The sequence below is a fragment of the Ambystoma mexicanum genome, chromosome 4p, assembly GCF_040938575.1.
Source record: "Ambystoma mexicanum isolate Mex_15411 chromosome 4p, UKY_AmexF1_1, whole genome shotgun sequence".
Taxonomy (NCBI): Eukaryota; Metazoa; Chordata; class Amphibia; order Caudata; family Ambystomatidae; genus Ambystoma; species Ambystoma mexicanum.
In genome coordinates, this window is record NC_090927.1 from 1051469562 (window position 1) to 1051541650 (window position 72089).

Consider the following 72089-nt stretch of genomic DNA (forward strand, 5'->3'; position numbering starts at 1 on the left):
GAGGGGTTACAACCATTATCCTGGCCGATGTTACCAGAAATAATCATGCAAGTCTGTCAGAAGCTGAGGGTAGTACAGGCGTCTCTTTAGTAGTGAAAATTTAAGAATCACTAGTTGGAACTCACAAGGTACCAGCTCATTTAGAAACAACAAAATGAGAGCTTTGCTATTCGGGGAGAGTGACTTGATTCTACTACAGGAAACCTGGCTAGTCAACACACCAGAAATTGAGGGTTTTAACCTGGTAATTCAATCAGCATATAGTAAAGCCAAGGGTAGACCTATGGGGGGTCTATTGATCGCTTGCAGAAGGGTCTTATTTAATGAAATAACAGTTATACCCTGTAAACAAGAAGGAATTCCTGTGGTGAAAGCAGCCACTCTTCCCAGCGGTGCATTATCTAAGGAGATAATAATTATCAACTTGTATTGGAACCCGGCCAGGGAAAAACTGTTGGAATTCCTTGATTCAATTTTGGTAGTCCTTAGTGATATTAGGATTACTCTCCCCGGGGCCTTTATAGTAGTTGCAGGGGATCTAAACTTGCAAAGTATTAAAACTTAACATAGATGTGGCGAGGGAAGAATGAAAGAAATAACAACTAATGGCAGAAAGTGGTTGGACTTCTTTGATGAATGGGATTTAAAACTTCTAAATGGATCTGTAGAAGGGGACGTTCTGCCTGCCACCACATGGAGGAGGGGGAACACAGAGTCAACACTGGACTATGTCCTCTTATCGACAAACTGGTTTGGGAAATGTACACATTTCTCAGTAAAAGATGGAGGTACAAGTGACCATAAGCGATTGGTAATACAAATAAGTTGGTGCTGTAGAAATATAATAGAGGTATGGGACAATCGAGTAGTTGTAAATGCCCATAATAACCGCCGGGTTAAATATCAGAGAGAAGGTGCTCGTCTAAATGATGATCTGGACAGACTCTATGATTGGGAATGTCCTGAAGTCTTATATAAAAATTGTAAGCCGCTTATTTTCCATGAATTCATATGGTCAATTGACTGCCCAAAGAATATCCAGAAGGGTCATCAGCATGCCCACAAACATCATTTTGATGAAGCAATATGGGCAAAACAAAATTCAAGACACAGAGACAATTAAGAATAGCAAGAAAGACGGCAAGAAGTAAATCAGATCTTGCAATAGAGACAACAAAAATAAAAAACAACTTAAGGAGTTGGTCCAGACATCATAGAGAAGTGCTGTGGCAAAATGATGGAGAAGAAATGTTGCACGCTTTGAAAAATAATTAATTGCGTAATTTCTGGTCACTTATTAACTCTCTTAAAACTGACCAAGATACTGTCCAAATGAACAGTGTGCCAGAATTGAGCTGGTTGACCCATTTTGGTGACAAATATCACAAACCACAGGGAGCACCAACATTCAAAGGGGGTGGAGGAAATTGGGAGTTGAGTTTTGATAGGGAGGACATAACAAATCTGATCAATAAATCCTCTTCATCCAGATCTGCGGGCCCTAATGGTCTCACCTATGAAGTCCTCAGAGGAAATGGGGCCCTGTGGATGGAAATCCTGTACACATTGTTCAGGGGAGTGATAGACAACAGATCGATTCCCCCTTCTTGGAGGTCGGCGATTATAGTCCCTATCTTCAAGAAGGGGGATCGTAGAAATCCAACAAGCTACAGGCCAATTACGTTGCTGGATGTGGAAAGCAAGCTGTTCACCAGTCTAGTATTAAGAGAACTGGAAACCTGGGCAAAATAAAATAACATAATTCCCAAACAACAAACAGGGTTTAGAAGAGGTCACTCAACATCCTTGAATGGTATAATACTTGCCTCCCTAACAAACTATAGAGATAAAAACAATGTAGGTAGACTCTATGGTGCGTTTGTTGACCTGTCGAGCGCTTTAGATATGGTGTATCAGGACAAGCTTTGGCTTAAGCTGGAGCAGAAAGGGGCCCCGAAAGCTCTGACAAATATTCTAGTAAACCTTCATGAAGGAAATTCAGCTAGAGTTAGACTTAATCTAGCTGGACATTTGTCAGATTATATAAGCGTAAACAGGGGAGTCAGACACGGGTGTATGGTGGCACCATTCCTCTTTAAGTTCTATCTGGGATACTTTGGACAGTTTAGAGAGTCCTCAGCATTGGCAAGCACTAAGGTGTGTTCATTAGCCATTAAATGGCTTATGTATGCAGACGACATTGTCCTGCTAGACAGGACTCCTGTCCGTCTGCAAAGACTGCTGAAGGCGCTCGATTTGTACATGAAAGCAAATGATCTGGTGGTAAACCCGGAGAAATCAAGGGTTGTAGCCTTTGGAGGTAAGGGCATTAAAGGAGCCAGATATCCTTGGTCAATAGATGGTCGTTTAATCCCTGTGGTAAAAGAAGTGATATATCTTGGATTCAGTCTGCACGCGGTCCCTACAGTAGGGACACAGTACAGAGAATTACTGGCCAAAGGTACACAATTGACAGCACAAAGGAAGAAGATCTCGAGTTTGTACTGTACATTTTCTATCATGCCAATAATAAAGTTTTATGTGGCAAAAACTATTCCCGTACTATTATATGGAATCGAGGCCAAACCTCTCTTATGGTCAATAGATTGGCAAAAAGTGGAGAGCTATATTTAGAAGCAGGTACTGGGTTTGCCCAGAAGCCTTCAGATGGCTACACTCAGACACGAATTAGGTTTAAAATATCATAAGATCGCAGCAGAGTGGAAATTGCTTTCCTTATATAGGTCCATTTTGGTGCCAATGACAAACACATTGTACGAAGACCTTCTGGACAATTTGAATTTAGACACCTCCCTAACCTTGAGAGAACTTAAGCAGGTGGCAGAAGATCTATTGATCTATTGTGAACAAGATAACCACACATTGATCACAAACCCATTGAAGGTCAAGAAAGCCCTGACAATAAGAGATTGGATTACCACATCAGATATGGTGAGGTCATCTTCTATCCCTACATCCTTCTTTAAGTATGGGAAAAAGCAGGGTTTTGTTCCAAGTTATCTAACGAGGTTTCCAGATGTAAAAGGAAGGCAGAATTTCATGACAGTACGTCTGAATTTGATCAAGACGGGCTCATTTTTGACCAAATGGGGACTTACAGAAGCCACTAGGAGTCTGTGCCTGGAGTGCACGGACCCAAGTAAACAAACGCTTGAGCATTTATTGAGATTCTGCAAAGGTACCTGGGACATTAGGGTTGAATACCTGGGTAACTCAGTTAGGACACTGGACCGGTTGTGAAAGAATGATTGCTGGCCACGCGACTAAATTGACACTAAATGTAATAAGAGTACTGCAATACACAGGTTTCATTCCACAAAAATACTGGTAAATTAACTGTTGTTGTGGGAAGGAGATGTGTCTGTACGTTTATTTTATTTCTGATTGTTATTGATCAATTACTTCCTCTTTTTTTATTATGTGAAAATTGTATGAATTTGTATGAATTTATTGTAATGAATTCTGAGCAAATTTTATTAAGAAGTTTGTGTAAAAAAACTAAATTTGGTTATATCACAATAAAGAAAAAAAAAACAAAGCATCTAACAGTTATGTGTTGTTAGACAAATTGTGTCGTGAAGAAATCACAAATTCCAACCTTAGGAATTATACAAGTTATCAGCTTTTGTTTTCTCTTCCCCTCCCCCATCCCTGTTTCTCTTCATGCCTCTGTGTTTTTTGCATTTGCATTTAAATGGTGTGAATTTTCAATTGACTAAAATCTATGTTGGTGGTTGGAATTATGGACTATGTACTATTGTCATTATCCTGTTAGTTATATTTGTATACGCCCTGAAGACGACCCGGTTAGGGTTGAAACACGCGTTGGCGTGGCGTATTTTGTTTATGGAACATTATTTAAAAAAATTCTGTTAAAACCGTAAATCTGATAACTTGTATAATTCCTTAGGTTGGAATTTGTGATTACAACACATAACTGTTAGATGCTTTGTTACAGTTTTCTTTCTGATACAGGTTGGCAGCGCAGCCAGTGAGGTTTTCCAAATCTCTTGCTACCTATTAGATTGAAGGGGTTTCTGAGAAATTACCCTTCTGGTCCTCACTGTTGACGCATACCTCTCAATAGTCTAATACACAGTTTAGAAATATACGGGAATCAGATTAACAATTGTCTTTGTGCGCACCTCCTATCATAGGATAACTTCTCAGACACTTTAACGTGGCTGATGCCATACCTGGCATTTAATTGCCTAAGAGCCGGTTGGAAAGAGAGAAGGTCCATTCTTCTTGCCGCAGTTATCTTGGAAACGTCTTGTATAATAGAAATGTTGTTTCCTTGCCATGCCAGCTGTTTGAGTTGTGACATTTTGCATAACAAGGGTTATGTGAGTGAAATCCAGAAGGGCAAAAATGAGAGTTCTGGAAGGAATCTGATAGACTGAGGATAAGTTCCTGGAGCCAATTCGATGAGCTCTCTGGATGTTGAGTTGCACTGATGCCGGTAGGTTAAGAATTTGAGGAAGGAATATATATAGGAAGGCAAAAGGATCATCTGTTTCAATTCCTTCTGGAAGGCCCACAATGCACAGGTTGTTCCTTCTATTTCTGTTTTCAAGATTCTCCACTTGTTGTGTGTAGGGAGGCAACTTGAGTTTCTAAGTTAATAACCTTGTTAGAGATATCTTCTGCATTGCTAATTTGTTTTTCGACTTCATGCAGGAGTCAAAAGCTGACCATTTATTGTCAAGTAGTTGTAACTTGGCATTAGTATCTTCCATGAATGGCTTCAAGGCTCTGATTTCTGATTGAATTGTTTGCATGACCAGGTCTGTTGCATCTTCTTTGGGTGTCGGAGATTCGCTCTTCTGTCTCTTTGGGGTAGTAGGGGACGACCCACAAGCCTCTTTAGATTGACCCTTTTTAGTGGCCATATTGTATGTGTAAGGGGATGTAGGAATAATTTTGTTTGACAGAAATCAGAAATCTCTTAGGTCTCTTGTTTTCCTTTTTCCTTTTTCCCCTACCTTTCTTTCCTAAGCAAAATAGCTACAAGAGAGTAGTAAACTTAGAACTCCCTTATGTAGTTGTTATTAGACAGGTGCAACAAATCAGGGTTTTGACTTTAAGGAATAAAACCATAGAGGCAGGAGTGCAAATACTATGAGGCAAGATGTGAGGTAAGAAAGATGAATTTTGCTCAAAGACACCAGAACCAGCTATGAAAATTATTTATGTGAGGCAAAAATAAACAAACGTCACTGAGAAAAAACCAATTGTTGTACAGGAAAAATAGATTCTTGTGATAAAGGCAGTCCAAAATACTTTAAAAGTATTAAACATTACCTAAAAAGAAAGAAAAATAGTTCAAAGTCAATAAAACAGAAGAAACTGTGAAAAAAGAGGAGAAAAAACCTGTGTTGTGGACGAACCGCCTTCCCCAGCAGAGCGTGCCACCCACATCGCGGCAGTCCACCAGCTGACAGGAAATGTCAGCTGCCCGTGTTACGGGAGGATGTGGCTTGCTTCTCGGCCTCTGGAGGGTTCCATAAACAGATGCTGGCCTCAACGTTGTCCTCACGGTGCACACAGGCTTCTGGGGCTGAATAAGGGCTTCACAGAGGTAAAATGCTGGCCAAATAAAGGTGCGTTTAAGTTTAAATTAAATCTGAAACTAATCATTGGCGCCAAGCCACGCCCCGCGCCGGTGGTATTTCTACCAATGCCACAAACAGTCTTCCAGCAATACTATCTCTGCCAGTGATAACCTTAAATGCTGTTACTCTTAGTTTGGGATATTAGGTGTCAATTGCAACACTTATAAAGCCGAAACTATTGCATTCAAGTACATATTCGTACAGATAGGGAGGAAGGTGGATATGATGAGGCACATACAGGAATGGCTTATGAGGAGGGACACAGTGTGTATAGGTGTTCTTTGGTTTGGAGCCCACACATTCCCTGCCCATGGCCATGCTAATCCGTATGGCTATTCCAACCCATTCCTGCCTCTCTGCGCCCAAAACTCCTCCTCATGCAAACACTTAGAGCTCGCTTGCTTTAATGTCCGCTCTTCGAGGTGAAAGAGCATGCAGCGTGCTGACTTAAGGTTCAGCCTACGTGGAAGTTCACTGTCCCATTTCTAGAGAAGGTGGGTTTTCAGTCCGGGCCCTTGGGAGTATCTTCCCCTCTGAGCCTCAAGTCTAGGGCAGGTTTAGCCCCATCTCTGGGCAGGTTCTGCTCCCTGGCGATCTTCCATGGGAGGAGCTTCTGGTGGACAGCGGAGGAGCCTGTGTCGTTACCCCACAGCCTCTTCCTCTTAGCACAACAGGTCCTAGCTTAAGTCCCACAATCAGTGCCCGGATGTCCTGGGGAGATCAGCAGAGAGCAGAGGCGTAGACAGGGTAGGGCCTGAGCGGGCAAGGCCCACCCAAAATCTGTAAACGCCCATTCAGCAGCGCTGTGTGGGCATTTATAGATGTTAATGTCACTGCGGTGGGCCCAACTACATTAGCTTCAGAACCCACTTTTTAGACAATCCTGGCTATGCCTTTGGCAGACAGTCAAAGCCACCGCTGACCACAGGTACTTCCGATTATGCACAGCATGCCGCAGAGAGCTTGGGAACCTCGGAGCTTCGTGCTACAATATTTAGGGAAGGGTGGCATGAGAAGGGCAAACATCAGGCAGCGTATGCAGTGCCACTGTACGGGTGCCTGGGTATGAAAGGTGTGAATACATCCCTTGCCAAAACAGGTCCAACAGCCTGGGGTCAGTTCACGGGCTAGAGGCTCTGCAGCGTTAACATCAGAGCTTCCACGGAAAATGAGTGCTGATAACCGCTTATGTGCTGTGCACTGAGACAGGGGGCTTCCAACGTAGATAAAGATCAAAATGTGGGAAGGGTATCGATGGGGCGCTCGTCACAGGTTTAAGGGTACCAGTGAGCACCACTGCTTGTGCAGAGCTAGCAGCAGCCCGATACTTCAATGTGGGTGTTGATAGCCTGTGGGCAAAGCACGGGATTCCCGCTCATGCCCTTGAACTCGGAGTGGCATCTCATAGAAAGTTGGGCACCTTGACGCATGAAACAGTCAGTGTGTCCTTGCTCACAGGGAAACATGTCCGGAAAGTTGCTGTTTTAGTTGCAGTCTAGTGAACGTTGACAAACGTTTACAGTACCCAAGCCCCCCTTTCCCAACCCACCCCAAATAGATTAATGTTATGTATTTGTATTTTTAAAGCACTCACACAGCCTGGGGGCATCGCGGCGCTGTTGCAGAATTTTTTTTGTTTAGTTGTCTTAGTTGCATATTTATACCACGGTCAAATACCCAGAGGTTTCAAATCGCGGACCTGGGGATCAAAACTGTGTTGCTTCGTGTCGTCTTGCTTCCAAGGCGAGCATGTTGCCACTGAGCTATCATCCCAGGCCTCCGCACATAAAGGTTAACCAAGGGCGCTGTCATAGTGACTCAGATAACCTGGTCCCCGCCAGCACTGCTGTTGTGTTGCTGTCCACATCAGTGAGTACTGAAAGCAGAGTTGCAAGTTCTTTCCTGGGCCAAGAAATGCCTCAGCAGATACACAGGGTAAGAACTTAATGGGGTGATGCAGAAGGAAGGGGATAAAATGGTGTCCTGGGTCACCTGGTGCCCTACTTCTCCAAGCACTGTCATTTCATTCACTCATAGGAGGGATGTCGGTGATGGGCTAAGAAGCGGCTGTGTGCTGCTGGCAAGTGTAGAACATTCAGGAGGTGGACAGGTTTATGTTTCTCAGGTTTTGACTGGCCCCTGTTGTTAGTTCTCGTGGCGGGGGAGCGTGAGGTTCCAGTAAATAAACACAGAGCCGGATGGCTTGTGCAACCTTCTTTATTTCAACACATACGGCAACTGCCGTTCCCTTGAGCCCGCCCCTCCCTATCCCCAACGTAACTTCCAGTGCGCAGTGCGCCCAGGTGTGGCGCTGCCCGATGACGGGGCGCGCACGTGGCGGCGAGACGTTCGCCGCGTGCAGCATAAATAAACGGGGCGTTTCCTGGCGGCGTCAGAGCGACAGGGAAGCCCGTACCGAGAGGACGTGTGTGTGTGAGTCCTTGGGGACCGGGGCTTACGGGCAGCGCTGGGGGGGCGCCAGTAACCCCCAACAGTGGCGACGAGTGGGGGAGACAATGTCTGGGCCCGGTGGTGAACATTTCTACAATTTTTCTCACTGAAACGAGGTCGGGTTAAGACTTCGTTTCGAGCCGCAGGCAGTGCGTCACCCACGCGGCTGGTGGGCATTTTACCTATCAGGCCGTGGGACTTCACGGAGCTCCGGTTCGAGTTCTGAAGTGCATCCAGACCTAATTTTTGGAAATTCTGTCAGCAGGCAGCTGTACCTGCATATATATGTGCCCAATTTGTGATTTTTTCATTTTCTTGGGTCTCCTACGTCCAGTGCAAGCAAGGAGGAGGGCTACAATGGCTGGACCTGCATAGCCCATTGTTCTTTCTTGTCTACATTTTTGGAACAGTCAAAGGCTGAGGCCTTTCTTCATCCTCTTCATCATCAGACTGGTGGCCCTACTGTTCTTCATCCTCTTCATCATCACAGAGGTGTGTTGCAGTGATCTTCTTCTGTTTGTATGCTGGTGGCCCTACCTTTTTTTCATCCTCTTCATCATCATAGAGGTGTGTTGCAGTGACTGGCTCTGAGTGTGAGTTGCGACCCCCATTTTCCATACTGGGGGTACCTGTGCGCTCAAGCTCATGAGTGATACCGAGGATCAAGACGGTGCACAACCAGCAGCGGTGCAGCATCTTCCATGTGCTCAAGCGGTGCTTCCAGGCCCATTGCCTCCAGTGCAGCCGGTGCAGCAGCCTCCAGCTGTGCAAGCAGGTCCTCCAGGCCTGTTGCCTCCCATGCAGCCGGCGGTAGTACCGGCTGTCCAGCCAATTCCTCCTGCAATGGCCCAGGCACGTGCACACGCGGCCCTGCAGCCCATCCCGGAGTTTGATGTCTCCGCCCACCTTCCAGCTTGGGGCCCAGATGGAAGAGGTGGGTCGACCGCCTGGACATGTACTTTCGAGCCGCCCAAGTGGCTGATGATGACTCCAGGCTGGCAACCATGTTATACTCGGTAGGGCCCTCAGTTCAGGAGATTTTTGAATCACTTCCGCTGGGGGATGGATCCTACGGTCAGGCGAAGGCCACCCTTCAAGATCATTTTCTGCCTCTGGCCAACGCGGACTATGAACGTTTCGTGATGCTGTCCGCCAAACAGAAAGAGGACGAGACTTTGGACACTTTCCATGGGCGCCTGAGGCGCCTGTCGCTGGCCTGCGCTTGGGGTGATGCAGAAGATATGATCAGGACTATGCTCATACAGGTGTGTTCTTCAGGAAAGCTTAGGCGCCAAGTGTTAAGGGAGCCCGGAATCACACACCCATGCATCCTTGAACTGGGGAGGTGCCATGAGGTGTCCGAGGCGAGGGCAGCGAGAATGGGGGCTGGATCGCGCTCCATCAAGACCGAGGAGGTATGTGCGATGTGGCGCGGTGGCAGGGGCACCAGAAGACCTGGCGGCGGACCCCGGGACAGAGCCGGGAGGGCAGGGGAGTCTTGCCAGAAGTGTAGATATGACCTGCCCCACCCAACGGAATGCCCTGCGGCCGGAAAGACTTGTGGATGGTGTGGGCTGCCGGACCACTTCTCGAGAGTGTGCAAGGTGGCGATGCCTGTGTTGGTGCCGCGAGGCCCAGCCCGGCCCATTTCCATTCGCCAGGTTCGACCGCCCAACGTCGCTCATGTGGACCAGGGTGAAGATGATAACCAGGCAGAAGAAGCTGACGAGGAGGAGGAAGAGAACATTTTCTTTGTCTCAAGTGTGGAGGTCCTGAAAGGAAAGAACAGGAGACAGCCAAGATGCGTGGTGGAGGTAAACCATTCTCCAGTCCCGGTCCTGGTAGACACGGGGGCGTCCGTCAATGTAATGGCCCATGGACACTATGACGCCATGAACCGGCCTCCCAAGTTGGTCGCTCCCAGGGCCCGCATTTTCACGTTTGGTGGTCTGGACCCTATCCCATTGGACGGTGTTTTTGTGGCAAAGGTGGAGCACAATGGTTCCCAAATCACTGCACGATTCTATGTGAAACCGGTGAGCACCAATACCTTGCTGAGCTGTGCAGCGGCGGAGGCCCTTGGCATCGTCAGTTTCGCATACTCCGACATCAACGATCTGCTTGAGAAGTTTGCCGCACTATTTAAAGGGATTGGACAGATGGCTGGTGACCCAGTGAGGTTACACATTGACGAATCCGTGCAGCCCATCGCCCTGAAGCATCGCAGGGTACCTTTTCACCTTTGTGAACATGTCGACAAGGAGCTGGACAACTTGGTCGATCTCGACATCATAGAGAAGTTGGAAGGTGGAAGGTCCGACTCCCTGGGTGTCCCCAATTGTAGTGGCATGAAAGCCTAAGCAACCGGATGCTGTCAGAATCTGTGTGGACATTGCCGAACAAAGCAATTAAGAGAGAGAGACACCTCACCCCGACGATAGACGACATCATTGCCGAGGTACAGGGCGCTCGCTTCTTTTCAAAGCTGGACCTCCGAGCGGGCTACCACCAGGTTGTCCTCCACCCCGAGTCGAGGTATATCACCACCTTTACTACTCACCGAGGTCTGTACCATTGTAAGAGACTGAGTTTCGGTGTGTCCTCGGCGGCGGAGGTGTTCCAAAACAGATCTAGAGGGCGTCCTGAATATCAGTGATGATATTCTGGTGTTTGCCAGAACGGAGGTAGACCACCTGAGACGCCTGGCGAAGACGTTTGAGAGTCTGCAGTCCCTGGGCCTCACCCTCCATAAGGAGAAATGTGAATTTCTGTGACCATCAATAGAGTTCTTTGGCTTCGTGTTTAAAGAAGGGGGGGTGTCACCTGATCCCAAGAAGGTCCAGGGCATTAGAAGGGCGCAGCCTCCAGAATCTGTGTCGGATGTGCGGAGCTTTCTGGGTATGGTTACATACTGTGGACGATTCATTCAGAATCTTGCCTCCAGGTCGGAACCGCTCAGAGCACTGACAAGAAAAGATACCACCTGGAACTGGGGCCCGCTTGAACAAGCAGCCTTTGATGATATCAGGGGCGCCCTGGCAGCAGAAGACACCATGGCTTTCTTTGATCCTGCGTTACAATCAGAGATCATTGTTGACGCCATCCGTTTGGCCTGGGCGCCGTGCTGATGCAGATCGACCATGATGGGGGTGTCCACCTGGTGGCCTACGCCAGCAAGGCGCTATCAGAGGCGGAGCAACGGTACTCGCAGATCGAGCGCGGGGCGCTGGCCCTGCTCTGGGGCTGCAGGCACTTCCGGCTCTATGTTCTTGGACGCCCAGTGATGGTGGTGACGCACCATAAGCCGCTGCTTCCCATCCTGGCGGGGTCGTCATCCAAGCCGCCAGCAAGAATTGAGAGGTGGATGCTCGCCCTCCTGGAATATGAAGTCACCCTGGTGTATCAGCCGGGGGCGAACAACGCGGCAGACTATCTCTCCAGACACCCGGGGGTGCCAGGAGTGGATGACTATGACACCTGTGCGGTGGAGGCTGAAGAGCATGTCCGGGTGGTGGTGGAGGCGGCCACGCAACATGCCATGCCCTTAGGGGAACTTGAGACAGCTGCAGCGGACGATGAGTGTTTCAAAATCTTAAGGCACTCCATGCAACGGGGATCCTCGAAGTCGTTGCTGGAGGCCCTGGCGGGGCACACTCAGGAGGCCAGAACTGGACTTGAGCAGTTATGGAAGGTCCGGGAAGAACTATCGTTTTCAACATCCGGCCCTCTACTCCGGGGAGATCGAATTGTTGTGCCCCAGTCGAAGGTGGGGGACATGATCGCCCTTGCACATCGTGGTCACCAGGGCGCTGCCAAGACCAAGGCACGCTTAAGGCTGAAAGTGTGGTTCCCGGAACTGGAGCGGAAGGTGGACGACTTTGTGGCGGCCTGTGTTTGGTGTCAGGCGGCATCTCCCCTGAAGCGTGAGCCTGTCATAGAGGCGATGCCTCGGGGGACGCGTCCGTGGGAAGTCGTTCATGCAGATTTTGGCTCCACCACAATGGGCACCCACTTCCTCGTGCTGGTTGACGAATACTCAAGGTACCCCGAGGTGGAGTTCGTCGAGTCAGTGGCGTTTGAGCACATCGTGGTGGCCGTGGAAAAGGTGTTTGCGGCCCATGGTTTCCCACACACGCTGTGCTCGGACAATGGGGCACCGTTCCAGAGTGAACGGTTCTCTGAACTGATGGAGAGCTACGGGGTGTTGCACAGGAAGATCACGCCTCTCTGGCCAAGGGCAAATGGTGAAGCTGAACGCTTGATGAGGACTCTAAATAAGATCTTTCGAATCGCCCAAGGCCAAAGACAGTCCCTCCAGAGAGCCCTCTATCAGTTTCTGAGGGTGTACTGTACCACGCCGCATGCATCTACCGGAGTGGCCCCGGCAGAAGCGTTATTCAAACAGTGCCCTCGAGGGCTGTTACCGGATGTGAGAGAGAAAGAACCAGGGGTGATCGACAACCAACAGGTCGAGACAGACCGGCGAACAAGGATTGAGCAGGAGAACCTCCGGAGGGGGCTTCGCCCGCAGCGGCTGGAGCCGGGTGATGAGGTCCTCATTCGGAATAGACACCCCCATGGAAAGCTCTCCCTACCGTATGAGCGGGAGCCGCTGGATGTCGTTGCAGTCAAGGGGTCCATGGTGACTGCATCGGACGGCCGGTCTGCGGTAACTCGCAACGTGAGCTTCTTTAATAAGTTGCGGGATCCAAGGACTGATCCGCCCCCTGATCCGGACTTAGAGGTCGTCCCTCAGGACGAAGGAGAAACACCATATCTGCCTGAGTCCCGGGCCCGGGTAATGCCTATGGACCGATCACCCGAGCCAGAGGTGAGTAGGAGGTACCCCCAGAGGGCTGGGCGAGGGAAACCTGCTCACCTCAGCGGCTATGTTTTGGGAGGACAGTTGTCTGATCATCCTGACGATGAGAACTGTTAAGTAAGGGGACCCGGGTGGATGTCAATAAAGGGGCATTTCAGAACGGGACATGTGAAATTTTATAGGTGTAGTGTGTTTTGGTTTGCAGTGTATAGTTCTTGATTGTTTGTTGTTTGTCCTACCGAAAAAGGAGGAGTGTGGCACTGCCCGATGACGAGGCGTGCACGCGGCAGTGTGACGTTGCACACCGCCGCGTGCAGCATAAATAAACGGGGCGCCGCGTCAGAGCGACCGGGAAGCCCGAACCGAGAGGATGTGTGTGTGTGTGTGAGTCCTTTGGGTCCGGGGTTTACGGGCAGCGCTGGGGGGCGCCAGTAACCCCCAACACCAGGGCCTCAGCCGAGGACCGCCCACACAACGATGTGGACTAGCCGACAGCCCCCTCGCAGATTCTTTTTATAGATTCAAAGGGAGGTCTTTTGTTGTGGTGCCTTATAAATGTAGATGGTTTGGCGAAGTTAGAGGTAGCTTGAGCCTAAACGAAGAGGTTGTAAACTTGAGAATGAGAAGTGCATTTAAATGGGGAGCTTGGAAAGCCTCATATCAATGGCATTTTGATGTAATCAGAAAATGAACGAGTGGGTACCAAGGATGATTCTTGGCAAAATAAGGAAAGAATAGTCAGGCGGAATGTTTACAAAGCATCACTTGTAGTCCCCAAGTGAACTAGGCAGGTGCTATGGCAGTACTGGCGAAAGGACTCAGTCATCCGGTTCGCGCTACTGAGCAAGAAGGAAAATTCAACCAACAGGAAAAATAACATATGAACAAAAGCATACACGAGAAGACCGAATCATACCCAACCAGTAGAACATGGATTGTCAAATGCGAAAGCCTTGTTTTTATAATATGCTACATGTAGACTTGTATGCCTGGACAGCCTGGTATGAAAGATATTGCCTTTTTGTATCATGCACTGGCACACTGTCAAATGTCCAGCCATAGCCTTACACAAAGAGGTACAGCTATTATATGGCTCTTGTATGGTATGATGTTCCCATCAAATGTCCAAGTGTGGCCCATGGTTACATAAGTAAGCACAGGTACTAGTGCCATATGCCCTGTTACAGCGTCACACGCTCAGACTTTACCATTGTGTGCCTGGTACTGGGTCACATGCCAATGAAGCTTCATATGTCTAAGTGCTGTTATCATGATGTAGCTGCATCCCTCATATGCCCACGTAAAGCTGTAACCCCCCGCCCCCTTTAAGCCTCCTTTGCTTAAATGGTGACTGTTTGTTTGGACTGATTTTCTATACTCTGGCCTGGTGGACAGATGTATAGAAGGCCAACCTACATTGTAACAGAGACAACTCTGGGGAGCTATAGCCAAACCAGTTCAAGGTAGCAGTGACGAGAGTTCTAGGCTCAGTCTCAAGAGGTGGTGAGCTTGTAAAGTGTCCACAATGAGTACACACAATGGGAATCACAAATTATACTTAGACACTATGTATAAAAATACAGTTATTTATTTATGGCCAAATATCACTATGAAAAATAACTACTAACCGGTAGAGGTATCACACAACCCTAAGAATAGATTGCATATATACAGTCACTGAAATAGGGTATAACACACATCAAACCCCTATAAAACAAAGTGCAGATTAGGTTGTGTACAACAGGTCCACAGAGAGTTAACCCTAACTTCAAAAATCCTTCCCTAAATTGTCTGAGGCCTTACGCCCAAAAGTGCAGGAAAGTTCCAACACAGTTTATAATGCAGGAAAAAATGAAGGTATGATCTCTGGGGACTAGTGAATAGCTCCAAGGGTTCGAGGACAGTGCACTCTAACTAATAGAAGTGTCCCCAACATTTGGGAAGGCTTGCGCAAGCAAGCAACGGCAAAGCCAAAGTATGGCAAAGGTTTTGTAAAAGTTAGGAAATCTTTTAAAGGAGGTTTAGGGGCAGGTAGAAACCACTGTAACTTATCCCCCCCATACTCTGATTCTTCCCAGGACTTGGCAGGTCAATGGAACAAGGTCCGAGGTTGCTTTTCCCGCCATAAGCCTCAGTTCTTGAGTCTCAGGGGTTATATGTTTAAGCTGATCTCCGGTAAGTGTCTTTTGCTGTTGCAAGGACTCTCAGACGAAGAATGCAGAAAAACATGATGCAGGACCCCTTTCTGGACTGGACTGGACGCAGGTAAGCTGTTTTGGACAGGGGTCACCGCAGCAAGACCACGCAAAGGGCCTCACATGTCATGGTCAGACGTTCCCTCATATTTCGGGTCCCCTTGAGGCTAGAACTCCGAATTACACTGAGGTGAGTCTTGTAGGACAAGCTGAGGATCTCCCAAGTTCCAGGACTCAACTCGGAACAGCGACGTGAGCAGCACGGTAGCCCAAACTCACAGCTGGTCAGCCACAGGATGGTCCCGGGACACTTCCAACGGCTCTTCTTCGCAGGGTACCGAGCAGACATCAGGAATGGATGTTCCCTTGCAGTCCACTGCCACCCCTTGTCTTTTCTTGTGAGAACCCTGAGGGGCTCAGAGATGGTCGCCAGATTCGGGATGAAAAAACGGCAGTACGTCACCACCCCTAGAAAACCTCTGATCTCTGAAACTCTCCCTAGTGGGATTGCCTCTTGAATGTCTTGTACATTTCGTGGATCGGGTGAAATGCTGCTTTCATGAAACACGAACCCAAAGAATTCTATGCAGTTCTTTAAGAACTCGCACTTCCTCTCGGTGTAGGGTGAGACCAAGGAGTTGAATCCTCTCTAATGTCTTCTCGAGTCTGCCCATTTGTTCTGCCTCAGATTACGCATACACCGAAATGTCATCACTCAGATTTATGACCCCCTCCAGTCCCACCAGAACCCTACGTATCACATTTTTAAATACCTCACCCACGGAAAATATCCCAAAACTGAGGTGCTTGTACTGGTAGAGGTGTGTCGTGAAGGTGGTGATGCAGTGAGAGTCTGGGAGAACCTCCAGTTGGTGGTACCTGAGATCCAACTTTGAAAATATTCAAGCTCCTTGCAACTTGCCCACCATGTCTTCCAATGTCGGGGTTAAGTGCCTTTCCCTCCTGATGGCCTGGTTAGGAAGTCTCATATCCACACATGTGTGCACAGATCCTGGTTGTTTTGGTTTGTGCGCAACGCCAATGGGGGAAACCCATGCAGTGGGTCCCTCCACCCTTCCAATAATGTCTAACTTCACTAGATTCTCTATTTCCAGCTCTACTTGATCCCTGAGGTGGAAAGGTATCCCACAATGTTTTAGGGCTGTCGGGCGGTCTGACTCATCGATGTGCAGTTTGATGGGTTCCACTCCAACGAATACCTGTTTGTATTTCTCCAGCACCTCGTTTATATCTTCGAAGTATACCCCTTAGGCAAAATGAACAATTCCTAGGGCTCCTGCCGCTGCACAACTCAGTAGCGAGTGACTGCTAATGCCTGTGACAAAGAGCTTAGCTTTGATTTCTCTACCTTTGTGAGCCGCCTTGGTGACGAAAATACCTCTGAGAGGTATGAGCTGGATGCCCCCAAATGTGAAGATCTTCACCCTTGCTTTGTACAGTAGTGGGGGCTCTGGGAGAGCCTCACAGTGACAGGTTGCCATCACCCATACTGATGCCCCTGTGTCCACCAACACTGGTGTCTTTGTCCCCCCCACGGTCAGCGTGCACACATGTTGCCTTCTTTTCTTTGTTTTGAGTGAGTCTAGTAAAAGATTTCCTCCTAATCCTCTTCTTCCTCCACCAGCTCTTGGTCCAGTGTGTCCTGGTCCACCACTGCCACCTGTCGCTGTCGCCTCGAGGTATCACTCAGAGTCCTGCTCGGTCCCCAGGAAATGGTCACTGCAGTGAGAGCCTTGTGCATCCTTGCAAAGTGACCCATCACCCCACAACGGCCACACACCAAGGGGGTCATTACGACCCTGGCATTAAGGGTTTAACGGCGCCGTAAAAGGTGTTGGTGCCGTTAAACCCTTAACGCCTGATTACGAGGTCCCTTTGCGGCTCCCGACCTTAACGGCTGGTCTGGACCAGCTGTTAAAGTAGGGACCCGCAAAGGGACTTCCGAGGTAATTATGGTACTGCAATTTGCAGTACCGTAATTACCGCCTTCCCCAGTCCCATTGAGCCCTATGGGGCTAAAACGGGAATGGGGAAGGGCCAAAGGGTAAATGGGGAATTACCGCCCCGCCAACCTTGGAATGGGGCGGTTTTTCCCCATTTACCATTGGCAGACTCGTTACAATACTGGCAGGAACCATGGTGCTAATAGCGCCATTGGTTACCGCCGGTGTTGTAATGAGGGCCCATCCCTTTTGCTGGGCACTCTCCCGCATGTGGGAGGATGTATCCTCATTTTGGATATGGTATTGGGCTTTCTCCTCTCCTGGCATTCCATCGAGGCTTGCCTGACCCAGGGGATTGTTGTCGTCCCACTGCACAGACATCCTCTAGCTTCAGTGAGCGAACTGCAGCGTCCATGTCAGGCTCCACAGCTCCGAGGTGCGGGAGTGGCACGAACCAACCACCCCCACTACGGTATCTGGGACCTGCAAGTCGGTGCTTACGCAGGGCTCCAGTACCCCAGCAGGGAAGGAGGGTTAGGGAACGTTGGTTGGATAGGTAGTGGGAAACAGGGAAACTGGAAAGAGGGTTAGGGAGAGGAAGTGGGTAGAAGGGTAGGGCATGCCCATTGTGCACGCTTCCAGCGTGTATTCAGTGTATTCCACTATCACACACACTTACACTAGTAGTTACACATCAATATACATTACCCCCTAGTCGGGAACTAAACATGACCACTACAGAACAAAACAATACGCAAAATAACACAGTTCTGCATTTAGCTTAGGATCGTAGTCCCTCAGACTGCCCCTTGCTGACTCTGTGGTGAGCTTGTGCCATCTGGTGTTTTCGCAGTAGCAGTTCAGTTGCTTCAAAAAGGCACTGCGATTTGGAACACATCAAGGACTGCCGCACGTAGTTCTGGGCATGCGTTTCTCTGTCGTTCTATGGCCGCACATGGCTAACATGCGTCACACTCGCTTGCCGGGCCGCACATGACTCGACATGCTTTTCGTAGGGCTGAGCGGTAGCTGCAGAGGCAGGATAGCATGCACTACTGAGATCGCATGCAGCTTTAGTTGTGAGTAGGCATGCAGGGCGGGTTGCAAATAGGGTGATTAATGCTTTTTCAAGGAGATCTGCCTTGCTATGGAGCGCGTTACAGGCTGCGCGGGTTATGCTGGTCTGGTTACGCGTCATGGAATTCTGCCGGGTACTTCGCTTGGCCGGAGGCAGGGGCCAGGATTGAGTGGGGATGGACCCCCTGCATAACCCCCTTGCTCCCCAAGGCTTGTCAGGTCGCTTGCAGTACTTATCTGGAGTACGTGAGGGGCCGGGTGCTGGATCTGGTGGGGCATGGCCCCTCACAATGCATAGGAGTCAGGAGCTGCTCGCAGACACATTCTTTCAGGTTGAGGACTCGAGCACAAACCCCATGTTTCAGCTGGTGCACGTGCGCGTACGCACGCCACGCCTAATGTTGTCCTTTTGTGGTCCTGGGCCCAAGTGCTGCTGGGGGTTGTAGTCCCATAGGTGTGTCTCCTACAAAAGGGGCAAAGGAGCCGCCTACAAGGCTTCAGCACCTGCTGGTCAGCCCAAGGGTGCCTTTGGAGCTCTGGCGCAGTATTCCTGGGCAAACTGGCATGACTTATGCCATTTAATGTGTGTCCCTGGCCTGTGGCCCTGACAGTTCATTTTGGTGGTGCAGGTTTCCGCCAGTTCATATGACCTGCCCATCTCCAGTATGCGGGCCAGCGTGAGTTCTGACTCGCACAATACCTGGCGTCACAGTTTCCCAGAGGCACATCCTTAAATCAGCTGATTCCTAACCATGCCCTCTTCATTTTCCCAGGCACACATGACTGCCAAGGGCCTGAGCCGGCTATAGAACTTGTCCAGGGATTCCTCCTCCTTCTGTTTGGCAGCGCACATTACAAATCTCTCATAGTAATGGTTTGCAAGCGGTAAGAAATGTTCTTTCATGCAATTTTTAGCTGCCTGATATGAGTTGTCCACTGGAGTGAGAGACTTGAACATTTTGTGTACCTCGGATCCTGAGGAATAGATCAGTGTTGACATTTTCGCTTCATCTTCGAATTCTCCGGTGTCTTTAAAGTACATGTCCAGTTTTTCGATCCATAAAATCCATTTAGGCCCCGATCTAGATGGATTCCCTCATGTTTCGAACTCTGGCATATGGGCCTGGGAACCTTGTTGACACAGGGTTCTCTTCACCCTAGGGATCTTTGCCGCAGGATCTTGTCCCCCTGCTTGGAGGTCTCCTTCCTCGTCACTCATAGTTGGAATTGAAGAACATTTTGTGTAGCTCAGCACACCGGCACCTCCCGTGGACCTGGATGCCACTACTCATACTTGTCTACACCCTAAGGGCCTTGCGAGTATTGACAGGCCACACACGTCCCGCAGCCCCCTCACCATACTGTGTGGGAGGAGCACCAGTCAATGTTGAATTGAAGGAGAAAAGAATATTCTTTTTATCATTATTTATTTTGTAATGAGCCTATGGGTGTTTTCCAGAGGCTCCTTGCCCTGTAGTGCACGGTATAGTGGGTCCAAAAATTGTCCACCCGGTGCACAAGCACTTCACATGTGAAGCCGCTGCCATTGGATGACTCAAAATGGCAGTTTGCCTCTTACTGCGGGTGTTGCATCTGACACGCGTCAAAAGGAATCACTGCAGCTGCCCGTTTGTACAGCGCACATCAAAATCCCTTGCCCTGCCCAGGTGCCTCCCTCATCGCCAGTGTTCCTCGCGCGTACATTCTGCTCCGCAGGACCGCCCACTTTATTCTAACTGCGTGAGACGGCTGAAAGTTGCCGTCGCACGCCCACGTGACAACATCACACTCGCTATACCTGCCTCCTCGGATTTGTAAAATGGACCCATCTGATTTTCTCTCCCGTCACATCAGACCAGCTATGGCCAGCCGAATCCAGGGCTATGTTGAGATAAGAAATACAAGTAAATCTGGGGGTTGAAAATAGCGTTCCACGAGCACTGACTCCAGTGGAGATTCTAGAGGTTTCTCAGGGTGACGAGTGCTTCCATGTGATCAACTCAGTCCTGTCGTCTGGAGAATGGAAAGGTTTTAAAAAAAACGATCAGAATAGGACGTTGTCTGCTCAACGTCGTCTATTAAGTCTCTTCCGAAGGAAAGAGGAGATTTTGTTGGGAGAAAATGCCCTGCTTCTGAAAGAATCATGCATAGTCATCCCAGCATCACTTAACCGGAGGGTACACCTTGCCCATGTCGTGCACCAAGGCATCTGTGAAACAAAGTGTGGCTTAAGGGAGAAAGTTTGGTTCCCAGGATTGGAGCCCGCCATTGAGATTATAATATCTCAATGCATTCCCTGCCCGTCATAGGGGCTGGCAACTCCCCCAAGCCACCATACAATGCATGCCATGAGGACAAAGCCCCTGGGAGTACATTAGTGCAGATTTTGGGTCCTTAACCAATGGACAACACACTCTGGTGGTGATTGATTAATATTCCCACTATCTGGAGGTGGAATCATTGATTTCACAGCCGTGTCAGCAATGAACCCCAAGGTAGAAAAAATATGTTCCACTCGTGGGCTGCTGGAAATGATGAAGACATGCAATGACCCACCACTCAGGGGAGCAGTAATTCTAACATTTATGAATGAACTGGGTATAAAACAAAGGAGGATTACAACCCGTTGGCCTCAAGCTAACAGAGACACAGAGTGTTTCATAAGGATAAGGATCTGCGGATTACCTCTGAAGAGGAAGTAAATGCCGAACAAGCTATCTTCCATTTCCTGTAGGAATATCGGTCAATAGCCCATGCTGCCATCAGAGAGGCACCGGCCATGGTACTACTTGGAAAAGCCTCCCAGAACGACAATCCCAGAGTGGAGACCATTAAAATGTGATGCTCGTCAATAAGTGGAGATGAAAATGAAGTTGAATAATGAGGAAATGCGGAGATGCAGTGCAGAAACAGCAAGCATTGAAGGGGGTGATGCTGTGTTGGGGTGAAGCCCAAGGCCCCAAAACAAATTCTCATTACCTTTCAATCCAGCAACGCTGATAGTTAGTCACTGCTCACAAAGGAAGTCCGATGATCACCCAGAGGGGATCATCCTCAATCACCCGGAACTCATCCCATTTCAAACTGCTCCCAGGGACGCGCTGGGAACACTTCTGTCCCCAGTGTGCCTGCTGCCGATCTGCGGCAGGCCATCATTGAAAGGAAGAAGGGGCTACCTTCTCTCCTTTCCATGGCAGCCATTTATTTTGTTTACCTTTTCCCTATTTTTTTAATGGCCGCCATGGAACGGGAGAAGGGACTACAGGGACTACACATAGTCCCTTCTCCCTTTCCATGGCGACCATTTTGTTTATTTACTTTTTTGTATTATTTCCAATGGTCGCCATGGAAAGGGCAAATGGACTCTGTTTTCCCTTCCACAGCAGCCATTTTTTCTTTTATTTTTCTTTTTTTTCTCCTTCCTGCGAAACGAATGTTTCGCAAAGAAGAAAGAAGCTTTTAGTACCCCAGTCCAAAGGGCCGGGGTACTAACAGCAATAATCCCCTCGCCGGGGAGCCATTTCTGAGTCAGGTAATGCCCCAAGGCCTTCAGTTTGGGGATTATGCTTAAGTAACATTGATGTCAGTCAATGCTCCTATTCTTCCATAAGAAAAGTAGAACAGGAAAAAAAGACAGCCAAAAATAGAGAGCCAAAAATATTTTAGGAGGCAACCATTAATATCCCTGCATTACATTTTTATAGATTGTTAACTGTTTGAAACTCATCCGATGATTGAAACTGTGGGAGTAAAAATACGAAAAAGCAATTTACAAAATGGCTTCATTGTTTTGAAGGACAGAATGATCACATCTACTTGTCCAGATGAAAAATGCCATTATTCACTTCACTAGTGCATCCACAGCAATCCCTTGCCATGATTAACATTTAAATGGGTACACTCCACCTTAAATCTTCTATGCATTTGAGATAATGAGGAAATATAGCATAAAATACCACAAGGAGTCATGTATTACCACAGAGCTAGAGGAAAGCAAACTGGTGGATAGAACACAATTGGGAATATAATATTGTACAAAAATTACCTAATCAAAGTAAAAGCAATGAACTGTATGTCGGTAATTCAGATTTTCAACACATTCGTTCCAGAAAGTCATAATTCTATTAAAGACACAGAGGCGAAGGATTATGCTTCTCTCTTAACTTTACTGATCAGCAGCAAAGAAACAAACCAATAAACATGTAACACAAAATCAATAAAACTACCATAACCATGTTTTTTGAGTCTTTGTAGTTCATTTCTTATTGGTCCTTAAACTGACCATGTGACATTTCCATCCAATCAACATGTCCTTAGTCCTTAAAACATCCTGTCCTTCTATTCTTCCTCTTTCTTTGTCCAGTCGAGGATGCGTCCAGTGCACTTTTGTAATTCCGTCCGTTCTATGCCAATCCTAGTTCATTTCCCGGATTGCTTTTTGTCTGCCATCCTCCCTATAGAAACATAAATTAAAAAGGTGACTATAAACCGAAACAAGGGTGGGACAATAGTAAATCCAACCACAAAATATTAACATTCTCTTCCTGTGCATTTCACAACTTTACCATCTTATTGTATTCATCATGCATCATTTAATTCATTATATAAAAAGACCTGTAAACATTTCAGTATTTTATAATACATTACATTCTTACAATTGATACGGTGGGATAATCCTTCACCTCCGTGTCTTTAATAGAATGATGACTTTCTGGAATGAATGTGTTGAAAATCTGAATTCTATGTCAAGACCAGAGGCTCGGATTATGCTTGTTCAAAGCTTACTCACCACTAATGATGTCGCACTTTCCATAGGTTTGAAATAGAAGGTTTTAAAAGTCTACCAATCTGCCGACCTCATAATGTCCTCTACTCTGGCTCCTATGTTGAAAGCCTTGGTAGCCATCGCTCCTCTAGCTGAATGAGCGCCATATTTCACTATATCAATGCCCGCCTTTACCATCACCCATCTAAGCCATCCGGCTATGGTAGCCAGTGTAATGGCTTTAAAGGGTTTACAAATCGCTATCAATAATTGGGATACTCCTAGAGGTCTTACTTCTCTTGTCATATCCTCATATGCTGCTAAGAATCTCACCGGACATAATTTTGGTTGTCTCTGTAAGATTCATAACATATGGATCTCAAACTTGTCTTGGTCCTTCTCGTTATGAGAAAAGTCACTCTGTTCGGAGATATACTTTTCCTGTTAATCTCCAATGCTCTAACGTCTGAGGATCTCTTACAAGCTAAAAGACATAAGAGCATGGCTAACTTGCCTGAAATAGCTTTCCTGGATAGTTCTTGATTATCTGGCCATGCTAGAAATAATCTCAAAACTCTGTCTATGTCCCATAATTGATTATACTTTTCGCTAGGGGGTCTAGTCATTTTTACTCCCCTTACTGATCTACAGATTAATGGGTGTTCCCCTATAGCTAAGCCTTCCACTCTAGAATGTCCTGCTGATATCGCGGACCTGGCCGTGTTTATAGTCCTGTATGCTTTCCCTTGAGCTGCTAGCTGTGCTAAGAAATTAGCTATGTGTGCTACATCCGTTCCATCGGGATGAATATTCCTCTCCAGACACCAGCTACTCCATCTAGCCCATGCTGATTTATATGCCCTGTGTGTCCCTGGAGCCCAGGATTCACTAATGATGTTTTCAGCCTCATTCAATAGTCATGGCCTAACCCAAGATCTCCTGAAATCGCCCAGGCTATCAGGTTGAGTCTTCCTGACCTCACTAGTGGATGGCTGAGATCTCTGGGGTCTCAAATAATGAAATCGTCATTGGGTAATGCCACTGGGTTGTGGTGTGATAATTCCAGTAGGCTGGGAAACCACACCTGCCCCCTCCAGTCCGGCGTAACTAGTACTAGGGATGCTCTCTGGCGTCTCACCTGGACTAGCATCCTCGCTATCATGGAGAATGGAGGGAACGCGTAGTTCGTCTGGTGTCCCCATGACTGTAGGAAGGCATCTGTCACCTCTGCCTCTAGGTCCGGTCTCCAGCTGAAGAAGCAGGGTAACTGTTTGTTTAGTCTTGATGCAAATAAATCGATCTGGCATGGTCCCCAGTGAATCTTTAGTTCTTGAAACACTACCTCATCCAGTTTCCAATCGCTGGCATCCCTGAGGTATCTGGAGTTCCAATTGGCTACCTCGGTCTGATGGCCCGGCAGATATTCCGCCGTCACTGAGACTCTCCTCTGAAGACAGAGTTCCCAGAAGTCTTTTGCCAGTTCTGCCAGTAGTCTGGATCTTGTCCCGCTCAGTCTGTTTATGTATCTGATCGCCGAGACATTGTCCATTTTTAGCAGGACACAACATTGTGCTCTCTCTTGAGTCCAGCATTTCACTGCAAAGGACCCTGGTAGCAATTCCAGGCAGTTGATATGGAGAGTCGTCTCTTGATCCGACCACCTGCCCCCTGTCGTCAGGTCCCCGCATCGGGCTCCCCAGCCCCATCTGCTGACGTCAGATTCGATGACCAGGTCCGGGGATGACCAAACATCGCTCTCCCATTCCATGCATCCATGTGGCGTAGCCACCATTCCAATTCTTCCCTCACTTCTTGGGAGATGGCAACCTTTGATTCGCAGGAAGCGCCCCTCCTGAGGTGATTGCTCTTCAACCTCTGGAGTTCCCTGTAATGTAGTGGTCCTGGGAATATTGCTTGGATTGATGCCCCTAGGCAGCCCACTAGTCTTGCTATGTCCCTCAGTGACAGTTCCCCCTTCGCTGGAGTGTGTCTTAGCTTTTTTTTGATATCGCTCACCTTGGGAATGGGTAGACTGAGAGTTATTTGAGCAGAGTCCACTATGAACCCCAGAAATTCCATTGACTGTTCTAGTACTATACTGGATTTTGCCCAATTTATTAAAAACCCCAGATTCTCTAACAATGATATTGTCGTCTGCACCTGATCTAATAGTGTTTCTTGCTCTTGGCACATCAGACATATATCCTCTATATAGATTATAAATCTTATCCCCTGACTTCTGAGATGTGTCACTACTGGTGTCATCATCTTGGTGAAACACCGTGGTACTGATGCTAGGCTGAAGGGCAGACATCGTAAATTCCCATGTTGCTTCTTCCCAGATGAATCTCAGAAATCTGCAGTGTTCCTCTGCTATGGGAATGGTCAGGTATGCATCCTATAAATCTATCCTGGATAGCCAGTCTCCCTGAATTAAGGTATCTCTTAACAGGTGTATCCCTTCCATCTTGAAGTGTCTGTACACCACATATTCGTTTAGGCCTTTCAGGTTTATAATTGGTCTTGTCTTGTGTTTCCCTTTTACTGGGAACATATTGCTTATGTATCCCTTTGAGTGAACTGTTAATGGTCGTATAGCTTTTTTGCTTTCTAGCCCTCGCAACTCTCTTTCCAGCAATAATTTGTCCTCTCTGTTCAGTTCTAGACCCCTTGGTGGGTTTTCCTGATGTGGTGTCTCTAAAAAGTCTATGTGAAAACCTTGTGCGGTTTGTATTACCCAGGTATCTCCTGCTATAGCCAACCAATTTTGTACAAACTCTGCTGTCCTCCCCCTACTTCTGGGGTACTTAGGTATGGGTTGTTTGTTTTCACCTGGGTTGTATTGCTGGCGTTCCCCATGTCGCCAGTTTCTGCCTCTTCCTCTACTCCTTGATGGAAAGAAAAGTGTTTGTCTTCGATCTGCCTGCTCTCGCCACTGTGCTCTGTCTTGAAAGGATCTATTATAGTGGAATCGGCCAGCTGAGTGACCCCTGCCTCTGCTGGCCCGTCCACAAATTTGCCTCCCAAACACTCTTTTGAGAGAGGCCTTTGCCTTGTCCAGTGCCGCATAGGAATTCGCAAACTTCGTTAGCTCCCTCATAAAGGAGTCCCCAAATAATTTTCCTTTTGCGGTTGACGCTGATTCTGAGGAGGCCAACTCGCTGAGCTTCGGATCAATCTTAACCAACAGAGATCTCTTTCTTTCTGTGGTGATGGTGTGGTTGGCGTTTCCCAACATACATATTGCCCTTTGGGCCCACCCGATTAGGATTGGCGGGTCTATCAGCTCTCCTTTTTCTCTGGCCTCCTCTCCAATTTGGAGAATGTTTGTGAGGGGTCGTGTCATGTACAGCATTTTGTCTTGGCATGGCTGCCAGGATTTATCCAGACCGTTCCTCACGTTTTTTGTGTATTTGCTCATGAATGTGATAATTTTTCATCTATTTCGGGTGTATCTGCTACGCTCTCTGGGAAGTAAGACCTGGGGCATTTCACCCTCATTTTACTCCTAGCCTCTTTGGCTAGTGGCGCTCTCAAGCGCTTTCTTAAGTAGACATCTATTCTTTTTGGCGGCTCCCATTCGGATGACCTAGGGTGCATTAGTGCCTCTGGATCGAAGTCATCGTCCCCTGCACCATCCTCCTCTGTCTCCTCTCTTTTCTTTTTCTTTGGTGCTTTGTGGCCTTCTTCCTCTGAGGAGGATATAGAAAATACTTCTTCCTTTACTGAGTATTTTTCTTCCCAATCTTCCTCACCCTCATCTGAGGTATCTGAGGATCTTTCCTGTCCCCTGCTAGGCCCCACTTTTCCTCTTATTCTCCTCCTTTTACCACCCTTCTTCTTTGGTGGTGTTACCGGAGGGGGGCTTCCTCTGCCCTGCGGGCTGTTTTTCTGCCCCCTTTTGATTTCCCCTGTGTCTTGAGCCCTTTGATTTCCTCCAGGCCCTGTGAGAACTTGAGCCAGTCCTCCATCAGAGCCATCTGCTATGGTCCTTGACCCAGCGAGGCCCCCAGGGCTTTTTGGAGGACCTGAGTCATCTCCGCATGGCTCCTCTTCTGGCTAATGCTAGCCTTCCCCTCATCACTGGAGGAGCCCATGTCTGCACAGAAACACTGGGGATTTCAGTAGTATATATATATATATACCAGGATTTAAGATCTCTCTATATATTCCCTCTGTATTAAGATATATATATATATATATATATATATATATATATATGTAGTGATCACCTGGTCTGTTATATCATATATGTTATATATGTAAAATGTCAGGCTTTACATGGGACTGTGCTCGTATTGTTATGCAGTACCTTATATTGGCCTGCAGGGGCGCTGTGTTGCTTGATCGAGTAACTCGATCCTGACTGAAAGTTGCGCTCTGAAAGCGCAACGAAATATATCTGTAGATCTCTCTCAGATCTTAAATAGTAATCTTAGCGTTCGTAGAATCTTGCCTGAATGTCCTCATAATGGTCGTATAATAGAGGAGAGAGCGCCGGAACTACGCAGTCCCGTCGCGCTCTCTCTTCCGTGACCGCAGTGCCCTCTGTGTCGGGTCTTTGAAGTTGCGGTCACCGGAGCACTAACCCCATCGCGACCGTAACTTCAAAGATATGAAAACTAATGCGGATATGCTCCGCCACCCTTCTAATAGTGAGCACATGTGCGTGCATGTAAATATGTAAACACAAACACTCTCCATAAACACTCACACATAGTAAGATAATAAAAAAGGCACTTAACTCGCTGCCGAGCAGTAAAGACAGAGGAGGAATAGAAGAAGGACAGGATGTTTTAAGGACTAAGGACATGTTGATTGAATGGCAATGTCACATGGTCAGTTTAAGGACCAATAAGAAATGAACTACGAAGAGTAAAAAAACATGGTTATGGTAGTTTTATTGATTTTGTGTTACATGTTTATTGGTTTATTTCTTTGCTGCTGATCAGTAAAGTTGAGAGAGAAGCATAATCCGAGCCTCCGGTCTTGACATAGAATTCAAATGCCGTGCCCAGTGATGTTTAGCTCAACTAATACCTGCAAGTAGACTTCACCTCAGCGGAGCTGCTCCGTCATTGAAACATCAAGGCAAATGGATAGGTTAATCAAAGAGCTTAATTCATGCATACAGGTCACAGAACTCTGCTATTTGATAAACGTAATGCACAAATTGGCAGTGGAATTTCATCCTGTGAAAGCAGATAAATCCTGCCAATGGGATCAATTTGTAGACAAAAAAGATCAGATGTCCCAAACTGACACAAACCAGAATTTCCAAACATGCCAGGGTAACCTCTACTGTCCTGCCCCTGTGGTAAAAAATCAACACACTGTGGATGGGAATTGTGTAACTGCCAGGAACATTAGGGATAACTTTTGCCAAACGAATGCTGAGCGGGAGAACATTAAACAGCTTCTGGATAAAAACTCTGTTGCACAGCAAAAACTAATGTCTGCTCTGCATGTACCGGCTCCTGACACCTCCATCACAGCAGAAGAGCATGTTCAACCATCTTTCCTACCTCAGCAGATTGGGGAAGGAGAGGTTGCCCAGGTCCCTGTATTAAATCTTCAGCAGAATATCATTGATTCTAAGTATTGTCTTCCCAGAAACGCTTTATGGCCCCAATAGCTGATGACTTAAAGACGTCTGTTATATACCATAGAAAATATATCATTACCAATGTGGAGACTTCAGTGGGATGTGAACCAAGGGATGCCCTGATGAACAATGTTCTGGAATGGCTATCTCAAAAGACTGGGCCAGGCGTTATAAGAATGTCAAACCTCAAAATTATCCAAAGGATTAAGATAGATCAATGGTGCACTCAGAATGGCAGGGAGTGTAAACTGGTTGATTGTTCTTGTATTATTCTTTGTTTTGTGTGTTTGTTTTGTTTTTGTGTTGCGCTCTGAGGCCTGCAGGTGTGTAGCGCTTTATAAAAATTAAATAATAATAATAAAGGCAGTCCCTAGTACCTTAAGTGGCACTTGAAAATGAGCCGGGGGTCATCAAGGGGGTATGGCCTAATGGCAGGGATCACATGTAGGATGGTTAGGCCACACCCCCTCAACGGGCCCCGGCTCAATGGGCGACAGGCACCCCCACCAGCCAGCCTTTTGTAGAAATCAGCACCTTCTGCCCCCTAATCTAGCAAGAAAGGCTTCATGTCTTAAATCAGGCTCCCGCCCAACTTTATCCAGCCCTCCTCCCATTCACACACAGCACGATGGTCATGAGGAGGGGAGGGAGAGGCCAATGCATGAAGGATGTGGGAGAGGAGATCCTTTTCTCTGTATTTTCTGGGACCAATGCCAATGCATGGAGGATATAGGGAGAAGATAATTTCCTCTGTATTTTCTGGACCAATGCATGGGGGATGTGGGTAGAAAATCCTTTACTCTGTGTTTTCTGGCACCAATGCCAATGCATGGAGGATGTGGGGAGAAGATACTTAACTCCTCATGCACTAATATGCACAGATCATTGCGAGCTGCAACGCTCAGATGAAGGCATAATAATAAAAGCACCTGCATAAATCTGCTACCAGTATTCCAGAGCATCATTGTGTTCCTTCCTGCAAGATGAATACAACACTGGTGACAAGACAGTCCTGCCACCAATACTCACATGCTTTCACTCCTCAACAACAGCTGGACCAATACACCTTGTCGCATATTTCTTCAACGTGTCGCAGGTTGCTCATACATCATTGACAGTCCCTCAATTACTCGACAAAACTTGCTCTGTTATGAGTTCCTCTCACTTTTTCACTTTGGATGGTACACTGAAGTGCCTGCCACATAACTGAAGGGCCTTGTGCAGTGATATCTTGTCTCTTCAGCGCCCACATGCACATAACATCAGCATTGCTCTCCTTCTCATCATGTCCCTGCCAGAATTTGCCTAGTCCCTGTCTGCATCTCTTGGCAGATCTGTCCCGCACTATGACAAGCCACACATCCAAAGTCCTGTCATCGCATACGTCACCGCCTTATGATGTGTCTGACACGGTTAACCTGGGGACTTACTTGTCCTGCTGTATGTGCAATTTCGATCTACTGACTTCCAAAAATGGCCAAAAAGATAATGAAAGGAAGAAAGGCCTGCTCCTACTTCGTGCCATCTTAGATCTCAGGGACATTCCTGACAAATTCCCAGATGATGCATCTAATACATATGACACCCTTAAACAAATCTTTCTATTTCACTCATGAAAAGAACATTCTTTACGAACAATACCTTTTTCACTCTATACCAAAGAAGGCAGCGACGAAACCCTCGCATCAAACACCGCGACTTCCACGTATACTCCAATGAAGAGGCCCTCAAGTCTCATGCAATTGCAGACGGCAAATCTTCCGCACTCCAAACCTCTCTAGAAATCACAAGCGCTCGAAGACATCCCCGCCACAGCCAACACATCTCTTCAAGCAGCAATCATGGAATGGGACGTAGCTGCCTGTTCCTGAGCTGATGTTTACAAGATGCGCTCCATCTCATAGAAAAAAACATCAGCAAGTAAAGAGGGTTTCTGATGTGGTCAGCACCCCCCCCCCCACGCCCCACGCCCATTGCACATGACCTACCTTAGCAGGACACATCTGCTAATTCTGTGGCATGGACAATCATTTTTAGTCCATCTGCCAATCATCGTAGGCAGGGTTGTCCAACTCCATTCCTCGAGGGCCGGAACCATGTTGGACTTTTAGGATACCCCTCATTAATATTCATGAGATACAGTTGTAGACGATTCTAAATGTATGAACATTTCTTTTAATGAATATCAATGAGCGATATCCTGAAAACCCGCAAGAATTCTGCCCTCAGGGCCTGCAGTTGACAACCCTGATCTAAAGATACCAGCATTACAAGGCTAAGCAACATCCCTTTTGTTTTTCCAAATGCTTGTAGGAAGATTTTCACTTGTCTAGAAATTCCTCATATGCCAAGAGGGTCAGACAACTAGACACTTCTGTCTGTCCTCAGCCACAGTTCAGATTTGGATCAGCAATCCACAGGTTGCATCTTCTTGCTAAGCAACTCAAAAGACTCAGAGGATAGCATCCCCATGCTTTTGAAAGCCAGTGGAATCAGACTGAATTTCGACAGGACTCGGCATCACAATAACTTTCATAAGTAAAGCAACATATCTTTGCACGCCTGACAGATACCCACTGAGCACACCTCTCTCCAACATGCACCTTTAAAGACTAGGACATCGCCCTCCCATCCAAGGTCACATTTCCTGCCTCCATACAATACAAAGATGCAGCAGGAACATGTCACATATGCATCCTCGGCCCAGATGTCAACAATGGGGGTTGCCTCAGCTTGAAGGCTGTCAACCAACTGCGCCTCATTAACGTCATATATAGCATCAGGGACAACTTGCAGAGTATCTGCTCTGATCTAATAGAATGTTTCTTTCCCTCACTCTTCAAAGGCTGTGGTGAGCTCAGAGATGGTCTAATCAAACTACATATTGACAACACTGTAAAACAGGGGTCTCCAACCTTTATGTTAACAAGAGCTATTTTTAGTTAATGGTCACTAAGCGGGAGCTACTGACGAGAGCTACTGGGGTGGTGATGTCCATGAGTATGATAAATTGTACCAAGATTTTTTTTGGGCAGTTTATTTTCTCTTTATGTAAAAAAGTAATATCATATGTATTTACCATGATATTAACTTCAAAAACATCTTTATTTCATTGTTTTGTATTAGTAGCTGTCTCCTAAAATTGTCAAGCATATCAGAATGTAGGAAACCAATTGAGACATTCATTGTGAAGGCTGACACTGCATGCTATCCACCAGTGTTCAGTAAACTGGTGTGTAGCTTGAAAAAGCAACAGCACTCAGATGCTGTCAGACAGAATCAGAGTTATGATTTCAGGAAGTTCATGTCTAAAAAAGGCAGATTCACAGAGAAAGGCAATCCTATTGGCTGATAGTGCAGATACCCTCCTTGCCATAGTGTGTGCACCTAACGGCACACCTGACGTGGCAGACATACATTCAGGACAGTTTTTGAAATCTCTTACAACAGATTAGGCCACACGGGTCACTGTGCCCTTCACAATTGCACCATCTGTAAAAGTACATTTGTTTTTCATCAAATAATTAGCAACTGTGATGGATGACTCTGTAACAGCATTTGCATTACAGCGTTTAGTTTATTTACATTCTATGATCACAGGAAGTTTCCTTTGGGAACATTATTTTCATTTGTGTGTATTATTGCAAAATGTCTCTCAATGGTACCCTTTTTCCCTGTAACTTAGGCACTGAAGTTGCACATTTTCTTTTTACGCTGAAAGAAAAGAAAATCGGTTTCCCACTCTGGGTGGAAATAGTACATCTTTTGCTTTCTGTTGGCCGGTGTGTGTGCATCTCCACCCAGGATTTTATCTAGGTTAGTTTATTTGTTTCTTTCTGGGCTGCATGTGCAAAAACAATCTAAGGAGTATTTGAATCAATCTGTTATATGGTTTATAAAAAACCCAGCAAAAACTATGTTCTGCTATGTCAAAAAATACATAATTCAGTCAAGGAAAAGTAAGCCAAAGCCTACTTTCATTGACTACCCTTAATAGTTTTAATGTCAAAATAATTGGCAAGATTGAAAACAATTAAAATGTGGAAACCATGTGATCAGGTTTTATGGAACAAAAACTGTAAATCACAGGGCAAAAATAACATTCAGTTTTATAGCGATGACTTGAAACGTGCGCAAATCATAAAGCAACCCTACCAGACAATATATTAACATTTTTAGCAAAGAGAGTATGGTTGTAGCGAGGAGAGACTTATTCATAATGGGTGGCGCCCTGACACCCATCTGCCCTTTATGAAGCAGACAGTATCACAGAGAAAAGCTCACAGAATCGTTGCCTCTCCCTGCATGAATGATGTAGGTCATTCTGGTGAATGAGCAATGGGCCATGCCTGGCTTGCATCAGCTCTCTGGCATATCAAGGGCTCCAGCATCACAGAAATAGTTTAAAATGACAATTATGACTTATTGTTTGCAACGGCACCAACATGATCTTTGCAGTGGTTGTGCCAGCATATCCTGCGTGCTGTTGGTAACCAGGTATCTATTGGAATTTTCCATGTGTTAGAGAATTACTTGTACCTTGTATGGTGTTTTGGGCAATTCTTAGCAGAAACAATGCTTATAAATTGCACAATTTCAACTCAGTATGGAAAGGCTGAAAATCCCCTGCCAGAATTTGAACATATGCATATAGGTCCCCACAGATTTCTGTCGATCTCCAGGTTTGTGTACATAGCCAAAGGGGATCAACCTATTAATTGTTCTCCCCTCCCCCCATGGCTCTCCTCACTGTTCTTTCCCTGTATTCACTATCCTGTTTTATACCGTGCTCTGTTACTTAGTTACTAAGTTTAAGCTATAATAATCCTATGCAAATCAAAATATATACATACAAATCACAGCTCACTTTTATCACACAATTACTTCATTCGTACTCTTGTTTCATAAAGCACAGGCCGAAACAAAACTCTCAAATCAGCATTGATAGCACATGTCATTTAACATTCCTGTTTAGTTTTATAAATTTAAGTGGACACGCATCAGAATGCAGTGCAGCTAATAGTTTTCCACATTTACTTAAATGTAAAATAGCTGTAAGCGCTTGAATTCCTGTATTGGCACATGCAAAGAGGTGGGCTCCTCCACACCACAGCAAATTTCATCTTAACCTTTAACACAATTGGGTAGTACTGCCTTAAACAGAGAACTCTGTATCTCCAAATAGAAAAAAAGAAAACACAGTTTTACCATAAATAGCAATACCTAATGCTAGATGGACCATTTTTCTTGCAAGCTGGGACTCACACAGATTGGGCCTCATTACAACTCAGGCGTTAAGGGTTAACGCTGTCGTTAACCCTTAACGCCTAATTCCGATTTTAACGGCTGCTTTTAGCAGCCGTTAAAATCCATGGCGCTAACCCGCCATGATGCTAATTACGCCACCGCAATTTACGGTGGCGTAATTAGCACCTTCCCCACTCCCATTATGCCCTATGAGGCAAAAATGGGAATGGGGAAGGGAAAATGGGAAATGGGGATTTACCGCCCCACTCACCTTGGAATGGGGAGGTAAATCCGCCATCCACCATGATGTATACGTAGTTTACACCATGGTGGTAAAGTTGGCGTAATTACCGCCTGGGTCGTAATGACCCCCATTGTCTTTTTTCAAACACACACACAAACACACACACACAATGAGCAAAACATGATTACAGCTGTAGCTTTATTTTCCCCATTCCAATTGAAAACCTACAATTACCAGCATGCAAAGTAATCCTAACCGAAATAAATCTAAAGAAACACAATGAGACTGAAACGATCATAGCCCCAGCTTTGCTTCTCATGGAATGAAGTTTTAGGCAACTCTTTCCTTTCTATTCAGCCATCACTTGCACCTCTTGGTGGCAATGGCCACAACACACATTTCCCATTCACTCATGGGGCCTCATTACACGGTAGGCTGTGAGCCATGGCGCTATTAGCGCCATGGCTCATGCCGGTAAAATACCGGCACCGCCTTGGCGGAAAGGGGATTTACCGCCCCATTCCAAGGTTGGAGGGGCGGTAAATCCCCTTTCCGCCATTGCCCTTCCCCATTCCCATTTCTGCCCCATAGGGCTCTATGGGACTGGGGAAGGCGCTAATTACGGCACCGCAATTTTGCGGTGCCGTAATTAGCTCCGAGGTCCCTTAGCGGGTTGGATTTTAACGCCTGCAAGAAGCAGGCGTTAAATCCTCCAACCCGCAAAGGGACCTCGTAGTACGGCGGTAAGGGTTAACGGTCACCGTTGCCATTAACGGTGACCGTTAACCCTTACCGCCGTCCGTGTAATGAGGCCCATGGTGTTATTGCTGGTTGACGCCTTGTAGGGACACTGCACAAAGCCCTTCATGCCCAGATGCAGCCCCTCCTCTCACCGTACACACAGCCTTTGAGTGTTTGCTTTGCAGGAAAAGTAGATAGAGGGGGCAGGAACACCAAAATCAACAGACAGTTCTAATTATGGTGTCTGATACAAGAAGCTACTGTGAAACCTCAGGAACAAAAACAGTGGCTCACAATCTACTGCTTGGAGACACTGGCTGTAAAACAGGTGGCTCAACACTAAACCTGTTTCTCTTATCACTTGCAACAACATGTAGAGGAAGAAATCCAATCACTGTTTGACCAAGACATCATTGAGCCTGTCACTGGGCCCATGCCTTGGATAGCCCCGATTGTACCGCTCCAGAAGAAAGATGGCAGTGGACAAATATGCATCTGCATTGACATGCACATCTCCAACATGGCTATACAACAGGAACGACAACTCTGCCGAAGAATTTACAACATGATCCACTGCCTTAATGTGCCACTGCATTCTCCAAACATAGACTTCTTAAAAGCGTAATGCGTTCGTATTTTTCGACTGCAGTTTCCTTGTGTACACTTTCCTTGTGTACTTTTGCTCGATTTCTTTTTCAGCAAATTGTTTTGTTTAAATATATCTTCTGTGTGTGGGGGTATGAGGAAGAGGAATGAGGGGTGAAGGAGTGGGGGTATGGGTTAGAGGAGGGTTTAAACACAAAGATATGTAAAAAAGATTTTGCGCAAAATTGCACGAGGAAAGTGTGCAGGAAGAAACTGCAATTGAAAAACAAACACAGCACCCTTACAAGGCAAGAACCAATTATGGTTGGCCCCCACTTCTCGATATATCACCATGTTTGCCACCCGCAAGGGTCTCTACCAATCTAAATGTTTGATGTTTTGGGTGTCCTCCACTACTCAAATATTTTAGGAAGAGATTGAAAAAAATCATACAACATTTGCCTGCCTGCCTTGATTACAGCAATGACATACTAGTCTTTGGAACATCACAAGCCTGTCACGATAATGCTCTTTGGTGTGTCTGCAGGGCTCTAGATGCCCACCTCACATTGAACAGGTCAAAGTATGAATTTATTTATTGTGCATTTGTAAAGAGCTTATACATCAAGTAAATTGTGTTTGAAAGTGCCCGCAGTGCAACAGTGAGGGAACATGGAAATGAAAATCAAATATAACAATCAAAGATAGATGCAGACCTACTGGGCCCTGGGAGCATTCAGAATGTACAAGTGCAGAGAGAGAGAAGGGATGAGGAGTTTTGGGCATAAGTGCAAGGTGTACCAGGAGGGAAGTGCTAGGGAATGTGCAGCTGTAAGTGCCTAGGTGAGTGGTCAGCTGGCAATAAATAAGTAAGTGCAGGCCTGTGGTGGTACAGGCCTGTGGGTTCCAAGGCAAGGGCTGGGAGCAGGCAGAGGCTGAAGGCGATTGGGTGTGATGGAGGCCAGGGCCCAAGAGGACACATACGGGCCCTGGTCACCAATCTCAACAACTGTGGGGTTTACCAGAAGAGGTAGTAAGGGAAGGAGGAGGTGAAAAAGGAAAGTCTTGGGGAGCTATCGGAATTCAAGGAGATCCGGCTCAAATGAAGAGGAAGAGGAAGGGGGAGGCTCTTCCAACATGCCAAATCTAGGGCTACCACCCAGAATCAGCGACACACTAACAGTTCTAACAGTTGGTACTGAGTTTGCAGATCGTGGGTATTTGACTACAGCACTTAGACTAAGTCTTTGTTAAGTGCACTGAAGGCAGCACAAAGAGGGGAGGGTAGATTACAGTGAACAAAAGAGATGTCTGAGGCATTTGTCAAGCTGAAGGAAGCAATATGAACAGCTTCCGTGTTATGGATCCCAGACTATCAAAATGAATTGGTCTTATTCCCAATACTCCAATGGAGTGGTTATGACTGCAGTACTAACACCAAAGACAAGCATGGGGCACAAACCTCTAGCATATTACAGTGGGAAGTTAGACCCAGTGATTAGAGGACACTCAGCAGGCGAACAGGCACTGGCTGATGCCGCATTCGCAGTAGACAAATCTGTGAGTATTACCATGGGATGCAGCACCACTCTATTTGTGGAGCATGCTATCTTTGCAATACTGGAAAGACCCAAAAGTACATTGACAATACAGGCAGCTTCAGGGTATGAGGTGTTACTGCCAAACCCAGCTCCCAAGATAGTTAGATGCCGACTTGTCAATCTGGTGACTTTCATTGCCAAACCCATAGGAGGGCGACTATGTGCACGAATGCATGGCCAACATAGAACAATACAGCGACACCCCAAAGGTACAGGAGAACGCACTTGAGTGGGGAGACGTGCTTTATATTGACAGATGATCAACAATTGACCAAACGACTGGGGAAAGACATACTGGAACAGCAGTAGTGAGATTAAAAGAGGACAGGACAAGCAAGGTGGTGACACACGCACGTCTACGTCCCATTTCTTAACACAAGCATCAGAATTAGTAGCCTTAATATTGGCACAGCAAAGGCAAGGAAGTAACAGTGTATTCAGTTTCAGCCTATGTGACATCCACAGTGTATTCTGGGCTGTCACGTTGGCTGAGGAGGGGCTTCAGATGTGCAGATGGGTCACCGGTGCAGCATGCCCTACTATTGAGCAGACTGATAGAGGCACTCCAGTCCCCACTGTGCATGGCAGTGGTGAAGTGCCAAGCCCACAGAAGAGGGGAGGACCCCATCTCTAAGGGCAATGAGGCAGAGGACACGGAAGCAGAACACGCCACCTATTTTGGAGGCATTTTTTAAATGGATGCTTCGTCCCCAGTGTGCAACTATGTGCAAACAATGATATTAAAAGAAGGATATAACACATTGCCAGTGACACAGATTATGGAATTGAAGTCAGCTGCAACAAAGGAGGAAAAGGAATTGTGAATAAGGAGAGGATGACAGAAGCCTTATGGTAACAAAACAACACAGGAAAAGCGGTTATGCCATTCCCATTATTGCACACTGCACTGACACAGTTACGCCATCCTAACCATATGGGGAAGGTGGTGCTTGTTGCTCATATTGGAGAAGATTATTTCTGACCTAATTTGGTGGAACACGTGGCAGAATTCATGACTAATTGTCTAGATTATGAACAATTTACAGCAGGTCATACACTAAGGGTAGTGAGAGGAGCCATACCTCGCCCAATGGGTCCATTCCATCACCTGCATGTCGACTATGTTGACATGCTCCAAGTATGCCACGGTACCACTACATGATAGTGGTCTTATGCCCGTGTCCCCGATGGATCGAATCTGGTCCTTGTTCCCAGCCTGAAGCCCTTAGAGCGGCAAAAGTCCTGGTTCGAGAGATCTTCCCACGATGGGTCGCATGTGTGGTTATGCAGTCTGACAATGGTCCTCTCTTTGCCAATGAGATGTTTCACCACATCACAGCCTTGTTGGAAATACAACACAAATTCCTGTGTGCCTATCACCCACAAGCAAACAGGGTGTGTGAGCACCTCACCAGGCTGCTCAAAGAAGGCATCGTCAAAATTAAAAAGACCCTTAACAAGAGCTGGCTGCACTGTCTTCCATTAGCATTGTTCGCATTGCGCAACAAGCCAGGGTCTAACCACCATTTAACCCCACGTGAGGTGGTGACAGGACGGCGCATAAGACTTCCCCTGGCTCCTCCCACTAGGGCTTTAAATGATGCAGAAAACAAGTCTGATGTATTGGGTCAGGAAATGTATGAGTACCCCGCTTCCTTTATGGCAGGGACAAGGGCAGAGACCTGAAGCAAGAGTAGAGAACAATGACCCGGAAACAAACAAGGAACTTTTGAAGCAACCACAACTGTTTCCTGGAGATAGGATTTTGTTAAAAGATTTTAACAGGCAGTGGTATAAACCACTTTTTACAGGACCATATACAGTGGAGCAGGTCACTGATCATGCAGTAAAATTGCGAGAAAAGAAGACCTGGTATTACCTGGGGGACATCAAGCCCTGCAAAGCAGTGGCCTCTCCTAGCACCAACAATGAAAGGACCAAAGATCCACAAGCAGAAGAACAAAAAAATTGCCTCAAAGCATCACAACCCAGCAGAGGCCAACCTATGATCACTCGCTCCAGAGCAAGAGAGATAGGGAAAGGACATCCTGCACATCCAGAGTGAGGGCACACTGTCTGTTTATTTTTTTCTTTCTGCACACTGCTACCATTCATCGCAAAAGTTGCGACTGTTATTATTGCATTGTCACATGCTTCCCCTTGATCCTCATCCCAAACCCTTCCAAGGCCAATTTGTCCAATTTGTTAAGAGATCCAACAGCAATAGAAGACACCATCCTAATGTGTTTTTCCATGTTTTTATAGCTTATTTGTCCCAAACATACACACGCCTAAAGATAGGAAACCCTTCTGTGCTTGCAGTACTTCATGATCCTAGAATACGCACAGTTTGGGAACAATTATTCCTTCTTGCAATGACCCAACACCAAGTTTGCGGTGCTTGAATTAATAAAATATTAATACAATGACACCTTTTTTTAGCGCATTGCAGGTCGGCAACAAACATCTTCAAGACTACACAAGAGTGGAAAGAAGAGTACGTTATGGGTGATATTATTAAAAGAATGATTATTGTGTCCTCAGTCATATCGTGTGGTATTTTTGTCCTCATCTTTTGGTGAATATCCTATGTACAAGTACTATAGCTTTAACCCCTACTAACACAACCTCAATGTCGGCAGGAGGAACGACCATGTCAGGTGGAAAGGTAAGCATTCTAAGTACAGTAAGGAGACGTAGAAGCAGTGCTGATGCAGACATGGGAGGGGTATCTCACTGATTCTGTTTAAATATCCAATAACATGTGGTACAAGCACATGACTATAGTAGGTAAACAAACCACTGGTGAGACCTGCTACGTCTGCTCACTAGTCGCCTATGCCATGAGTGCCTCCAGAACGTGTGTAGCAACTGAAATACCAGCAGAAAGAGCACAATGCCTTATGTACCTGTCCATGTTTACTATCCGAGGAAGATTCGAATTGAGGACACAACATTGAGATGGATGTCCAAGACAACATTCCCATATGAAGATAGCTACATCAAAACACTCGACATGATGGATAGTTACTGGAAAAAGGACCAAGCAATACAATACATAACTGATAGCCCACATGAAAGGAGAGACGAAAACAGTAACACTGAAGGAATTATCATGTCCTAAGAAGGGACCCAAGGAAATAGGAGGAAAACCAGGATGTTGGGAAAGACCACCGATGCTTGTATACGGCCAGGTATTCACAGCTAAAGGTTGAAAAGAAGGTGGGTGTAGTAGAGAGCAAAGCACACACACTCCTGACAGTTTCAGTAAACACAGTACAGGCAGAGAACGACAAATGCCTGACGGAGTGGGATGCAAGTGCAAACTTACTGACCTGAGAGGAGAATGCATCTGGACCAATGCACATAACACCACTGAAATAAAGCAGCATTATGTTTCCAGAATGATGGTGCAGTGAAGGTTGGAGAAAACAAATACTGTAAGCAGACAGTAAAGCATCCAGGCATGAAGGTTGGGACGGCAGTAATAATGGATCTTTATTGGGCATGCAGATCTAAAGCATATGAAAAGCTGTCACTCAACTGGCGAGGAGTATGCGCGTTGGTGCATATAAATATGCCAGCACTAGAAGTGTCACAAAAATACATCAAAACAGAAGACTTCCCTAAAATGGACAAAGCCACAAGAAAAAAGAGGTCAGTGGAAGTGAGTAGAGGGAAAAGAGAGAACTACTTGTCGTCAGTATCGGATGCATCTCTGGATGACATACCACCTGAACGCTGATTGTTCAGTTGGACAGAAATGTTCTTTGCGTCAGTAGCTCCAGCTGTACAAACATACACAAATGCAAAATGGCTCCAAATTACGAGATGGGAGCTGATGCAGACTATAAACTCAACTGTAAATGGCTTCAATGCAATAAAAGAAGAGCTCCGAGCAATAAGGTTGATGGACCTCCAGAATAGATATGTTCTAGACCTTCTCACTGCAATGGAAGGAGGAGGAGTTTGCCCCAAGATAGGGGGATCTTGCTGAACATTCGTGCCAGCAAATGATGAGGCAATTGGCACACTAACAGAAGCAGTTAGAAGATTGTCGAAAATGCACATCAAAATGGAGGAGGAAGCAAAAGGTACAGGAATAGATCAAAGCTGGCAGTCGTATATATTTTCATGGATGCCAGCATGGATGGAAGACAGACTAAAATGATTACTAGGAGCACTAATATTGGCACTAGTAGCACTATGTGTGATTAAGATATGCATCACACAATCCCGCAAAACAACAGAGAACACAATAGGATGAAAGTGTTAGTAAACACAAATGGTGAGGAAGACAAGATAGTGAAAGAAAGAAATACAATAAGGACACAGATAAAGGAGTGCCCATTGTTCCTGACTTGAGATGATACCATTCAATGATCCCATGGACAACAGGAAATACTGGGTGAAATGGGTATGGTGCAACCCGGAAGGAGAATGCAGTTACATGACATAGAGTATGGCTGACCATGCAAATTACTATGGACATCTTAGAGTAATGACGAAGATATGGCTCCCAAAAGCAATGGTGACTAGGTTTGGTGGGGTGGTTGACAGGTAGAACAGAGGGGGGACTGAAGAGAGGGTCCCTGGATTGTCCCTGTTCACCCCTATAAGCATGACATCCCAAAGAGCCAGAAACACAAGATGCCAATCACTGTTTGGTCAGCCCCCAGGAGGACCAGTGACTTCTACATATGCAAACAGATATTCTCTTAGACAACCCTTTAAACCTTATCCAGTTGACGCCTTTATGGATACAAGTGCCTCAACACTGGACCTGGTTGCCTAACAATACACTTCCAGCTGTGCTGATGTCATTAGAGACACCACGACATAGTAACGTTAGCCACGAAGCAAACTAGCATCCCTGCACGAAGTTACACGGGCACACACGTGCACACACAAAGGACATGCTTACACAGTTTTTTTAGATAGAGGACAGATACATATACCTACTATCAGAAGCCTTTCTTTTTCATTAGCAAAACACAGAAACAAAGAAATGCAAGAAAGCAAGAGATGCAGAACAAGCTTGCAGGCTCTCATTGCAACTAACCATATGAAACTACAGGGTTGTATAAGGAACCTGGAAGAACCAAGTACCAGAAATCCATAAGAAAATTAATACAACATAGACATATAGAAATCATAGCATAACAGGAAGCCACAGGCATCATACTAAGCGATGAAGGAAAACAGATTTTACAGCCCACTGTCCACGGCTGGTGCTTGCAGCCAAGGTCAGATATGAGCAGAACAAACCTGGCTCCAGGAACAGGGAGTCACCTGCAAAATAGCAGAATAAATCCTCACTAATTGCAGACCAAAAAGCTCAGTTTTGAGGTCCTAACCCACGTGGTGGAGCCAGGCTGAGCAATAGCTATTTACCCCCAGTGGGAAGAGGAGCAGTTCCCAGCGAAGAAGAGAAGAACTGATACATGTGTTGTTTAACAACGTTGCAACCTGCAGGCACTCTCTAAGGCGAGGTGGTTATACCTGTGGTTACAATGGGGACACATAGGGGGTCATTACGAGGTTGGAGGTAAAGGAAAAACGATTCCAGTAAAGGATTACCGTCATCGCATACCGCTCCGGGCTATTCCGACCTAAGAACCCGGTATTAGAGGTAGCGCTAATAACGGTGCCTCTAATAGCGGCAAGGGCGCAGGCACGCAGGCCTTCAGGCCGGCAATATCGGGGTGCCGCTAACAGGAGGACATCACAAGTCAGGCGAACATGCAAATACTGGTATCATGAAGGCGCTAATAGGGGATACCGATAACGGCATGCCGGCAATACCGGCATTGTGAAGCACCCATAAACTGCAATGTGCAGTGTTCCCAATTGCCACAGGTGCACACAATCAGCACAGGTGGAGGCAATGGAGTCTGGCCCAGCACTAAAGGAGCACACCCACACGCCACACCCCTTCCCACACCAAAATGATTCCACTAATAGTAGCAATACTGGGGATGGAGGACATGCTTGCATTGCTACACCAGCAATAACAACAACAGCAGGCACCACAGAGGAGACGCAGGAGGAGAAGGAGGGTGAGACAGGCCCAGCATGCCCCACCAGTGCAGCCAATGGTACCACGCAGGCAGCACCCAATCCCTCGCATCAGAGCCAGTCCGTTCAACCTAACCCCTGAGCAGATCCACACCCTGTACCGTCTGGACCGGGACACCATCACCACCATCGTGGACATGATACACGATGACTTTGTCAGCCTCATTGAAATACGCACTGCCATCCCCCCTCTACTGAAGGTAGTGTTGGTGCTCCACTTGCTTGCCACAGGCACCTACCAGCACACAGTGGGGCACATGCATGGCATATCACAACCATTATTTTCTCGCATTCTGAACCAAGTGCTGGATGCCCTCCTCAAGCACACAAGGGACTACATATCCCTACCACGGACTCCCCAGGAGATTTTTGATACAAAAGTTGGTTTCCATGCACTGGCAGGCATGCCAAATTGTATAGGTGCCCTCGACTGCACCCACGTGGAGTTGGTGGTCCTGCATGCCATGGAGGTAGTGTACCGCAACCACAAGCAATACCACTCCATCAATGTGCAGATGGTATGTGACGCCAGCAAGATCATCACACATTGTTGTGCCCGATATCCCGGATCAACTCATGAATCAATGGTCCTCCAGAACTCCACGCTACCACGCTACATGGAGCAACATGCAGGACGACGTGCCTGGCTGCTTGGTAAGTTGCATGACAGGCACATGGCAGTGAAATGGGGGGAGAGATGCACACACCACCATGGTGTCATTGTTGATGTGACAGCACAATGTGCACATCACTAAACACTGTGCCCCAAAGCATCCCAAACAGAACATGACAACCAAATCCCATAGGAATGAAGTAAGGTGGACACCTATCACAACATGCCAAACAGTAAACCACCCACATCCCACAACACGTGCACCGTGCACCACTCATCAGTGGACCTCACCCTCCGTAACACCATCCAGGAACATGCAGTGAATATGCACTATGTTGCTGTCTCCAGCAAATCACTACACAGGACAAGCATCCTTGGGAGTGCATTGAACAAAACCACCAAGGGAATCCACTGTCTGTCACAGGGCCGCCACAACCACAGGAGTGCAGCATGTCACCATGGGAAAAATCAGCGCTGAATGCCTAATATTGCAGAGCCTACTGCCATCGCTGCCAGTCAGAAAATCTTACAGAACACAACACATCACAAATTTGACAAAAACACAGCTGTATGCGTCCACAATGCATGAGCAACATCAAGGCAGTGCACACTGTGTATCATCTTGGAGATGCAACCCACACCATAAGTCCATGGCACAGGACATACTGAGGGCATAAAAATGGCGTGCATACAACCAGGCACATGTGCATGTGACCAACGATAATCTGCAGGCATGTGTGACTAGTCCAGCTGTTCATCATGAATCGACTGGCATATACCTTTTATTGCCTCCCATGCAGGTGATAGTGGTTATCCCTTGATGCCGTGGCTCCTCACCCCTGTCCGAAACCCACAGAACAGGCATGAGGAGGACTACAATCGTTCCCATAACCATACCCGTGTGGTCATTGAGCAGACCTTTGGCCTGTTGAAGGCACAGTTTCGCTGCCTTAGCCAGTCGGGTGGGGCACTCCTCTACAGGCATGAGAAGGTGGCCAAGATCATCATGGCATGTCTCATGCTGCACAACATGTGTATCTGACGGAATGTGCCCCTTCCCCCTGACATTGAACTGCTACCACCTGGTGATGATGAAGGGGATGAAGAAGATGTGGCTGCACATCATCGCGGTGCCGATGCACAGAAGGGACGTGCTGTGCGTCAGTCAGTGATTGCACAACATTTCTAACACACATGGCTGCAGTGGCTGACATGATAGTTGGAAAGAGGGCACTGGGTGTGTACACTATGCACTGTATATGAATAAATGACACATGCGTAATGAGAAATGTCCACTCAAGATATGTTTTCCACACAACGGGTGTATTTAACTGTCCAATAAAGATGAAAGTGCACTAACCCTACACCACACACCCTCCGCTCCCCCTCTCCCCACAACTCCCCCACACACCCTCACTCCCTACCCCCACAACTCCCCCACACATGGTATCCAAGCAATTGTATATTGCCTTCATCAGGCTGGCCAGTCTACATCCTGCCACTACCCGCACCTGTTGGCGACATGTCCGGGCAGCGCAGGGTGCGCGTCGACCTGCGTAGTGGGCTGGTTTGTGTGGAGCTTGAGGAAAATGGGGGGGCTGCCTGCTCCATTCGGGGGGCCGGACGCTCAGCATCCATTGAATCTGCAATGCGACTGAGGACCTGGCGCAGGGCAGACACCTCCTTGCACAATCTACTGGTGCTATCCGCGATGATCTTCCCCAGGGAGGTGTTCTCGCGCCACTCCTGCCTTGCTTGGGCACTATCTGTGACGAACTGTCTCACCAGGGCAGTGAGCTCCTCCTGCCGCTGTGAAGCGTGCCCTGCCTGCTACACCCCCGCCGGTACACCAGTGGAGGCAGAGGGTGCTTGTTTGTCATGCTCAAAAGCAATTGGGTCCTCTATGGGACTCATGCTCCCTTGGATGTACTCCCCCCCAGACTGCTCCGGTGTGGTGCTGTGGTTGGAGTCGACTGATGTGAGCTGGTGGGATGGTGCCAGACTTGGTGTGGCAGGCAGGTCGGAGAGTCGTCCTCCACGGGCACACACACCTGTCCCTGCACGTCGTCATCAGTCAGGGGTGCTGTAGCTGCCGCCTCCCCGACAGAGCTGTTCTCTGCAGAGAGTGACCCTTCAACTGTCTCCTGTGCTGGTGTCACAGGAGTTGTGGGTACAGTGGTGATGGGCCTTGGCTGCACCAGTGGCGTGGCATACTGAGGTGGTTTGTTCTTCGGTGCCTGCCGTGGCTTGTGTGGGGCTTTGGAGGTAGAAGGCCTGTTGCCTTCATCCCTGGCCCTCTTCCAGGGTGTAGTTGGCTGTGGGGGTGAGTCCCGGGCATCCCTGTCAGGATCTGAGCCTGTGGGGGTAGAAGAGAGGGACGGCAAGAGTGATGGTTTGAGAATCATCATGCATACATTTATATAATTGCTCATCTACACAATAGAGGGGAATAGGCAGTGGAGTTTGGATGATCATGTTGCTTGCTATATGGGTGGGTAATGCAGGCATTCGTCGGGGTCACTCATGTTGGGGCGGACGTATGCTATGTGACATGCATATCTGTTGTGGCCTGCAAGGCAGTGTGACATGCCATTAACATCTTAGTGTGGTGTGTGTCAGGTATGGCATTGCCTTGCTGCAGGCATCCACATGTGTCTGTGCTGGAGACGACAACTAGGCTAGGAATGTGTGTTTTTTGGGGCATGGCTTGCCTCTTTAGACAGATATATTGGTGGACTATCATCAGACTCTGCATTACAGTGTTTTCTTATGACACTCACCTCCTTCCGCCGATGAGGTGGCTCCACACTCCATGTCACCCACACCTTCGATGGCCTTGATGCCGATCCTGCTGGCACATATCTCCTCCCACCGGGTCAGCTTTATCAGCGAGCTTGCTCCTCCGCCAGTTGCCATGGCCCGGCTCCTGTTTGCGGACAGGATGTTCCTGACTCTCAGGCGCAGATCATCACACCTCTTCCGGACATCCTTAGTTGTGCGGGGGTGTTGCCAACCACGCTGACTCTTTGCACAACTAGTGCCCAGATCTCCTTCTTCTTGATGACTGCCTCCCTCTTGAGGCTCTGAGCAAATACAACATCGACATTCTCAGCCAGGGTCTCTGCCAGCATGGTGAGCTCTTCTTCTTCAAAGCGCTCCTTGCGCTGGCGGGAGGAGCCTTTTTTCATTGCCTTGGGCATTATGTAGTTGTGGGTTGATGTAGGAACGCAACAATATTCTCCAGGTCCTGGGTGCTGAGGATGGCAATGGATTGTGTTTTTAAAGATGGCCCCCACCACCCCTTGTTTTCTTTATTAAAATTATTTTTTAACCAACCAAAACTAAAAAAATATATAAATACATAAATAAAAAATTCAACCTTTTTTTGCGACCATTTGACTGTCGATCAAATGGTCATTCGATCTTTTATTTTCGACCATTTGACTGGACACCGTCTTTCTCATCACCTTGAGAAGGTACACTGAGCACTGAGAACAGAGCTGGGTTGCAGGCCTGAGGAGATCCGCTCCAGCCAATCAGGGAACACAAATCCAGGGGTGGTTGGTAAAGGGCAAGAGCCAATGGTAATCCTGCGACCCTGCAAGAATATAATAGATCGTTTTTGGGGAAGGCTCAGGCAAAGCCACCTGACATGCAAGGTCCAGTCAGCTAACCTCTATAGGTGCCATCTATAGGCACTACCACCCCAGTGACCCAATATTGTAAGCTCTTAGGTTTTTGGGGAAGAGCCCCAACTTGTGATGACACATGCCAACAAAAACTCCTGACACAGGCTCAGGAGTTGTGATTCTGGAGATTTCTTGTTTCCTGTATGATCCCTGTCTGTTTGGAAAATAAAGGGCAGTTCTAACTTGGCCTTGGCAGAGTCCTCCGTCATTTACTGGAGGAGGGTTTGTTGGGCAAAGGGTACTCTACTGAACAGTGATTGTGTAGCACAAACCCCGGTCCTCTGGTATACCTATATTGTAGTTTGTATTTTATTATATTTTATATAGTGCTTTTTACCAAAGCCCTTCACAGAGGACACTCAGCAGTACATTAAAATCAGCTATAGAAGGTGGTGTTCAAAATCAAACCAGTAACAATCAAACAGATGACTGACGTAAATGAGTTTTTAATGAAGAGCGAAACAGAGAATCGGAGGTAATGGAGCGGAAAAGGAAGGAGGTTCCAATGAAGGGGGGCAAGAAGTTGGAAAGATTGAAAGTGGGATTGCGCACAGGGGGCACTTGGAACATTAAGTCAAAAAAGTCCAGCAGAACAGAGAGGCCGAGGGGGAGAATAGAATGGGAGAAGAGAGGCAAGGTAATCGCGGGCAAGACCTTAGAGAGATTTGAACACTAGGCAGAGGAAGTTGTATTTGAGCTGAGAGTGAAAAGAGAGCCATCCGAGAGAGTCAAGAGAAGAGGAAATTGACTCTCGGTAAGAGAGCAGACAGAGTGAGCGAATAGAAGAGTGATAGGTTGATTTAAGAGGGGCAATACGAGAGGGGTGAAGACCAAAGAATAGAACAGAGCAGTAAAAGAGTTGAGAAAAGACTAATGAGGAAACCATAAGCTTAACGCCATGAAAAGTAAGAAAAGATCGCATTTACATATGTTGTAGAGATGAAAACGACAGGCACGTGAAGTGAGATAGATATCATGGGAAAAGGAAAGATTAGAGTCAAAGTAAAGACCAAGATTGCGAGCAGTGGGGGAGATAGGGAGATTAGAGGGTGGAAAGGGAATAGAGGGAGGAGGAGACGGGGATGGAAGAACATAAGCGGGAAAGAAAAGGACTTCGTTCTTTCCGGCATTTAGGGTGAGAAAGTGAGAAGTCATGGCAGTGAGGCAAGAAGAACGGGTGAGCTGGATGTCAGGTGTGAAACCTGAGAAAGAAAGAAAGAGCTGAGTCTCATCAGCATTGAAGTGATGTGATACTCCGAAGGTAGAGATAATAGGAGCGAAAAAAGTGTTGTACACAGCGAAAATACAATTATTACCCACTGATAAAAGGGGCTGTCCAGTCAAGGTGGTATACAAATATCTACTTTATTATTATCACAACAGACAGTTCTAGCACACTACAAACTACAACCCACCCTGTAAAGCAATGCAGAGGACAGACAGTTTCGAGAACAAAAGGAGATGCACTCTGGGTACTGACAGGAGGGTAGCCGGTTAAGTAATTAATCGCAATAGTTCAAGGATACTTGGTTTCAGCACAAAGGGAGCAATGGGTCGTAAAATGTTACTAGTGGTTTTAGGATAAGGACCAAGGGGACAGAACCACAATGTACCTTGTGCTTGTAGAAGTTCTTGGTGCTCAAAAGGTTTGAGGCGGTTTCAGGGCACTTTGCAGCTTCTGCAACAGAGTTCAGGATGGGAGACAGCTGCGGATATCAGGGGGCAGGCCGTTCCGACAGCGACGCTGCATGGACGGCTGCAGACTGGCCTACACGCTGGCTCTGGGCCAGGAATCGTTGTCTCAGTGCTGGTTGGCAGGCCTGAAGCACTGGTCGAGGAGTCTCAGACGACGTTAGCAACTGCAGCATGACAACAGTCAGTGGTTCAGTCGGTTGCAGCTTGAGGGGCTTGACTGGCTCGAAAATGTCCTTTAAAGTGGACGCTGGTTGATGCTTGTCGATGTACTCCTCCTAGCTTCTTCACTGGACTCATGTTGTCTATTAAGGTGGACGGCCCAAAGCTGAGGAGAATGTTGCAGGCACCGGCCTAGTCCTGGGCTTGGTACTTCCCACCTAGGAAGCTTGCTTGCAGAGCCTAGCAGGGTATGCTTTGTGCTGGCTTGGTACCAGTTCTGGAGCTGCTTGAAGGGTCCTCTGGATTCAGAATCTCCCTGTATTCCCTGGGTGATGTTTAGGGGAGGGATCTTGCTTCCCTCTTGGAAATCCTGGCCTTCTTTCACTGGCGGAAGCTGTAAGGTAGACTGTACCTTCAGCAAGGGTCCAAATTAGATGTTCTTGTTACTCCTTGGAAAGTCTTCAGATTATCTTCCAAAAGAGGGGTCCAACCCTCTTTTAAAGCCAAATGGGCCCCAGTGATTGGTGTCGGCTAAGCCTTCCTTAATGAACCAATCCTGGATCCCCATCAACAATCTCCAGTATTCGTGAAGTCATAACCAGAGTGCTTTCGCTTTGAAACAGGAAAGGTAACGGGGTGAACACATGTACTACTAAGTCCCACCCATCTTCCTGTCTGTTGTGGTTCAAAGGGTCTCTCTGCTTAATTGAGCTCTCTGTGGTTCCTGATTAAAGCGGCAGGTCTCCTTTGATGCTGTGGCCAGGCCAGACTTTCAGAAGCCAAACCACATACTCCTACCTTCTGAATAGGGTCCCACTGCAGGGATGACTACTGTAAACAGCTGTCCCAGATATGACATTTCAATGCTCTTGATACTAAGAGGTGGAAGCTGGCTTCAGGTTGACACAGATACACATCAAAGGTGTAGAGGTGTCCTGTGTTTTGTTAGCCCTGCAACCAGGCCTCTCGTGGGCCTGCTTGAATTAACTCTCATCAGTATGCATAGCTGCCACCAGCAGGGCCAACAAAGGATGGGGCGGATCCATGGAGCCTTTGTCATTTAATCGTGCTGGTCATGGCAGGAGGAAAGTTTTGCCCTCCCCCTTTTGAGATGCCTTGATGTACTCCTGGCTGTCACATTCCAACTAAATGTGAGAGGGGAGGCGGTGCCTGTAAGCTGTGTCCTCCCAGAGTGCATGGTTCTATATGTTTGTCGTGCGGTGAGCATAGGAAAATGTGTGCAGATTAGCCCCACACATTTTCTGAGGTTGATCTATCATCTTTCAATTTCATATAAAATTTCAAAAAAGCCGAGGCGAGTGCACACCCACTGTATGGGATGGTCGAATTCCTCACAGAATGGCTGGTTGTTTCCCTCTTTCGGCTATCACTGTTTGTAGTGCTGCAAGTGTTTCCTGATGTTTTCTGATGGTGTGCAGTTGTCCTTCTACCAAGGCCCATAGAAGATCTTCCATCTTCACTGAATACCCGATTGGGGCAACCCCTTGGTTCAGGTTTACTGCAATAGGGAAAAGACTCTGCTTCTTCGGCTCTGGATTCTATTCTACCCATCAGTGCTCCACCATCCGGGTAACTGACACACATTGTTATAGGTGGGACCAAACCAGCAAGAGAATTCTATACATCATGGATTCTATGGATGACATCAAACCCTATGACTAATAACCGGGGCAAATATACAGGAGGAGGGAGAATGTACATGACTATGGAAACACCACCATGTTTTCCCATTTTTCTTTTAACAACACACTGCATCCTGTTTTTCCGAATAGTTTGTATGGAAAAATAACAGTTATGTGTACAACTTCATAGAGCGTTAGCCAAAGAGCAAACCACCTCCACAGGTTTGTGAAGTAACCACACACTCTGAAATACTTGTGTATGAGCGCAATACAAATAAAATATCATATCATATATCAATAAATAAATCTAGAAACACTGTGGAGCTCATTTTGTAAGAGCTTGTAATTTGGTGGCAGGTCCCATTACTTGTATTTTGGTCATTTGGGCAGCAGAGTTCAAAGGTGCAGAGAAAAAGGAGGCTCACAAGTGTGTACGCCGCCTTTTGCACTCAGCTGTATAAATTGAGTAACCACTGCCAGCCATGTACGCACGACAGGCAGCGTTTCCCATGGATCCCCATGGTCTGCCTGCTTTTTGCTGGCGCATAAAGATGGCAGACCCCATAGGGATCCACATCATTTAAGCTGGCATGAAAATACATGTGGGCGCAAATGCTGGGAATATTTGTATGGCGGAAAGGAAGGAAGCGGCAGAAACACAAGTTGCATTTTGCCACTCCTCACTGGCATACAAATGATTGAAAATAGGGGGGAATGTTAATGGATGACGTAAAAGCCATAAGCCCGGCCGGAAATTAAACCCTCTGTGTGCTTTTTATCAGTTTGTAAGGCAATTGCTCTGTAAAAGTTACACAAGAATATCTAATTAAACATTATAATAATAAACCACATGCAGACATAAAACAATTAAAATTGTATGTTATATATTCTTTCCCGCATTTTTTGCTATCTACAATCTATCTCTATCAACTGACATTTTGCCGGCCTGCCACAGAAACTCCCAAGTAAATGACAAATCTCCTTTAAACTTGCCATTTTATCCCCATATGCAATATTGCTTCGGCTGGCCTTGTTTACTCCACAAATAGCAAAATCCAGTGAAATTGTAGAATTACCAAGGGATATACAAATCTTACCCAATGATCTGAATTATGTGACCATGTTCTCATCTATATTAATTTTGGGTATCCTGAAAATCACAATGGATGTTGGCCAACAAGCAATGTCCTGCTATTGTTGTAATGTTATGTTATGTTATTCCAGGAGACACTAAAGAGGAGGATGACAGAGCACATTGGCAAGATAGGGAGCAGAAGTGTTTAACCTTTTTCTTTAAGAGATACTTTTTTTTTAGCTTTTATTATGGTTAGCGTGTTTCACAACATAGGCGCCAGTTCTGAGTAAGAGTGTCCCTTGCAACGTAATTTTTCGTGCACAGAACTCTAGCAAGTTTAGCACGAGTTGGTCTCCAGGTGCAACTCGGGATGTAATGAACCACCTTAAAGAAATTGCCATTCAGTGCCAGATGGAACTTGCTCAGCGCCTTGAATTCTAACTGCTATAAAGTAAGCAGACATTTGAGGGAGTTCAAGGTTGGAGTAATATGGCTACATCTGTGTCACGATTCCAGACTGGAAGTTATGGAACAGATGGAATGGCGGACTCCATTGAATTTGCCATCACGTTCATTCACGGTCTTCCATGCGCGTTATAGTCTTTTTGCAAGATGGCCGCCGCCGGCAACCTTTAGTTCAGTACGTTCCCCGGCGGTCGGCACGTTGCAACTTGTTAGGTGCGTTCGCTAAGCTGTGTTGCTCATGCTCTCAGAGTTTTCCACTTGGTAGTGCTCTGCCCGTTCCTTTCCTTACCTGACCCTTCTCGCTTCTGTTTCCTCCTTCCTTCATTCTTGCTCTGGCTCCCTTGCCAGTAGTCTTTTGCTTCCCCCCTTCCGCTGGCTCGTGATCTTCCACAGCGTCTCTCCTCTGCCTTCCGTATACTGCAACCGCTTCCCCTTTTCTTTCTTCCCGCTTACCTGTGTTTGTTGCTGTACTGTTATTTCGCGGTACACAGATAACATCAGGTGAGGAGGAGGAGGAGGGTGATTTCCTTACTGAATCTACCACTTCAGAAGAAGGGGAATTCGACCAAATTGAGAATGTGTCATGGTGGAGCAATAAGTGAGCTGTCACATTTTGCAGTCATTGCAGTTTGTGGATGTGGTACAGGCCTAATCCTAAGTATTCACTGTTTGCCTACTCAATGTGAGAAGGAACAGTGGAGATAGTATTCTGAAACTGCTCAGGACAGAAAAGATGGGAACATCTGTTTGAATGTTTTAGATGGTGAAAGCACTGTTGCACTATGATGAAGATCTGAGGTGCCACGGACAGGTACGCATTCATCAGGTTCCCTGGTTTACGGCCCACGTATTAGGGTCTTCTCCATGATGTGAGGCCATAGTTGGTCCTCCAGTAACCACGACCTCCATCTTATCAGAATTGAGCTTTAGTGTTTTTATATTCATTGATTGATTGGCGGCACACATTAAAGTCGGTGTGGTACGGAGGAATCACATACTTAGGGTTCAGCATAAATAGAAGATATCTGTCTCCTCCTTAGAGAAAAAGGTGTGCAAAAGCACGCCAACAAAGTCATCTGTAGAGGTGTACCCATTATACCATTTAAGGGGAGGAGGTGTTGGGGGGTATCCCCCACTCCCCTTAAATGCTATAATGGGTCTGAGGGTTGCAGGGGTGGCCCCCCACATCCATTACATGGATTGCAGTGGCAAGCCTTTTTGCAACAATGTTTTGTGTAAACAGCCATTTTTGCCACAATTTCAACACATGGAACTGGGAAAAATATACTGGGGCTGATTCATGGAATTTGTGCGAAAAACGGGGATTTGTGCGCCATTCTGCCCGCAAATCCCCATTTATTAAACAGGGATTTGCAGGCAGAATGGCGCACAAATCCCAGTTTTTCCGCACACAAATTCCATGAATCAGCCCCACTGACTCTTGTGCTGTGGATCAAATGGACAAGTGGTCTTAGATATATTTAACAATAGGGGCGATAATGCTGATCCCTGAAGAACAGCCTTCTTAGAAGGAGATAATCAATTGCTGTGCAGTTCAGCCTACTCCTATGCGTCAGAGTCTATAGAATAGGGTGGAGTTCTCACCAGTCAAGCAACACATAAGGGCTTGCATTACCCTTGTCTGCTGTCATTCCTAGTTCATTCAGGACAGCGATTGTGACTGACTCAGTCCCCAGTCGTCGCCTAGAGCTAACCCGGCTCTGATCTAGGATGCTCGCCTCTACACACGATTGCAGTTCTTGAACCACAAGTCTTTCCATCAGTTTTGCAAGATGGACCTAATAAGATATTGGGTGAAAATTGGCCAAAGCTGAATCCACCTTCTTTTCTTTCAGGAAGGGAGGGACACAGGCAAGCTTCAGGACGCTTGAGGCTGTACCATTTGCAAGAGAGCTAAGGAGGGATTGATTTTCTGTTAATGCCACTGAAATTGAGGCCCCAGATTAAAATAGGTTGGGGGTGTAGATATCCATGGGAGATCTGGGGCAGTGCGGTTCATTGTCAATAGGGTACATTGTAGTTGAGTCATCAAGCTGAACATTGAAGTCATCTTTTATAGCATAAAGGGTTAGTTTCATTTAAAGCAGTTTATTAGCAATTTTTCATCAAAGGGTTTTTAAGTTTAACAATATCAACACAGTAATTTCGACGACATGAGCTAATGGATTTTTGCTGCTGCTTTAAACTCATCAATGAATTAGTTAACAGTGCAGGATGGTTTTTTTTTTTTAATAAAAAAGGGTAAAGAAAACAATAGAGGATCCTGCACAGATGATACCTCTAGTAAGCTATCTTCAGGTAAAAGGACCAGCACCTCCAAAAGGGACAGCATCACTGAGCAATAAAAAAATAACCATATTTGCAAAAAATCAGCACCAAAATGTGGTCAAAGGCATACAAATGATCCCACTGGGAACAGCTGACAAATGGAAAAAGGAAATAGAAACAAACAGACAGATGAAGGGGAGAGTATTCACAAAAACAGTGGGACAATGAAAACCACCACACAAAACACACACCATCACGAATAAGCCTATATGCCAAAAGCCAAACAACATTCAGTGCGTTGAAAAATATCACCCTCCACCTCTAAAAACTGCAATACTGCAGCCAGGTTGCAACTATGAAAATATTTTTAAAAAACAGGGTAGTCAACAATTCCAATCAACTTCCACAGAAACAGGCTGAAATGCAACTCCTTTTTTTTTTTAAAGTTTTTTTTTTCGGCAGCGGTAGATAGTTTACACAAACATCAGAGCAGCCAATAGGAACATAATACATGGTTTCCAAAAAGCAGTGGTACATACGCACAATAATGGAGAAGGAAACACAATAAAAAAGGCAACCTTGTGGGTTGGGAGTTGCTGTGGATCATTGCAGAGATGAGTGCGTTGAATCGTCTGCAGACGAGAGTGCATCCAGGCTATTGAGATAGCTATTGAAAGCTGTCCAGATATTTTTTGGCTGAGAGTGGGCCGGGAGGATAGTGAGGTACTCCTCCTTGCAGTTCCGAGACCACGTTAATAAGTTAATCCATTTCTGGAATTTTGGGGGGGAGGAGGACTTCCAATTCTGTAACACACATTTTTTGGCAATTATGCAACTCACGTTTAGGAATTTAGCAACACTTCTGACTCCCTCAGCCCCCCATACACCAAACAATACCCCCAGAGGGTCAGGTTCAATAGTGATATCACAGATTTCAGACAAAGTATTCAGGACCCCATCCCAGAATGCGGCCAACCCCCGAGCAGTCCCAGAACATATGTAAGTGGCCCGCATCCCCAGCGCCACAGCGAGGGCAGAGCCGTGGGTCGGAGCGAGCAAATTTCGAGACTGTGCGTGGGGTGTAGTATAACCTATTCACCAGTTTGTACTGGATGGCTCGGTAGCAAAAGTTCAGTGAGACTCTATTAGTATGGGAGCACATTTTAATCCACAGCTGATCGGTGAGTTCCAGCCCTAATTCGGATGCCCAGTCGTCCCTGGCCCCGAAAGGCTGTGTTGGGGCAGTATTTAGGAGGAGTTTATATAACGAAGACACCACCCCGCCGGCCCCGCCCGAATTGGCAATATAGGAGATCCCAGGGGAATCAGGGGGTTCACAGGGAAACCTCGGCCAGGCACCTCGGAAGGCCGCTCGTAGCCTATAGAATTGTAGCAGTTCCAACAGTGATCCCGTGTGGCCCGGCTTCCAGGTCTGCAGAGTTATGAACTGCCCATCTGGGTAGAAGTCTGTCAGGGCTGAGTAGCCCAGGGCCTGCCAGTGCCGTGCTAGAGCTACGTCATGCGTGGGTTCCATTCCGGGAAAGCGCCAGACGAGTAGCCACTTAGAGTACGGGTGATACACCGCCCCAGCGGCGAATATCCGACCCCAGGCCTGAACGGTGGTACGGACCGGGTCGATTGCAGAGTCTGGCTCGTATTGTCGATGCAATATTAGGGACATTATATTGGTGCCAGATGCCACGAGAGCCTCCAGCTTGACATGAGGGCGTGAGTGGGGGGGGCGGGATACCAGTAGGAGGCGAATTGTGCCTGCAGTACAAGTCGGGGGCGGTGAAACCACCTTTCTCGTAGGGAAGTGTAATAGCAAGGCATTTTTTCCGCACCGCCCCCGAGTGCCACAGGAACTGAGCACACAACTTATGTAAGTCTGTGAAGTATTTCTTACCGGGCCAAATAGGAACATTATTGAATATATACAGCAGTTTAGGAAGCAATATCATTTTAACCAGTGACAGTCTCTCTGCCAAAGATAGCGGGAGCGGGCGCCACCGTACAATCCTGGCCTCAGCCAGTTCTGCCACGGCCCGGTAGTTGTTGGCAAGGAGGGCGTCTTTGGTCAGGGACACCTGGATACCCAAATATTTAATCCCATCAGGGGACCAGCGGAGGGGGTACTCAGTGGCCGGTTGTGCTGTGGAGCTTGTGAGAGGGAAAAGTTCAGATTTGGTGTAATTGATTGTGAAGCCAGAATACGTGCCGATACGGGTGATGTCCCGGAGGATTGGGTCAAGATGGGCATTGGGGTCCCTGACAAACAGCAACACATCGTCTGCGTAGAGAGAGATCATTTCGGGGGAATCCTGCAGCCGTATCCCTTTGCGTGAGTGGCGCTCCCTAACAAAGTCTGCCATAGGCTCAATGGCAAGGGCAAACAGGATCGGGGAGAATGAACATCCCTGGCGGGTGCCTCTGAAGAGAGGGAACAGAGAAGAGGTCTGGGAGTTGACTCGGACCCTGGCAACCGGGGAGGTGTATAACAGCTTGATATATGCGATCATCCTGGGTCCTATACCCATTGTCTCAAGGACAAGCCACATGTACCTCCAGGACACGATCCAAGGTTACCGCAACCGCACTGACCCACTGATCGATGCGTGCCATGACGTCCAGGAGCCACTTGATATTGTGGACTTGGATCTCCCGGGGACAAAGCCCGACTGGTCGTCATGTACCATGTAAGCCATGACAGGCAGGAAACGGGCGGCTATCACCTTAGCAAAGATTTTAGTATCTAGATTCATCAATGACAGGGGCCGGTAGGAGTCGCATTCATTGCTAGGTTTACCCGGCTTAAGCAGTACCGTGATGACGGCCTCGCGTAGTGATGGGGGAAGGGAGCCTAGTCTGAGTGATTCATTCCATACTTCAAGCAGTTTGGGGGCCAAGATCGCGATGTGTTCTTGATAAAACTCAGCCGTTAACCCGTCAGGGCCCGACGCCTTTCCTTTAGGGAGACTGGATATGGCCTCCACTATTTCATTCAGTGTGAAAGGGGAATCTAGTAGGTCCCTCGTGGCGGTTGAGACACAGGTGGTGGGTATCTGTTCCAGGAGCTCTCGCATCTGGGAGTCGCTATGCTCGGGGGGCTGTGCATATAGATCCGAATAGAAGTCTGCAAAGATATCAAGGATTTGCTGGTCAGACCACTGTGTGACCCCCTGCCAGGTCTTGACACAGGTTATTTGAGATTGGCCCCACTCCCCCCTTGCCAACGCAGCAAGTGTTTTCCCAGGCCTGTCCCCCTCACCGTACCTTCGAGCTGCCTGTGGGCTGCTGAAGTACTGGACTTCCCTGGTGGCTTGTTCGTTCAAGGTTTTGAGCTCCTCACTGATCTGGGAGAGGATGCTTAGGTCAACTGAGGCTGGGTGGGCACATTCCAGCTCACGAAATTTAGTTTCCGCGCGGGACAAGGTGGCTCTAATGGTTTTGAGGACTCCTGACTCTCTAGAGATGGACGCACCCCTGATGAAGACTTTGAAGGCGTTCCAGCGGGTTCCCAGTGTGGTGGACTGGGGGTATTGTATTCAAAATAGGTCTGGATGTCGGAGAGGATATCTGCCTTAAATTCAATATCCTGCAGGGCAGCTGATTTGAATCGCCATGTGTTGATCGTAGGGGCAGGAATTCCCAAGTCTAGAGTTATAAGAATAGGTGAGTGATCCGATAATGTGCGCGCTAGTATCTGTGACTCGCCCACCCTGCCTCGCATTGAAGCAGACAGCAAAAACAACTCTATCCTAGATGAGCTGTCGTGTACTGAAGAATAGTAGGTAAACTCATCCGCTTGCGGATGTAGTGTTCTCCATACGTCATGGATGTCAAGTGTTGCCTGGTGGGTGAGCAATCTGCGCGCTTCGCCGGACAGGGGTCTAGGGGCCGTGCCCATCCTATCCATTGCGGTATCTAATATAAAGTTCATGTCCCCCCCAAATGATCTGTACCCCAACGTATCCTAGCAAAATAGATACCACCTGTTCAACAAATTCAGGGGAGTCAACATTGGGGCCGTAAGTATTCACCAGCAAGTACTCCCTGTTGGCTATGTCGCAGTGCAATACCGTATATCTCCCGTCAGGGTCTACATAACTCTTGTGGAGAACAAACTTGAGCGCTTTATGGATCATCGTTACCACCCCTCTGGCGCGCATGAAGTAAGAGGTAAAATATCTGTGAGGACCCCAAGTTGGGGCCATAGTTTTGATCAGGGGACCCATTGAGTGAGTTTCCTGCAGGAACAGTATTTTACAGCCATGTCTATTGGCGTATGCCATGATTTTACGAGCCTTGGTGTAATTGCTCAGGCCCTGCACATTCCAGGACATTACTGCTACAGGCATGTCAATAACCTAAGTAACATCCCACCAACGTTGTCGTAAGGTAACACTAGGGTGGGGGTCACCCCCGTCAGGGCCCCCCGATGCACTGTGGTCTGCCAATCCGCCCCTGCCATTTTCCTTAACACACAAACAATCCTACCCACCCCCCTCCCACACCACCCTATCCAAGCAGGCAGTGTTACCCCCACCCCCTCACCCACAAATACAACCAGGTCCCACGAAAAGGGGAACAACAAGCAGTGCACAACATGAGCCCGCTAGCCCATTGGCTCAACCGGGGCCATCGCCCAACTCTAAATCAACAAAAGTAAATATTGGAATCGCAGTGGGGTGCGCCGTTGCCATGTGGTGGGCTCTATGAAAAGAACATACATAACATCAGATTAATTGATGGGAAGGCAAACCTATGGATAATTTTGGGCGCTGGGAGGATTCAATGATCCATGAATATAGCTGATTTGCTAGAGATTTAGGTTCATCATCAGGTCTGAGGAGTCCCGGCGGGTAACCGAATTGTCTCGGCGCTGATACTCCGACTCGGCACCAGAATTGGCTATCCAGCCCCAGTGGCCCCCTGACTCGGGAGGACCACCCATCAGCTCTATCCAGAGCCTTATCTCTACTCCATTGGCCCTGAAAAAGACTTAGGTCGAAACGCACGTCAACGCGCGTCAGCTGTGTGCACTTACCTATGTTGAACAAAACTGTCAAATTCTGCCCAACTTAATGTTTTGAAATTGTGCTGGTATTGTTTTTTTTGACAACAATAATAAAACAATAAATGACTAAGACAACTAAGACTCCTCGGACCTGATTATGAACCTAAATCTCTAGCAAATCAGCTATATTCATGGATAATTGAATCCTCCCAGTGCCCGAAATTATCCATAGGTTTGCCTTCCTATCAATTCATTCAGCCTTTGGGAACGCCAGAGTTGTTCCCTGGACACACCAGGAGTAAGGCTGCGGGCCAACATACAATTACCTCACAAACAAGGTGCGCGGTATACTGGGAGTCCCGACCTAGAAAACTCCACATAGCTGTAACCATAACATCAGATTACCAGCGGTGTCTAGCACAGCATATATGAACCATGCATGGGTATTCAGTGTCAGTAATAGCGTGTGTTCACAGGTGAGTCCCAAGGGTTGTATTACTATCAACACATGAGGAACAAACAATAACAAGCATATAGCAAAGATACTGGCCCTCATTACAACTCAGGCGGTAAGGGGTTTACGGCGCCGTAAACAGCGCCGACCCTTACCGCCTGAGTACGAGGTCCCTTAGCGCCATGGCGGATTTAACACCTGCTTTTAGCAGGTGTTAAAATCCATGGCGCTAAGGGACCATGGAGTTAATTACGCCACCGTAAATTACGGTGGCGTAATTAACGCCTTCCCCACTCCCATTATGCCCTATGGGGCAAAAATTGGAATGGGGAAGGGTAAATGGGGATTGGGGACTTACCGCCCCGCCAAGGTCGGAATGGGGCGGTAAGTCCGCCAACCACCATGGCGTAAACATAGTTTACGCCATGGTGGTAAAGTCACGGCCCAGGCGGTAACTTACGGCCTGGGTCGTAATGAGGGCCACTGAGTGGTTAGTCATCTGCCATTGGATTGGCGTTGGGAACAGGTAGCAGTATTTGTGCCTTTATGAATTTGACAACCTCCTCAGGCACCGTGAAGAAAAACAACTTCTCTTTGAAGGTGATTCTGAGCCTGGCGGGAAATAGGATGGCGTATGGGACGTTGCGCTCCCGTAAAAGTTTCTTGACACCCAGAAATTGGCGTCTCTCCTGCTGCACCCCGACCGAGAAGTCAGGGAATATCCAGATGATGTTGGAGTCAAGGCGTAGGTCTCCCTTCTCGCGGGAGAGGCGTAAGATGAGGTCCCGATCCCTGTAATTGAGAATCCTGGCGATGGTGGGTCTGGGGAAATCTCCTGGCTTGGGATGCGGGGACAGCGCACGATGAGCCCGTTCCACCGTGAAGAAAGGGGATAGTGCAGGGTTCCCCAGCAGGTCTCTGAGCAAATTTTCAATAGCCAGCTCCATACGTCCCTTCAGAGCATTCTCTGGGACCCCAATTATGCGGAGATTGTTTCTACGTGAGCGGGACTCGAGGTCATCACACTTTGACTTCACCAGCTTCTTGTCGCGGGTCAAGGTGGCCAATGTATCCTGCAGAGTGTGAAGCTGGTCTTCGTTAGCCCCAATTCTATTTTCCGCCTCGGTTATCCGTGTTCCAGCTTGGTCAACCCGTGATTTTAGAGAGGCGACATTGGCATTTATGTTGTCTAGTTTTTCGTGAAATGAGGCAAAGTTCTTGGCCATTGACTACATCATGGTGGTGAGATCTGGGGCCGGTGTCCCTGTGGGGGCCTCAGAGTCAGGGTCGTCATGGACGGATGCCGCGGTGCCCTGGTCCGTGCGCGGGGCCGCTCTTGCATATTTGTCCATGGCGCCCACCTTATTTGTCCTCTGGGTTTGCTAGGCATAACACATGTGATGGGGGGTGACCCGACAGGCAGGCCCAGTTTAAAGTTATGTGCCAGGGCGCAATGGCAAGGATCACTCTCCAGATGTATCAGGCTATGTGGTCTAGTGGACGTAGAGATGGGCTAGGGCCCTTTTAGGATGATCAGGTATCCTGATGGGCACTGAATAAACGTGTGAGGTACGCAGGCAAGTGTAGGCAGTCAGGGTATCAAACATGGGAGGTGCGAGGGCCGGAGGAGGCCGCAGCAAGGCTCTGACAATGTGAATTTAGGCCAAGAAGAGTATGCAGGATGGCCAATGTAGAGCACCACGATGCCAGATTGTAATGCCTGAGGCCGCACACATGCGCCAGGCAGGCACGGCCCCCAGGACCACGTGCCAAAAAATGCAATGAGATGCCCTGTCCCCGGGGGCAGAATGACTCGTGGCAGTGGAGGCCCCCATCCAGTGCAGTGCAGGGGGGGCGTCAGGGCGCCCACAGCAGATAGTGGCCCCCTGTGGTCTGTTGGGCCCACTGAGCCGGTGGTGATGTGGCACGGGCGGGCTGTATGAGGAGGCTCCGGGGCAGAGAGCAGCAGTAGCAATGGAGGGCCGGCCCCCGCCCAGCCCAACTCCTCACCTGGTCGCGGGCACGAACCGCCACCCGGGAGGAAGCAGCCCGGTGTCTCTAGACATGAGCGGCGAGTTTGCTGGATCAAGCGGCTGCTCAGGAGACGGAGCGGAGCAGGGGCAGGCACACGCCCAGGCTTCGCTCCGGTCTGCCAGAGCTGCGGAGACAGTTGCGGGGAAGGCCGCAGTACACTGGTGGGGCCGGGGGCACCCATGTCACCCCCGGCAGTGTCAACAGCCGCAGGCGCCAGTCCCTCCGCGCTGTGGCAAAGACAGCTGAGATCCTCCACAGAGGCGGGCCGGACCGGCCCTCCAGGAAACGCTGTGGCGCGTATCAGGCAGCAGGGCCAAGAACTCCCACGCGGCCCAGCGGGGCCCCCAGAGCCCGATTCGGCTTGAGAAAGCAGCGAGAGGTGCAGGGCAGTGTCGGGCACAATCCATGCTGGTGGCAAGTAGGAAAGGCAGTGGTAACCGCTGATGCTGCCGGATGACGAGTCCCAGCCACATGGAGCTCCATAGCTAAGCAGCCATTTTCGGGCTGCTCAACAGTGCCCCCCCTGAAATCCAACTCCTAACTCAGGGGTTGCCTCAGTCACAAAGGTCCGTTCAGAACTGCCACAGCAGTAGGCAGGCACAGCTTCCATTAAGACAAATGTTGACCCTTATTCTTCGCCTTCAACATGGGCAGAAACCAAACTGGGGACCCCACCTCCAAATCCACCAGTGATGGCCTGATCCTTAACATCTGATATCTGTTCTCCATAGAGGACAGATCAAAAAGCTGCCATTCCTCCACCACCAGACTTTTCCTTGTTTTGGATCGAAGCAGAAGTTCATCCCCAGCAGCCAAATTCAAGTATAACTACCAAAGTACCCACACTTCCTCCATTCGGTCTGCCGCATCTGCGAGAAGGAAGTCTTTATGCATTAAGAATCTGAAAAATCTACTCCATGGCTCTAAGACCCACTTTTGTATCCAAAAGCTATGCCCGGAGCAAGAATGGTGCATTACCTGGATGATTTCTTCTTCACTGGCCCATCAGGGTCCCCATTATGCAGCTCATCCATCCAAAAATGTAGCGAAACCATGCAGGCTTTAGGGGTCCCACTGGCACCCGAGAAGACGATAGGGCCGACCACTGCCCTTTCATTCCTGGGAATTGAGATTGACTCTTCCAAGGGTGAATGCTGCATACCCAAAGAAAAAAATAGAAGACGTACTAAAAGCAATAAAGTTGATGACAGGCAGGGACAAGGCGACCCTGCGAGAAATGCAATCTCTCGCAGGGAAGCTCAATTTTGCAACCAGAATCATGCCCCAGGGCTGGGTCTTCCACAGAAGACTGGAACTAAAAATGAGGGGGGTAATCAAGCCACACCACCACATCAGACTGGGCAAAGAGATAGCACAAGACCTAGCCATATGGAGTCATTCCTTAGCAACTTCAATGGTAAGGTTATATGGCGCAAGTCCATAAATGATGCAGGGAAAAGGGCCCTGCTCACAGATGCGGCAGGCAGCAAATTCTTTTGGATATGTCTTGAAAACAAGTGGTGCGCCGGTCAGTGGCTTCCCTACTGGCATGGGTGGGGCTGGACTAGAAAGATCACCCTGCTAGAGATATTCCCCATATGGTTGGCACTCTACTTGTGGGGGGACCTGCTGAGTAATACAGAGCTGGTCACATGGTCTGACAACATGGCAGTGGCACACGTGTTGAACAAAGATGCTGCATCTTGCTCTCTGGTATTGAAAGTGTTAAGAGAAATTACAAAAGTTAGCCTGGAGCACAACATTGTAATAATCGGATGACACATTGCAGGCAAAGAAAACAAAGCCGCTGACGCACTGTCCCGTTTTCAGTTCTCCACTTTCAGGGTGCTAAACCCACAGGCAGAAGCCGAGGGGACAGCAGTTGCAGAGGAGGTTTGGGCCATCCTGGAACAAAACATGACAGACCTCTCCATCCCTCCAGACAAACTTGAGAACCCCTGTCCCTGCTCTCACCCGCCCCAGGGCATAATCAAGGGGGTGGAACATATCCCGGCACCACACACCAACAGGTGAGCCCAGGGGGGTCCAAGGCGACTTGGCAAAAAAGGAGCTGGCCCAAAACACGGCTAAAATGTACAAGTGCTTGACTGATTTTGGCAACATTACAAAAGTCACCAACATCAGAGACATATAGGAGAGCCAGGTCAATGACTTCATGCAGTGGGCCTTCAAACAGAACAAAAAGAAAGCATGGGCTTCCTCCCATTTGGCAGCAGTATCCTACTACACTAGATTGGCGGGGGCCTCCGATCCCACACATGGCGCTTTAACTAGGTATGTACTCAAAGGATGGTCCAAACTTGAAGGGGTGAAAAGAAACACCAGGCTCCCTCTCAATTTTGCGAAATTAAAAACCATGTTAGACACCCTGCATAAAGTATGCAACAATGCATACGAGACCACTTTATTTAAAGCAGCCTTCACGCTCAACTACTTTGGGGCTTTCAGGATTAGCGAGATAGCTTCCAAGAACACAGGGTCTGAGGAAGGGCTGGACGTCGGCGACATCCACCTGGGGAAGCAGTCAATGGCAGTAAAACTCAACAGATCCAAAACTGACCAAATAGGAAAAGGGAGGATTATCAATCTTTACTGCATAGAAGAAACAGAGTACTGCCCCATCTGCAACACCAGGGCTTTTCTTAGCAAACGCCCCGGCCGGGGCGGCCAAGTTTTTACACACAAAAATGGGTCCGCTCTCAGTAGATTTCAATTGAGGTCAGTGCTCAAAAAGACCATAATTGCCATAGGATGGAACCCAACTGAATTTGGGTTCCACTCTTTTAGGAGAGGAGTATCAGCCTGGATGGGGGGGTTGCAAGAAAAAGCCATAAAGGGGATAGGAGGTTGGAAATCTGGGGCTTATAAAAGATATATTAGGAAAGACCTGATCTAACAGTCTCCTCCCCCCCTTACCACCCTCTCGTCTTCTCCCAGGTAATCTCCCCTCCAAGACTGCATGGATCGTGGGGCATTCATTTATCACCTGGGCCAGTAGATGGCTGGAGGAAACCCAGGAAGGCATGCATTTTCAGGACACCATTACCTACTGGTGGGGCAAACCAGGTATGCGCTGGGGGACCTCCATTTCAAACTGGCCGGCCTGCTGGGAGCATGCTCCCCCCACCCGATTTCCTCATCATCCACCTCGGGGGCAATGATTTGCCCCAACTGGACAGGAAGCTCCTCCTTGCAAAAATCTGCACCTCCCCCAGATTCCTGGCACACATGTTGAGACTACGAACAGAAGTGATGATGTTCGAAATCATCCCGCGCCAGCATTGGCACGGCGCAGAGTCCAATAAAGCCATTGAAATATGCAGGCGCAAATTACATAACGCGTGGCCAATTTTTGCCTGTTCTCAGGTCTCAAATTCATAAAGCATGGGATCTCAGTGCACAACAAGGCCCTGTTTTGCAGCGATGGTGTCCACCTGTCCATTGAAGGCATGGACATCTTCACCAGAAATATGTTCTGGACCCTGGCAGCCAGGGGCTGTTCTTAGTTTTACCATCTAGTTTTTGAGGACCTGTGGGGCCGCCGGGCAGCACCCCCTCAGGGTGGTGGCAGGGGTCAGCCTCAAGTTGGCCCTACATGTGAATACGGCCCCCTCCCCCCGCTTACCTGATCCCTCTGTCCCCAAAATATATCCTGTTATTTCCTTATGATGTTATTATGGTTGGTTTTTATTTTGCACCATGGCTTCTATGACAATAAAGCTTGTGGCCAATGTTTTTCCACCTCACATTGTCATTACTGTCCTACTTGTGGCCCATGTCACCTGCCACCTGCATGGCGCCTCCCCGCACAAAAACACTTCCAGGCTTATTCCTCTTTCACTCAATTTCAAATGTAGACACACACAAGACCAACACACGCAGTTTCCATTTTTAAATTCGCATCAGCCCGCTGCGAAAGTGAACAACAATCCCCCAACTGGGCATGGCTCGGCTTATCAGTATTTATACGCCCTGGGAGAGATTTTGGTGCTAATACTTCCCAGCATTTGAGTCAGACATAACAATGGGCAGTCTCATTTTTACCAAAATGACAAGCTTCCATAGTTTTTGTTTTGCAGCTAGCTGGATCCATCATAATAAGACGCTCAGCTCTGTTGATGCTTTCCACTGTGCAGATAATGTGAATGCATATGTAATTATTCTGAGTGATCTCTGACTCTTGGTGTATACAGAAAGTTCTGTTGGTGGCAGCAGCCCACGCGACGGGCTGTGGCAGCCGAATGGAATGGAACCTTTTGCATTTTGGAAACATCACAGAATTCCAGGGCAGTCCAATATTATTAGAACATCAACGCCAGGCAGTGTAATAACACGTATTAAAACATGGTGTGACTGGTATGCTTCAGTTGAAGGGTTTCAAACCCTTCAGCACACAATCTTATAATGTGGCTTTCAGCAAAACAACAGTCCACAGGTGCAACTGTCAGCTTGAATGGAATTCAACAGCCTGCAGCAGGGTTGAAGGCAATGACATTTGGGGCCACTGCGAACCTGAGAAAGAACACAAAGGAGCACAAGTTCAATAGAGCTGTAACGTGAATGCAAGGCGTAAAAGCCTTGAGTACTTGAACGCCTTGCATTCACGCCACGGCTCATTTCCAATCATTTCTATGGTGAAGAGGAGGGGCGGAAATGCAGCTTTATGCACCAGCATAAATCTGGTGGACCCCATAGGTATACACTGTACACACTCCCTGGCATGCAAGCATGGCAGGGAGTGTGTACAATTCCAATTAACCACCCCCCCCCAAAGTGCGAGTATGTCAGGGAGGGTTGAATTGTAGTTGTGAGCACTGCTTGCCAAGTGAGCATGGCAAGCAGTGCTCACAATGGAAAGTAAACGCTGCCTGGTATGCCAGCATGGCAGGCAGCAATTTCTCACTTTGCACAGCAATGTAAACGGCTCCCCGCTGCCAAATTTCCATCATTTCTACTGAGCGGTGCAAATGTCAAGGGCAAAAGGTGGCATACACTCTTGCAGGCCCATTTTACCCTTCACATTTGCACTCCGCAGTGCAAATGATGAAAATTAGTTCCAAAGGAGCACGGAAAGATGGTAAATAAAAGTGTCAGACAGCCAGCCCATGTTCTGACGTTGGGTTTGTTGGTATCTCTTGGTTCAGAGTAACATCCTGAACTACAAAAGACGAGCAGGCTTCACCAGCAGAGTGGGGCATTGAAATCCCCAAGGACTGTGAGTGACTTTTGTTTCCCACCAGGAAGGCTGAGTCTGAGGGAGAAAGGGACACTGATAAATATGGTCCCATAGGGTAGAGTTATTTATTTGTTTTATAGACTTTAATGGTGCAGAAGCAGATGTGAGACACAAAGTTGGCATGCTTGTTGGCATAAAGGGTTATTGAACTAAAAATAAAGAGAAGTACCCTACCTGTCTCTATAACTAAGATGGGTTTCCCTGCCTCAACCAATACTAAGGATAACATCAGAATGTACGTCAAAAGTAAATCATCTACTGTCCTATGTCCCAAATCTATTTCTGTCCCTTACACTTTAACAGAAACCTATAACAAGATTGTACCCTGCTTATAGCAGGATGACTCCCTCCTTTGGGATGTTTCAGGCAGCTCATAAATGATGGGGGAATATCCTTCTTCCTCTAGTCGTCACTACGCTTTAATGTGCATGTCCCATGATCGGGGAGGAGGTCTTTCTCTCACCAGACCTTCTCCATCCGTCTACTTGACCACCCCATCTTGCTTGCTCGCCTGGCCGGGGTGGGGATATGAAGACAAGTACTATCTTGGTTCTCTGCTTTTCTTGCTGATCGCTCACAAACTCTTTCTCTTCCACCTTTTTGCTCGGTGTCTGTTCCTTTGACTTGTGGGGTCCCCCCGGGCTCAGCTCTATCCTCTATGCTATTTAATGTTTGCATCCAACGGTTGGTCAGGCTCTGTTTTCAAAAAGCCTTATTTATCAAATTTCTGTCTTCTGCCAAAGGATCTGCCATACGCTGGCCTTCTCATAACGTGTGTCAAAGGGATCGCTTCTCCCCTTGGGCTTTTCATAACTTTTGCCAAAGGATCTCTTCTCCTGGACTTCTCGTGTCGGTGTGTGGGTCCCAGACCCGTTTCTCAGCTCTGTAAGATGGATTTCTTAAGCTCAGTTCACTAACCTGCCAGGCATTATCACGTATGTATAACTCTCTTGATTTCTCAATGTTTGGGTATCCAACCCCTCTTTCAGTTTTGTAATGATTCTGCACTAGGCCTAGTTCACTATCCTGCCAGGCCTCTCTTTGAGTCTCCTTGAGTTGCTCTTTCGCCCCCTACATTTTCAACTGGTTTCTCTTCAGTCCCACTGTGACGAGGAAGTTGGCCCTGCACTTCCTCCCAACCACAGACTCTGGGGTCTCCCTGTGCCTTCCAACGCCCCCTCTGCATACCTTTATACTTGGTCTGTGAGGGTTCCGGACCTCAGCAACACCGGTAAGCTTCTACAGTTTCTCCTGGGCTTTCACAGTCTTCCTTCGACTTTTCTGTCTCCACTACACTAGATTCTGAATACTTGTCGCATCTCACCTGCACCACTTGGCTGGCTTGGTTTCTGCCACCGGACGCCGGGTTCCCCCACAAACAGGTAGGTTGTGACTCTTCTCCGCCTTCTCAAGCCCTACCTTCTTGCTCCAGGCGTTCAGTTCCTCGGTGCGTCCTCTCCAGTTTTCTCCGCTCCACAGCATGAAGCTACTTTGGGCAGGGCGAAGCTTGAAGAGAGTCCTTCATCAGTTTCTATGTCGGATTGTCTTTCTAGCTTCCAATAGGTAGTATGTTCGTATAGGTTCTGCAAAGGGTTCTTCATTGCTCTGCTCTTCCTCGTGTCAGTACTTTTGGAATCATCCATATTCACTCTTGTCACAATATTATCTGGCTGATATACATAATTGCTATGTATAAGGAAATTAGCAGAAGAAAGAGGAGACAGAGAGGATGGGGTTTCTGAGCCCTGTTTGTACAGTTGGGTGAAATATGTCTGACATCATGATGAAGTGGATACTTCATTTTCCTTCGACTGTCCTCACTTCTTCCACAGAGGGGGTACCCACCCATGGGATCCTCCCACTGAGTACCATGCCCAGGGGGACGATCGGGTAGTGACTTCACCTCCCGGGCCCGATGGGAAGGGCTCCTGCCCGGGAGAAGTGACGGCATTGCGGTATTCGCCACAAGAATCCCAGAGTTTCCCCAACCCTTAGTTTACATTGTTTAATAAACACCTTTGAAATGTGCAAGTGGGCTTTGACTCATTAGTTGGTCCCTAGACCTGTGATGCTACATTGAAACTTTAATGGTACTGCATTCATACCTTGATCCTAACTAGGACACCCACCGTGCTGTTTAACTTCAATATCGCACCATACCTTGCCTCAAGACGATACCATGGTCATTAGGTTCTTCCAATATGATTTTCTTCTGCCAACCAGGCATCTCATTGAAACAATTGTCCTTAATAAAGACTCAGGAGGGTTGATAAAAATGTTGGCTATAAAATAAAAATTGGTTGATTTGAATAATTAGTGTTTGGCTACAACATAAACCTGACAATGGGCCTCATTACGAGATTGGTGGAAAAAAATCCGTCTTTACCGGCATGCCGGTAATAACATGTCCGTGTAGCCTCGATCCCGCATCAGCGGCTGATCACGAGTGTGCGAGTACGCGCATACCTGCATGCCGGTATCGGCTGTACCGGCATGCCGGTAATGTCCCTCAAACTCCCCGAGAGCGGCTTCATGAAATGCGCAGATTACTCCTCCGCCATCGGCATGCCCCGAATAGCGGTACCGGTATTAACACAGTGGTATTAACGGGTCCGTTATTACCGGCCCCGGAAGTAACGTCATCGCGCTGGAACGGGAAATGCACCGGTGGCTGGCCATCTTTAAAAACACAATCCATTGCCATCCTCCACAGACTGGACCTGTTCAGGCTAAACCCCTAATACACCTCAGAGAAGATGTCAAAAGCAACCCAGAACGGCACTGTCTGCTTGCGCAAACCCAGATTCAAGGACGAGGAGCTCAATATGTTAGCAGATACGCTAGTGGAGCATGCGGACGTGGTCTTCTGTGCTGACCTCAGGTGTCCAGCACAGCTCAGGAAGGAGGAGATCTGGGGAGGAAGTAGCAAGGAAAGTGAGTGCGGTTTGCACCACCGCATGCAGAGTGAGGGACTGCAAAAAGCGGTGGGATGACCTGCTGCTAAGAGTAAGGAATATCCTGTCGGCCAATCGCAGCCAGGGGCTGGCAACAGGCAGCGGCACCCACTCACCCATTAAATTGGCAAGGTGGAAAGAGACCTGCAGCACATTAATATATGTGGAGCCCATTGAAGGAGTTGGTGGAGCGCAGTTCGGAGTTCCATCACCGGCAGATGAAGGTGAGTGTCCCCATAAACACCTGACAACCAATGATCACAGTTGACCAACAAATGTGACTGTGATGCGAGCCAATACATGGCCCACTATACACACATACACATATCTCTGTCCAGATGCTAGTCCCACCACGTCACATCAAAATGCATGCTGCATGCCGCTCAGATACCCAAATACACACCCGATACACAGATGAACTGCACGTGTCACACAGCACGCAAGACACAACACACCCATAGGCCCCACAGCAGACACCATGGTGAACATGTGAACACCTGTGGGATGGCAATACTCCCCCCCAAACCTTGCACACACCCAGTCTGCCGCAACAACAAGCATGCAGTGATTCACATGGCACTAACTGCACAAAGACCAATGAATGCATGATGCAAGCACCACCATCACTGATGCCCTACCTCTCTCTGTCCCCCACAGGAACGGATGCAGACAGCGATGAACGCGATACAAGTCCACATGCAATGACACCTCCCAAAAGGCCCAGGGGCTGGGATGATGGCACCAGGCCATCTACGTCAATGGGAACAAGGATGGTCCAAGACCATGCAAGTCAGCCACCAGTGCCCAACCAGCCCGACAGCCACCTACACAGGACCAGCATACACCTGCCCCTGCACCCCTGGAGAAACAATCCACACAGGGTGAGGCCACATATGTGGAAACTGCGCATGAGGGTTCACAGTCCGCTGCCACAAACTCGATAGGGGAGACAGCTGCATCGACACCTCATAGTGGCGATGAGGAAGAAGGCCATGATGACGACACTACTGCAGGAGGCTACTACTCAGAGGATGTTGATCAAACCCCAAGCCCCCAGGTCACCCCACAGGGCACCCCTAACCAGGATCCTGTAGGACAGGGCAGACATGGAGAGTGGTCTCCAATAGAGGAAAGCCCCGTATTGGCTACAGACACACAATCAAACTTACCATCCACCTCCACCACCACAATACGGGACCTCGAGGGACGTCTGTCCAGGATGGAGGGCCGGCAGGAGGAGATGCATGGATTTGTCAAACAATACCTTGCAGAAGGTGAGGCAATGAGCCCTGCAATGCGTGAGAACACTGCGGCCGTCATCTAGGCCATCAACCGGAACTTTAAGCGCGTCCATGATGGATTCGCTGCTATGGTCCAGATCCTCACCAGGATTGCCAACACTATGGAGCAGCGGCAAACAGCGGCATCCGAGCCACAACCATCAACATCATCAGAATCTACCATGCCTGCCAGTTCCACTCAGACCAGCCCTGTGTGCAGGTCCTTGCGCAGCATGCAGCACTCTGAGATGCAACCCCCTCCTCCGAAGGGGGGTTTGCAGTAGCAGGGGCACCCAGCACATGTTGACTTGCAGTGCATCTAGACACCTGTTGTGCCATTGATGTCTTGGAGTGTTGGGGGGCTGGGGGGTGGCGGGAGGGTTGTGTGGGAGTGTGTGGGGGGAGTTGGGGGGAGAGGAGAGGGATGAGGGGGGAGGGGTGTGTGGAGGTATGT